Raw genomic sequence first — 71482 nt, 5'->3', positions numbered from 1 at the left:
GGAAGTCAGGGTTCAGTAATGTGAACCGAACACTTTACTTCACTGTATTATAACATTTCTGTGAGCAGGTCAGTGTGTATGTGTGTGTCTCCTACAGGTCAGTTAATGTTAAAACCAACAGATTTTAAAAGGTGTTTAGCTAGACCTTGGTTGTACAGAAGCGGTCTGCAGTCATCAGCGTTTTTATGATTTGATTTGTTTAGAACGTATGTAAAGAAAACCACAAGTATTATAGACATTTAGTTATTATTATTGGTTACTTTCTGAAAGATGTGAAACAGAATATAGAAACAATAAGTTGTGTATTGAATAATGTTTAAAATTTGTGCTGAAATTTGGCTTTTTCATCCATGATTCTTCTCATTGTTGTTTGGACGCCGAACGTCATCTTAGCATTTGCTTGCTAGATGGATCATTATCAGCTGCGACCACAAGAGGGCGGTAGAGGAACAAAAAGAAAATCATCTTTGTTTATTACAGTGGGCTCTTTGCACCTGCCGCGCTGACTTCACAACCGCATGCGCAAATGCGGCTCTTTTTTTCCGCTTTGAGTTACCATGACAGCTAGAAAAGACAAAGTGTTGTTTCAGACAAAAATAAAACCACACGATGAACATTGCTTTCTTCCTAATATAATGGGCTTTTAAGTTTTCATGGATTACCAAGGGATCCTGAATTAAGAAGACGGTCGCTTGTAAATATTCGTCGCTACCAGTTAAAGCTAACGCCGCACAGCAAAGTTTACAGCCTTCACTTAACTCCGGATCAACTTCTTCAGCCTAATGAAGAAGGTAAAGGAGCCTCCTGAGTTTCGGTCAAAAACAAATAATCCTACAGTATTTATTGTTTTCAAAGGCGTGTGGTCTAATGTTTATAAAAGTTTCATTAATTTCTTGATTAAAAATGAAAAGAATTATGTTACCCTGCAACCTCGGATGGCTGAGGGTAATGTAATTGATGATCTTCCCCTCAAGTATGAGAAAGACGAGACACACACGTTGAGCTCTTTTTAACTTCAACCGGAAGATTTATTCTTCTTCTGTGTTATAAACACACTTCATAGACAACATATTTCAGGTATCACATACTTCAGCAGAGAATCATTAGCTTCATTACATCAGAAATGGATGTAATATTCCTTTAAACCAAACAATCATTATTTTTAACATGCTCCATTTAGCATTATGAATTCCATAAAATGACCAAATTAATTCACAAATGGCTTTTACTTCTCTAAACCATATTAACTTTGTAGTTAGTGCTTTAAACGTGTTTGTCCAACATGTTTCAGCTCTTAAACTCAGGGTTTCCCACCAACGCTGACAACACAATCAGTCCCGTTTACGTTCATAGATTCGTTTCTGTTCTTTCTTTCAACAGAATAAAGACGAATAAAAAAGTCTGAAGTGCTTCACAGATCAATATGTCAGCAGTGACGAAATGTGTTTGATATTTCACACTCAGAAAATGTTTCATTTGTTTACAGTTTATAATGAAACTGTCTCTGAAATGATAAGATTTCAACACTGGAGAATCACGAAGGTTCAGAGGCAGAAAAAGTTTCTACGGTTTGCTCCGAGCAGAGCTTCACTCCGGCGGCGTGGGAGGAGTTAAACACGTGACTCCGCCCACAGCTCAAATCACACCAGCAGTTTTACTAAATATAAACTGGAAGGTCAAGTTCCTGAAATAATTCATTTTACCCCTTCAACAGTAATAATTCACTGAATGGTGATGAATGTATGTTGAGACATTAAATGAAGGTTTTCTCATCAGCAACTGTGTTTATATATTATTTTTATTCCACTGTAGAAATAAACAAGAGCACAAAAATTATAATTTTGTTAAAAAGTTCAACACTTAATTCAGAAAGTAAAACTAGCATATATTATATAGACTCACATATTCTAAACCTTTTTTTTCTTGTAACTTTGATTTGGCTTATAGATAATAAACTCAACCTCCAGTGTCTCTGAAAAATTACAAATATTCTAGAATATACTGTAAAATATTGATTCAAAGTTTTCTGGACTCATTGATCTGTTCTGATGTTTGGTCTTAAAGCTGTTTAATTGATGCTCTTTGTTACTGAGCATAAAGTTTTTTATCTGCTCCAGTTGGTCTGTCATAATGTTCTCATGTTATTAATAAATCCATATTTATGCAGACTTTCTGTCAGGATGGTTGTTCACTGTTGAGATGTTTGTTTCCAGAACTGAGATCAGCTCTATTTGAGCTTTTTACTAAACGTTGCTTCTCCCTCTAGTGCTGAAAAGTCGCCACTACAACAATCTAATAAATTGTCTCCAAATAATCGAAGCAAATAGAAAAAAAAACTCTTGAAACGATTGAAAATGTGAAATCTGAATTCTCTGTTTCATTGTGGCTTCAAAGAACAAAACCAATCAATCAATCAATCAATCAATCAATCAATCAATCATCTAAACCCACTCAGAGGATGAATCAGACTCCATGTGTTCAGACTGAAGACGGTTTCGTCTCTGGAAGATGCCGACTCAGCGTCTGATGATTTCAGCCGAAGGTAAAATATTGACAGGATTTTCTGTGAAATGATTCCTGCTGCAGTTTGAACCATAAGAACTGATGTTGTTGTTTAACTGCAACATGAATAGCAGCTGGACTGAGAAAATGATTCAGGTGGGATTTTAATCCTCATGTTTCTGCCAACATTAAGAACCAAAACATGAAGAGGAGAAATTAAAAGTCCAGATCAGGATGAGCAAAAACAGCCTGGAAAACATTTGAGTTTCTAAAAACAGTGTTTGAATAATAATGAGTAAATATGCACTGAGATATTTGATATTTTTGTGATTCTGGACATTTTAAAGAAGAAGCAGACTGAAATTACTGCCAGCTGCAGCTGGACGGGTCAGCAGCAACAGAACCAGGATTTATGGAAACACTAAATATTTCCCTCATTGGAGCTGTAAGTCATCCTCTATTGATCTTCATCATTTTCTTCAGGATTTTACATCAGAAAAAAGCAAAACGCTGCAGGAATAGAAACTTTAAATATAAATGATTAAAAATGACAAATATTTTACTGAACCTACCAGAGATGCTGAGTCGACACCTTGCAGAGTGGAAGCCATCTTGGATCTGATGGAGGACTGGTTCTCTGTGATCATTTCTTTATTCAATCATTTAACAAGAACATTATCGTACAGAAACGTGAAGAAACATTCAAACATCTGGGAAACGTCCTGACTCACCTCGTTAGTTTAGAAAAGTTATCAGGAAAACTTCACATGAAGTCAAATAATTTTACAGTAAATTCATAAATATTCATGAATAAACATTGTAGGAAGAGCAGATGATAATGACAATGAGCATCAAAACATTAAAACATAACAGTACAGGACTTTGAATCTTTAAAAAGATTTGGAAACAAGAATTTAATTATCTTTAAATACAGTAATGAATAAAAATAGTTGTATTTGTGTTTTCCGTATAATTCCTCACCAAACAGTCTAACTTTATTTAATTGGGTTTTAATTATGTCTCTCAGCTACAAGGTTTCCAGCATAGGGCCAGCATAGACTCTTACTTTTAATTTGGCAATTTTCATACAATAAAATAAACTGACTATCTTTGTCCATAGGAACTTGTGAATTCAAAACTGTATTTCATTTGCAAAAGTTCCTCTGGTAATTTTTACAAACTTATCTGTGAGATCTGGTAAAAAGAAGATTTAAGGTTCTCCGCTATTAACAGAAACTGTACCCAAGGTCACATTACATTACTAATACAGTAAGGTAAGGCAGCGTCATGAAACTTATTTCAAATAAAATAAAAAACACCTTTATCACCATGTGATGAAAGAATGTTAAATTAGTTTAAACTGGAATAATGAGACAACTCAGTCTTTATCAGATTTTCTACTATTAATACATTTTGTTTTCAGATAAAATAACTAATTTTCTAAAATGTTTTCATATTCCACTGTTAAAATGAGCTTAAATAACTTTAATAAATTATTTTTCATCTTCAGAAAGTCGCTCACATAAAGACCATAGTGCTTCTATCACAACACAGTGAATGTCGTACATTTTATCTTCCTGCAGCAGAACAATGACACAGACAGGCTCTTATTTTATTGCACTAAATTAATCTTCTTTAAATCACATTAATTATATTTATTAAACTTCAGCTTCTGCACTTCACAATACTTAATTTTCCCAAAAGATAAACTCGGTTCAGCAGTTCACAGCAACACAATCACACATATTACATGATATAAAACCAGAAACATTCACAGATTCACAAAAATACATTTGATCAAAATATGATATTATGAGACACTTTGAGTTGAAACATTAAGTTAAAAGAAAAAACTTTGAACCCATTGAAAATGTAACAATGTTGTAATGAAATGGCAACATTCATATTTATAACATTTCAATAAAGAAACAATAAACTAACACTGAGTAAAGATTTATGTTAAAGAAAAGTATAAACACTTTTATGTCATAATGTTGTGTTGATTTCTAAAATAAATGTAATGTATAAAAATCATCACTTTAAAGTTAATCCTTTGATTTAACCTAAAAATAGGAAAAATATTTTTATAACAAAATCGTCAAAATCTTTAGATGTTTTGTTTCACAACATATTTATAAAAGTGTTTGTTAAAAATATTTCTGTGAAAATAACAGATTTTAAATCTTCATAACTCAACAATAAAACATTATTTAAAAAACATGAATGTAAATGTAACAAATTCATCACTTTGGTCACAGTGATGGTGTGAACAACCACAAAATGACTGATGGTCAATAAACCAATGTCTGATCAATGATTCAGTCTGATAACTGAATCATTGATCAGTTATCAGACACAATAATTGATCAATACTTCTGACTGAGTCCAGAAACCTTTAAAAATTATTTAAAATTTCTAAATCAACAACAATAAATGACTCAATGTTGTTAGTATAACAAAACATTCATTCATGATGATCTAACATGTTAATCAGAATAGATGGAAACAAATCTGATATTTTTCTGTGAGGCAAAATTAGTTTTAAACTAAACTATAGCGAACAAACCCGTTATATGTGTTGGTTATATAGTTCATCTACACTTGATTCAAAATGATTCTTTCTTTTCATCCTAAAACAAATAATCAACATTATTATTATTATTATTATTTATTAATAGAACCAGTAGAGCTGCTATCAGTCCCAGAGTGATGAAGAGGATACTCCATCCTCCTATCTTTGGTTCTGGAGTCAAAGTTTTTCTCTGAGTTTGGATCTGATCAGCAGCTGCTGGGAGAGAAATCAGAAATATTTATTAATATTTGATGAAAACTGAGATCCAGGAGGATTCATGTAGAAGATGAAGAAATTCAACAACTCAGGTCTCAGGATTTTATCTGAGTAAAATATTTCTTCTCACCAGTAACGCTGAGTCGACATCTTCCAGAGTTGAAACCATCTTCAGTTTTCACGTCACACAGATACAGACCAGAGTCTTCAGTCCTCAGTCTGGACACATGGAGTCTGATTCGTCCTTCTCTGAGGACGTCTTTGTCACTCTGGACTCGTCCTGAAAACTGTTCATCCTGAGAATCTGGAATCTCACACCTTCATGGACCTGATAGAGAACCACTCCACTAGGGGAGCTAGAAATTCACAGAGGATAAACATGGAGGACAGAGAGGAGTTGGGTCTGGTGGTGAAGGTCCACTCCAGAGTGATGCTGTGGTTCTCCTCTGCCTGATAGCTGCTCTGTGTCACATTCACTACAAATGTTGCTGCTGAGGAGACAGAGAGGGAAAGAGAGGAGCAGACACACTGAGAACTGGAACATGGGAGTCTTTCAGCTCCATCTAGAGAGCTTTCTGTCACAAAGACAAGATGGAGACTGACCACAGAGACATGAGCTGAGGATGAGGAGCAGCAGGATCCTGGAGATCATCTTCATCTGGAGAGAGGAAGAGGAGATACAACATCATTCACAATAAAAGAAACATCTACAGTTTGACATTTAGATTCATCAAGTAGAGTCCAGTGTTACTGAAACTGTGAGGAAAGGAATGTTTATCGATGCCAATAGTGAGACATTTAAAGAATAAGCAACATTGCAGCTCAAATTATTGCACTTTGCAGGATATTATTTATTTCATTAAAGTAGAATAGATTACAGGGAAATTAAATTTCAAAATTGACTGTTTTGTTTGGATATTATGAAAACAACCTCACAGAAAATGCAGCAACAAATAAAAACCAGAGAAGTTTCTCTCAGCAGCTCAGTAAAGCAGGAACAAACCCAGAACATTTGTTCTTATAGTGACTCGAATAAAAAAACTTTCTACTCTGAGTTGGAAGATGACAGTGAAATGTTGTTGTCAGATGTTTTTAATTTCCCACCTGCAGTTTTTCCAGGAGCCGTCAGACCTTTTGATTTCTGTTTGTTAACTGCAGCCAGGATCCAAGAGCTCGATAAAACGTGAACCAAAGCGGAAAAACAGGTTAGACTCTGAAATGACACCAGAACCTTCATCAATCTCAATTTTACTAGACCTCAAGGCAGCAGATCATCAGGAACAAGTCACTACATTAAACTTAAACTGATTTTATGAGTAAAATAAACATCCTAATTAAATTCTTCTCACCTTAAACCTTCATTCATTTTTTCTGTCCTCCTCTTGATTGTTAGTTGTATTTTACAAAAAGTGCTGCAGATTAAAAAACAATAAAAAGATTCATGTTAGACAGCTACAAAACTAAACCAGACATTTATATATTACAGTTATCTTTATCAGTGACATGTTATATTTGAGGATTGAGAATATTTATCCTTCCAAAATAAAAGCTGTTACAACATGAATGTAAATGGAAGAATCTGAGTGACACTTTGGGTGAAGCGTCACTGAGATGCAGTTAGAAACAGATCGGTCCACATTCTGATGTGGTTTAGTTAATACAGCATCTGATCCTCCAAATTATTCTGATTATCAGACTTCAGTGACAGAAATACACTGTGTGCACAATAATTGGGCAAGTTTTAGTTTTTGATCATTAAGTTATTAATCAGAAACTACAGACTTTCATTTAATCTTAAATATTATTTAATCTCAAACATGAATGTTCAAGATTGAATGTTTAGAGTCATGATTTGAGGAATATCTATATGTTCAAAATGATTCTCCTCTTCAGGCCACAGCCACACATCACCTGCTATTAAGATTCAGCTTGGAGTTAGAAAATATGCCTAAAATAATGTTATGGTCAAAATACTCACTTGCCTGATAATTATGAAAAAATATTTCTGTCACAAGTCTCATTATCATCACGAACTAAAGTCTCTACGACGGGAATAAAAGTTTAACCGACCGCAGTGAAGTTAGTTTCAAGTTGGATATTCGATATTCGAGCTCCGCGGAGTAAGCGGCGTTTAGCTCAAGGTTGATCCGATTTATGAACGCTACTGTCGGCCAGCGGTTCTCCACCGCTCCCGGCCGCAGCGCCCGAAAATTCACTTAGGGACTATCAACAAATTACCGAACCAAACATTCCTGTCAAAGAAATGTTAATAAATGCCTTGAATTGTAACCAACTAACTAATTGTCAGTGCTAATTCATGCTTTTACATGAGCCAAAATAGCATCTATAAAATTTTAAAGTCATATACAATATTTTCAATAATTTTAATATTAAATAATATAATGTTTTCTTCAATAGCTTCCAGGTCATTTGACCTATTGACTCAAAATCACTTTGAAATATTATACTAGTCTCTTTAGATGAGGCACAGTCATTTGTTTTCCATTTTAAATCATTTTCAATTTTTAAAGAATTTATTTCATCAAAATTGAGAGTTTTTCTTCAATAGCTTCCAGGTCATGTGACCTATTGACTCAAAATCACTTTGAAATAATTATACTAGTCTCTTTAGATGAGGCACAGTCATTTGTTTTCCATTTTAAATCATTTTCAATTTTTAATTAATTTATTTCATCAAAATTGAGAGTTTTTCTTCAATAGCTTCCAGGTCATGTGACCTATTGACTCAAAATCACTTTGGAATAATTATACTAGTCCCTATAGATGAGGCACAGACATTTATTTATGTTTTATGTTTTTATTTTATAATTTTTAGGAATCTTTTCCTTAAAGTTTAAGATTGTTGCTCAATAGCTTTCAGATAACGTCATAAAATTACTTATCAATTTGAAATGATTCCAGTACACTTTATACATCACACATAGCATCAATGCCACACAAACATATTACATTTTCATTTTCCACAGATATTTCAAAACGTATTTCGAACAATAATGAACACAGTTTCTAGTTTTCAGATTAACTACACAATACACATTTCCAACTGCCTGTTTATTTCTTTGAAATTCTGTGCTCTTCATATTTATGCACAGGGCATGGTACCATCGGTCACAGTTGTCACACTGGATCTGTTCACAAATACAAGAAAATATACATGTTTAGCAGTATTGAACTTACTCATCTCCTGTCACACAGTTTGGTGTTTAATTGCTTGTTATTTATTATATAAAACATTTCATGGCTCCCAAGAGTCATTTCCTGTGTCTAATTCTGAATTTTACATTGACAACTCTTGATTTCTCACCCAGTCTGTCATTCCAGGGCCAGACCCCGGGGCTTTGTATGCAGCGCACATCGCACACCAACAGTGGTCATCAAATACTGTAATCAAGAAGAATATACAGCATATTCAAACAAGATAGATTGATAGATCGATATATATATATATATATATAACAAAATAGCTAATTATTTCAGAAAATTAATTTAAAATTATTAATACTTGGAGATTATATAAAATACATTTGTAAACTAAAGTAAATTTTCTAAATTATCAATGTTGCATATCGTTTAGATATCTTTGTCTGTTTGGATTGGCACTGTTGGTGGTTTATATTTTGTGAAATGGAATTTGCATTTTGTAATTTTTTTTTTTTTTTATTGATGTAATGAAGGTCTTCATTACTGGTCAGGATAACACTTTAATTATGTGTAAATGATAATGAGACGGGTACAAATAGATTGAAGTATTTTATTGGGTGTTTTATGCAGGGCATCTCAGTGGGTATTGAGGGTGTCCTGGGGGGGGGAATAATATAAATGAAGTAAATATGGTAATTATGAAATGTATTACAAATGTTTGTAGATTATGGCTTACCTCTGTCTGTTCCTCTGTAGGGTGTTCAGGCGAAAAGAGTCCCCGGGGCCTGAACACCTGATAAAGATTCTGGAAGAGACCAAGTGCAGATGGAAGAGGGGGAACAAAGCCTGAGGCATTTTAGAAGTGATGAATAAATTAATATTTATAGGAGGGTAGTTTTAGATAGTAAATGAGTATGTAACCATGAAGAATGTGTGTTATTTATGTGTTGAAGATTGGTTGTTTTGTTAAGTTGTTTGGTGTATATGTGGTTTGTTCTACCCTGTCTTTTGGGAAGTGTGTTAATTGGTGCCGCCCAGGATTACAAAGCCTGCATGTTGGCCACATGATAGGAGTAATAGGTGCGGGTGCTGCGACACCTCCTGACCATGTAAGCAGGAATGTCATCTTTGTTAAATGTTGGAGATTAAAACACCTGGTTGGTTGCACTACCCCTGCCTCCAGACTCCTATTTCAGCCTCCCGCTAAGGGCCATCCTAACAATTGACCTCACGGGCTGCAGGAGCTAATGAGGGCAGACTCTATATAAGTTGAAAGAGTCATTGAAACAGTGAATTAATTGAACTGTCAAGATGTGCTTGTCACAAAGAAATCAAAACTTAGTGTTCCCCAGCGAAAGCAGCGAGGTCTGTTTAGTTTTGTTATCTTTATTGGTTAAGTTCATGTTTTGTATTACAATGTTTGTATATGTTTTAGTTTTCACATTTATTGAGGTTATTGTGGTGACTTTGATGATGGTGGTTGATCTTAATCAAATAAAATAAAAAACCTTAAATTCACCAGTCAAGACTGGTTCAGTAATGTAAGAGCTGGGGAGATTCTGCAATATATATGTGTGTATGTTTATGTATTGTAAGTCGAAATGCACATGGTATACCTGATGCATCAAGCATTTGAAGAGCGAGAGTTCTTCTTTCACTTTTCATTGCCTTTTTTGTTGTGTCAAAATCTACATCTGGCATCAGAGGGAAGGCTTCCATCAGTGCTTTTGCCATCTAAAGAAAAAAAAAGTTTTTAAAGACTTTTTTTATGGCATTATAATGCATCAGACTTAAAACATTCATGTGGACATATATAGTGTACCCACATATACTAAAACAGGTATGTTTGTTAGTACAGATACCTGTAGTGAAACATCTAAATGTTTCAACATTTAGAAGATGATGAAAGAACTGTAATTACAAATACTGTGTGGCATGTTGCACTGACCCCAGTTATGGGCTACTGTTGGGGGAGTCTGTATTCCTCCAAGTGAATACACACTCTTTCCACAATTCCGAAAGCCCATTTTAACTAACCAGAGAGACTGTATTTGATGATAGACAACTTTTTCTCTTTGGAAAACAAATGACTGTGCCTCATCTATACAGACTGGTAGAACAAGTTCAAAGTGATTTTGACTCAATAGGTCACATGACCTGGAAACTATTGAAGAAAAACCCTCAATTTTGAAGAAAAAAATTCCTAAAAAATGGAAAATGATGTAAAATGGAAAACAAATGACTGTGCCTCATCTAAAGAGACTATTACAATTATTTCAAAGTGATTTTGAGTCAATAGGTCAAATGACCTGGAAGCTATTGAATAAAAACCCTCAATTTTGAAGAAAAAAATTCCTAAAAAATGGAAAATGATTTAAAATGGAAAACAAATGTCTGTGCCTCAATTAAAGGGACTATTAGAATTATTTCAAAGTGATTTTGAGTCAATAGGTCACATGACCTGGAAGCTATTGAAGAAAAACACTCAATTTTGATGAAATAAATTAATTAAAAATTGAAAATGATTTAAAATGGAAAACAAATGACTGTGCCTCATCTATACAGACTGGTAGAACAATTTCAAAGTGATTTTGACTCAATAGGTCACATGACCTGGAAGCTATTGAAGAAAAACACTCAATTTTGAAGAAAAAAATTCCTAAAAAATGGAAAATGGCTAAAAATGGAAAACAAATGACTGTGCCTCATCTATACAGACTGGTAGAACAAGTTCAAAGTGATTTTGAGTCAATAGGTCACATGACCTGGAAGCTATTGAAGAAAAACACTCAATTTTGATGAAATAAATTAATTAAAAATTGAAAAATGATTTAAAATGGAAAACAAATGACTGTGCCTCATCTAAAGAGACTATTAGAATTATTCCAAAGTGATTTTGAGTCAATAGGTCACATGACCTGGAAGCCATTGAAGAAAAACACTCAATTTTGATGAAATAAATTAATTAAAAATTGAAAATGATTTAAAATGGAAAACAAATGACTGTGCCTCATCTATACAGACTGGTAGAACAATTTCAAAGTGATTTTGACTCAATAGGTCACATGACCTGGAAGCTATTGAAGAAAAACACTCAATTTTGAAGAAAAAAATTCCTAAAAAATGGAAAATGGCTAAAAATGGAAAACAAATGACTGTGCCTCATCTAAACAGACTGGTAGAACAAGTTCAAAGTGATTTTGAGTCAATAGGTCAAATGACCTGGAAGCTATTGAAGAAAAACCCTCAATTTTGAAGAAAAAAATTCCTAAAAAATGGAAAATGATGTAAAATGGAAAACAAATGTCTGTGCCTCAATTAAAGGGACTATTAGAATTATTTCAAAGTGATTTTGAGTCAATAGGTCACATGACCTGGAAGCTATTGAAGAAAAACACTCAATTTTGATGAAATACATTAATTAAAAATTGAAAATGATTTAAAATGGAAAACAAATGACTGTGCCTCATCTAAAGAGACTAGTATAATTATTCCAAAGTGATTTTGAGTCAATAGGTCACATGACCTGGAAGCTATTGAAGAAAACATTATATTTCTTTGACAGGAATGTTAGGTTCAGTAATTTGTTGATAGTCCCTAAGTGAACCTTCGGGCGCTGCGGCCGGGAGCGGTGGAGAACCGCTGGCCGAGAGTAGCGTTCCGAAATCGGATCAACTTTCAGCTAAACGTCGGTTACTCCGCGGAGCTCGGGCCGGGAGCGGTGGAGAACCGCTGGCCGACAGTAGCGTTCATAAATCGGATCAACCTTGAGCTAAACGCCGCTTACTCCGCGGAGCTCGAATATCGAATATCCAACTTGAAACTAACTTCACTGCGGTGCCCTGAAGCTCCTTCCCTCCTGCCTCACCCGGAGAGCCAGGCCGCCGCTGCTGGGTCCTCCGTCCGTGGAGCTCCGGCTCCTTCGTCCAATGGATTTAACTATTATCGGATGTTTGGTTTGACAAACAGTCGCCGCTACAATGACGATGATGATCTGAACGCATTTAACTTATCTGACGACGTTCCTGTGTTTATTTACTAGGTTGTTATTCTAACTCCTGGTCCTTAAAGTTTCTGTCCTGTTATGTAGCAGACAGTGTTGGGTAGTAACGGATTACATGTAACGACGTTACGTAATTTAATTACAAAAAATGAGTAACTGTAATTCGTTACAGTTACAATGAGAAAATATGTAATTCAGTTACAGTTACTTCCGAAAATATTAAGAATTACAAATTTAGTTACATTTAAAAAAAAATATGAACAAAAACCTTTGCGAAATATGTAATGATATTTTATTGCTTTGCGCCCTATATCGCCGTTTCCCGCTACGGCTCCTTGTCTCTATCATATTTGCCAGCCGCAATGCCACTCTGATGTTCCGTCCTGTGCTGGCGGAGCCTCCTGGAGGAACAGCAAGCGAGCGGACGGTTCCATTTCAGCTCAAGCAGCGCATCAAAAATGACAGCCTTCCAGCACTGGAAATATAAGGAGCATTTCATTTACATATGTGAAAATGGCTCAAATTTAACCGTGCAGTGCAAGAAGTGTTTGCCGGCTATCAAGAACTTGTCCACGTCGAAGCAATCTATGTCAAACCTGAGGAACATTTAGAGGTAAGTGCAACTCACTGATAGACGAAGCGTATTGTTTTACGAATATTTGACTGTTTGGTGTTGATGCCTGACAAACGTTGGAATCTATTCTTTCCCATGAGACATTGTATGCAATGTGCCAGTGTTATGGTTTTCATGATGAACATAAAGTAAACTAGAAAATTCCTGAAGAAATTTAACTGGGGCCTGCCAAAGTGTGCCCGTCGGTTTGGACCCAGCGTTCTGATGCTAAAAATTAGCATAAATGCTAAGCTAAGTGGAATTTATAACTTGCTTCGCAAGTCAGTCACTACTCTCCTTATGCATTGCTATGGGCAGGCCCCAATTAATGCTACTTGAACATATAATTATTAATTATAGTATATTTTTCTTCTATCTTTTTTTCTCTCTCTCTTTTCAGAGGAAGCATCCAGGCGTTCTTCTGAAAGGCACGTTTAGTCCATCTGATACTCGGGAAGTATCCACAGTGTCCACAGTTGTTTTGCTTGTCTAACACAGTGATTGTGTGATTTTGGAAAACTATTGTTTTTCCCGTTTTGATTTTGAATGATATGTTGCAAACACTTCTATTTTTGTCAACATTCCATTGACTGTTAAATGTCAATGACTAACTTGACTACCCATCGTCCATCTTAATTCTTGATGCACTGTATTATTGCCGTGTTTAATTTTACAAGCAAGGGTGTGCAAGAAAAAATCAAGAAAAATAAAATGTGATGTAAAAGTCTTACTTTGCTTATTTATTACTAAACTAGAGCACTTCATTGTCATTGCACATGTATGAAGTAATGAAATGCAGTTTGGCATCTAATCAAGTGCAACGTGTGCAGATTGTACAGCATGCAGTATTTAGAGATAAAATGCAGTTATTCACAGCTAGGGTAAGGAAAGATGGTTGATAGATATGTGCAGCAGAATAAATAAATTACCCCTAGGGAAATGCATGTATGTGCAGAGCCACTGTAGATAGGGCTATACAGGTGCGAATTGAAGAGGAACACTGTACAAATGTTGGGATGGTACAGTAGGTATGGATAGAGGGGAAGGAAAGACTGGTCTTTGGGAAGAGTTCAATAAGGTGACCGCTGTAGGAAAGAAGTGGTTTCTGAACCTGCTTGTGTTAGTCTGCAAACTGCGTAAATGGTAGAGCCTGGGGGAGGAGCAGAAAAGAGTATGGCCCGATGAGAGGAGTCTGAGAAAATCTTTAATGCCTGGTGCTGGCATCTCTTCTTGTGGACCTCCTGTGATTGCCTGTCAGCAATTCCCTCTCAGCTTAGTGCTCTTTTAAGGTTCCCACTCAGTTCTCAAAAATTAAATGTTGAACATGGGTCAATACTCATTAAAACCTCAAAGTAATCAAAAGTAATTAGTTACATTACTTTTTAAAAGTAATCGAAAAAGTTACACTACAATTACATTTTAAACAAGGTAACTTGTAACTGTAACGGATTACATTTTTAAAGTAACTTACCCAACACTGGTAGCAGATTGTCTCAATAAATGACCGAAAATTAAATAAAACAGGTTTATGCTGCTCACATGATCGGATGTGGACGCACCGTCTGCTAAACACTGATGTCGACTGGCAAAAACAGGGAACTAAATTTCCGGGTTCCTTCTCTTTCTGAGAAAGAGAAGGAACCCGGTCCGCCTCTTCACGGTCCGCCTCTTCTCAAAGAGAAGGCAAACCGTGTCCGCCTCTTAGAGGCGGATTCCCGGGTTCCCTCCTGCAACCCGTCTAGAGACAAGACCGTGTCGACACGGTAGAGATACGGACAAGACCGTATCTCTACCGTGTCCGCCTCTTAGAGGCGGATTCCCGGAGGGAACCCGGGAATCCGCCTCCATGGTCCGCCTCTAAGAGGCGGACACGGTCTTGTCTCTAGACGGGTTGCAGGAGGGAACCTTATATACTGTAGACGGGTTGCAACACGCAGTTGTTTCAGTTTATTTGCAGTTGTTGCAACCCGTCTACAGTATATAAGGTTTTTGACGGTCGCTGTTCTGAGACAGTGTGAGCGGAGCAGCAGCGGACCTCAGTGCAGGCGGTGCATTCACAGCCGATCAGGTCAACATCATAATGTTTACAGTTAATATCTTGTAAAATAAAAGTATAGATCTTCAGCAGTGCAGAAAAACGATAGAAAACTAAGTAAAGCAAAAAATATATATACACTGTTAGACCTTTTATTGTAATTTTACCATTCTGTAATTACCATTCTACAGTACCCTTAACTGTTATGATATTTCACAGTTAATTTTTACTGTGAGTGTGCTTTACAGTTATAACTGCATTACTGTAAATGTAGTTTAAAGTATAATACTGTATTGTATTTATAGTAAGCTGGTCTACTGTAAACTTGTTTCACAACATAATGTCAGGTTACTGTAATTAAAGTTTACATTTTTTTAATATAAGAATATTTTACCATAAACCGAAAATTCATAAAAGAAATTTAGTCCAACTACTGTGAATAACAGGTATTTATTTTCAGCAGAATTTGTAGAAATAAAATCCATTTACATATTCGCAATGTCACAATACAATATCATGTGCTGTAAAACAACAAAACCATAGAACACATTTCCTACATCAGAAGAACTTTTATTCCATTTGTCAAACAAAATCAGTGGGATGCATCTTGTGGAAGCTGAACTGTAAAGAATAAGACAGACAATGTGGGAGGTCATGAGATGGTCAGGAAGTTATCTACATTTTCAAATCAACAGGAAGGTTGACAAATTAAGCTGAAGTGACAATGTTCAAATGCATAAAATCTTTGTCATAAAGCAGCATTAAGTTGATAATTTGTTTAAAAAAATCAATTGGACTGAAGTGATAATAGAAGCTGCATAAAGAATGAGCAGGACTGGCTTCACTTCAGGTTTTTGGATTGTTTATGGCAAAAGCAGTCAGTCAGTCTTCAGTAATTCAAAAGATTGCGTACTACAAATGTCCCCAAGGGGACGATGAAGTACAACAATCTTTTTAGTCGTTTTGTTGGTGCTGACGGATTACTGCAAGGTTGTGCCTAATAAACTGAAAACTGCATAGTATAAAAATACACCACACTTAAACGACTACACACTTATACATTTCTGTGATTTATTAAGAGATGCAGCGACATCCACTTTTTACCACGGACACAGAAAAGATGCAGGCTACTCTAAAGGGCTATTGTGTAGGAATCACATGCCATTTATAAATAATCATTAAAATCATATTAAAAAGGCTAAAGTAAAGTCAGAGCATGCAAGATAGGAGGAAAAGACAACAAAATAATAAACATTTGGTAAAATACTAACCTAGTTGGAAGTCCTCCATTCAAATTCAGCGAGTCGTTGGAAGAAGGTGGTGATCTGGGAGTTGACACTGACTACTTTCCTCTTGACAAGACTTCCCGTCTTGCGGCTTGTACCGACTTTGGCTGTGCATTTGGTACCAACATCTGGATTGATCCTCAAAGAATCTTTTAACAGAAATAAATATATTAATTGTATTTTTTAAATGAAGACGTACAATACAGCAATCAGCTATGGTTCTTCATCATCAGTCAAACTGTCATTAAATTTAATTTATAATGGCTTGGTGTAGAGTACTTGCCGTTGTATCATCTCCAGCGTGGTGGATGCTGACTCTCATACTCCAGATTGAAGACATAATATGACCCAGAAAAGACAGCAAGGATGCTGGCAAAGTCATGTAGTTGCTCAGGCTCGAAAAATACCTTCTCCTCCATACTGACCATCCACCGGGTTGCAGACATCAAGCTATTTCCTAAAATAGACAAACCCTTGTCAGGCTAACGCTAGTGGTAAAAGTACAGACTACCATAACAATTACATACATTGCTACAAAAAAATTATAGTGATAGAAAATATTCCTCTTACCAAGCATGATTACCCTTGGTGTAGTGGGTAAGGTCATTTCCATTTCAACAAGACATCTTGGTGGAAGATACCTTTAAAACATAAAAGGAAAACTTACTGGTAGTAATTTATATTTAAAGGGCCAGTTCACCCAGATTACAACAGGTTTTTGAGAACCTCATCCCGGAGACTAGACTAGATTTTACCCCTACATCCTGCTACCACTCTGAAACAGCGGATGTGAATGACAGTTTGTGGGGCTAAATGCATTTTTTAAAGCATTACATTCCACAAATACAGTTCCACAAGTGTTCAGTCTGACTTCTGCAATGGCGGTGACTCCTGTGCATGTGGGACCTGAATGCAGAAAATGCAGGACATTGCTCTATTCCACATGCAAACCGATAATTAGCTGTGTGTTGATGTTTCTTCACATGACTACAAAATTCTGTAATTCTGAAGTACAAATGCTGCAGAATTTACACCTGTACATAGTTGCACCTGTTAGTACTGACTTAACTTTAAATTTGCAGGAGCATGGTTTAAACATGTGAACAGTCCTTGTATGTAACCAGGGTTGGAAATTAACTTTTTTGTCCACCCTGCCACTGTGGCTGAACAACTCAAAAAATAACAGAAACTACTTTAATGTTTTTCACCTTTGTCCTCATTTACAGACTCTTATACACTATGTTGGAGATGTAATGGTACTTTAAGCAGGCTAACCAGCTGTAGCAAGCTCAAAGTTATAGATTAGGTTAGCTGCTCCTCTACATTTCCAGACTATTTTGTGGCTTCAAATATGTTTGAAGAGCTGTCTTTTTACCTGTTGTCTTGTCTTTTGAAGAGATGAAGCTATGTTAGCAGTCAGCAGGACAGAACTGCACAGCCACTTGGAGGGAAAAAGCTTGGGAGTGAAAAAAAAGGTCATCTGAAGAAAAGAAAAAAAAGAACAAAGTTAGAAATTCATCTTTACTGACCTACGTAGCTAATCTGCACTTTTAACGTTTGCAAGATCATGGTTTAAACAAATGAACAGTCATTAGATGTAAAAAAAAAAAAAAAGAAAAGGGGGGGAGGATCAATTATCAGTTAAGGTATATTGTTTGACAAAGGATGTAACAACAATGCTAACAGACACTCAGCACTGAGCTCATCTCAACCCAAAGCCGCCTGAGGAAGATTAAGCGGCAAAAGTCAAGCTAAAACCTTCAACGGTAAAATTAGCACCGTAGCTAACGTTAACTCCAAACCAGCTCAAAAATAACACCACCATATTTTCCTATCTTTCACCTCATTTACAGACACGTAACTTATAAGGTTGCAATATGCCAGTCATATAAAACACCAGAGTTAGTAACGTAAAGGTAACGTTATTTTACCAGGCTAACCAGAACAAACGAGCTCATGCTATAATGCTAAGTTATAGCATTATAGCATGATGCTATAAGCTACGTTAACTCCATCTAAAATGTACATTTCCAGACTAGGTTTTGGCTTCAAACAGTTTTCTAAGAAGTGTTTTTTTTTCCTGTCTTGAAGAGCTGAAGCAGTGTGAGCCCACAGCACGGAGACAGAGCTGCACTTGCACTTGGAGAGAAAAAGCTGGTTGGAAGCGAAGCCACGCTTGATGACGTAGCTAGATAAACTGCATATTAATGTTAGCTAGGATGTGAAAAAAACAAAAGTACATGCTCTCTTCTGCCTTAAAAATATGTTAACCACTAAAGGAGTAAAAAATACAGAAACAGGGAACCACGATGAAGCAGCTATGATGACCGTTGGAAATCAAATATAATTCTTATATATAAGTACAGAACCACTACTGTAATGTGTAAACAGTAAATTACTGCAAATTCAAAACATACAGTAAGTTACTGTAATACTATGTACTATACCCATAATGCAATGCAAATTACAGCGTGTGACGTAATCCCTGAGCCGCGTCAGATAGCGTGGCTGTCAGTACGCCAACAACATGCCAAAGTGCAAATGTATGTTTACTGACGATTTACAAAAGAGTTTCCCCGCTTTTAGACCACCCCCGCCCGCTCCAAGGTGTCCTGGTTTTCCCAACTGAAAATATGGTCACCCTATCTTATGGTAGTTTTACTGGCATTTTGTGGTATTTAACTGTAAAAAATACAGCAAAGGCTAACAGTGTATGATGACCGTTGGAAATCAAATAGAATTCTTACTGTATATTATAAGTACAGTACCACTACTGTAATGTGTAAACAGTAAATTACTGCAAATTCAAAACATACAGTAAGTTACTGTAATACTATGTACTATAACCATGATGCAATGCAAATTACAGTAACTACTTGTAAAGATGTCTTATGGTAGTTTTACTGGGCATTTTTGTGGTATTTAACTGTAGAAAAATACAGCAAAGGATAACAGTGTACCTTTCTCGACAATAATTGAATTGGGGTGATGGGAAATCCCCATGGAGATTGAATAAAAATCCTGTGGTCTTCCACACAAGAAGAGACCCTGGCATGGTGTTAAATTTTTATATGAAACCCTACCTTGTTGTATTTGTACAAGTTCAATCACGTAAGAAATTGGTTGCTTGTTGGAACTGTGGTTTCTGTCTATGCTTTCAAAAACATTGACCCTGGATTCAAGTCCAAGCCAAACCTACGTAGTGGTATTTGTAGAAGTTTGAATGCATTAGTTGTCAGTTGCTTGGTTGGCACAATGGATAGTGTCTGTGCTTTAGACACATGCATCCTGGGTTCGAGTCCAGCTTATGACCTGGTATCAATTTTTTAAGCCAAACCTATGTAGTGGTATTTGTAGAAGTTTGAATGCATTAGTTGTCAGTTGCTTGGTTGGCACAATGGATAGTGTCTGTGCTTTGGACACATGCATCCTGGGTTCGAGTCCAGCTTATGACCTGGTATCAATTTTTTAAGCCAAACCTATGTAGTGGTATTTGTAGAAGTTTGAATGCATTAGTTGTCAGTTGCTTGGTTGGCACAATGGATAGTGTCTGTGCTTTGGACACATGCATCCTGGGTTCGAGTCCAGCTTATGACCTGGTATCATAATTTTTTAAGCCAAACCTATGTAGTGGTATTTGTAGAAGTTTGAATGCATTAGTTGTCAGTTGCTTGGTTGGCACAATGGATAGTGTCCTGTGCTTTGGACACATGCATCCTGGGGTTCGAGTCCAGCTTATGACCTGGTATCATAATTTTTTAAGCCAAACCTATGTAGTGGTATTGTAGAAGTTTGAATGCATTAGTTGTCAGTTGCTTGGTTGGCACAAATGGATAGTGTCTGTGCTTTGGACACATGCATCCTGGTTCAAGTCCAGGTCATTGCATGGTTTTTAGAGGTTATATCAAGTAGCATAGTATCTCTAGATGTTCGAGTGATGCATGTGCATATTGCCCAGTTAAAATGGGTTCAAGACCTGTGGGGGGGGGGTGGTAGAGAGAGAGAGAGAGAGAGAGAGAGGAGATAGAGAGAGAGAGAGAGAGAGAGAGAGAGAGAGAGAGAGAGAGATATTTTGTTTAAGGAGGCCCGGGGGTCTCTCTCCTCTGGGGAGTGACCCAGGGCCTCCCCCTCCTCTGCTTAGGCAGAGGGGAGATGGCCCCGGGGGTCTCTCTCCTCTGGGGAGTGACCCAGGGCCTCCCCCCTCTGCTTAGGCAGAGGGGAGATGGCCCGGGGGTCTCTCTCCTCTGGGGAGTGACCAGGGCCTCCCCCCTCTGCTTAGGCAGAGGGGAGATGGCCCGGGGGTCTCTCTCCTCTGGGGAGTGACCCAGGGCCTCCCCCCTCTGCTTAGGCAGAGGGGAGATGGCCCGGGGGTCTCTCTCCTCTGGGAGTGACCCAGGGCCTCCCCCCTCTGCTTAGGCAGAGGGGAGATGGCCCGGGGGTCTCTCTCCTCTGGGGAGTGACCCAGGGCCTCCCCCCCTCTGCTTAGGCAGAGGGGAGATGGCCCGGGGGTCTCTCTCCTCTGGGAGTGACCCAGGGCCTCCCCCCTCTGCTTAGGCAGAGGGGAGATGGCCCGGGGGTCTCTCTCCTCTGGGGAGTGACCCAGGGCCTCCCCCTCTGCTTAGGCAGAGGGGAGATGGCCCGGGGGGTCTCTCTCCTCTGGGGAGTGACCCAGGGCCTCCCCCCTCTGCTTAGGCAGAGGGAGATGGCCCGGGGGTCTCTCTCCTCTGGGGAGTGACCCAGGGCCTCCCCCCTCTGCTTAGGCAGAGGGGAGATGGCCCGGGGGTCTCTCTCCTCTGGGGAGTGACCCAGGGCCTCCCCCCTCTGCTTAGGCAGAGGGGAGATGGCCCGGGGGTCTCTCTCCTCTGGGGAGTGGACCCAGGGCCTCCCCCCTCTGCTTAGGCAGAGGGGAGATGGCCCGGGGGTCTCTCTCCTCTGGGGAGTGACCCAGGGCCTCCCCCCTCTGCTTAGGCAGAGGGGAGATGGCCCGGGGGTCTCTCTCCTCTGGGGAGTGACCCAGGGCCTCCCCCTCTGCTTAGGCAGAGGGGAGATGGCCCGGGGGTCTCTCTCCTCTGGGGAGTGACCCAGGGCCTCCCCCCTCTGCTTAGGCAGAGGGGAGATGGCCCGGGGGTCTCTCTCCTCTGGGAGTGACCCAGGGCCTCCCCCCTCTGCTTAGGCGAGGGGAGATGGCCCGGGGGTCTCTCTCCTCTGGGGAGTGACCCAGGGCCTCCCCCCTCTGCTTAGGCAGAGGGGAGATGGCCCGGGGGTCTCTCTCCTCTGGGGAGTGACCCAGGGCCTCCCCCCTCTGCTTAGGCAGAGGGGAGATGGCCCGGGGGTCTCTCTCCTCTGGGGAGTGACCCAGGGCCTCCCCCCTCTGCTTAGGCAGAGGGGAGATGGCCCGGGGGTCTCTCCTCCTCTGGGGAGTGACCCAGGGCCTCCCCCCTCTGCTTAGGCAGAGGGGAGATGGCCCGGGGTCTCTCTCCTCTGGGAGTGACCCAGGGCCTCCCCCCTCTGCTTAGGCAGAGGGGAGATGGCCCGGGGGTCTCTCTCCTCTGGGGAGTGACCCAGGGCCTCCCCCCCTCTGCTTAGGCAGAGGGGAGATGGCCCGGGGGTCTCTCTCCTCTGTCGAGTGACCCAGGGCCTCCCCCCTCTGCTTAGGCAGAGGGGAGATGGCCCGGGGGTCTCTCTCCTCTGGGGAGTGACCCAGGGCCTCCCCCCTCTGCTTAGGCAGAGGGGAGATGGCCCGGGGGTCTCTCTCCTCTGTCGAGTGACCCAGGGCCTCCCCCCTCTGCTTAGGCAGAGGGGAGATGGCCCGGGGGTCTCTCTCCTCTGGGGAGTGACCCAGGGCCTCCCCCCTCTGCTTAGGCAGAGGGGAGATGGCCCGGGGGTCTCTCTCCTCTGTCGAGTGACCCAGGGCCTCCCCCCTCTGCTTAGGCAGAGGGGAGATGGCCCGGGGGTCTCTCTCCTCTGGGGAGTGACCCAGGGCCTCCCCCCTCTGCTTAGGCAGAGGGGAGATGGCCCGGGGGTCTCTCTCCTCTGTCGAGTGACCCAGGGCCTCCCCCCTCTGCTTAGGCAGAGGGGAGATGGCCCGGGGGTCTCTCTCCTCTGGGGAGTGACCCAGGGCCTCCCCCCTCTGCTTAGGCAGAGGGGAGATGGCCCGGGGGTCTCTCTCCTCTGTCGAGTGACCCAGGGCCTCCCCCCTCTGCTTAGGCAGAGGGGAGATGGCCCGGGGGTCTCTCTCCTCTGGGGAGTGACCCAGGGCCTCCCCCCTCTGCTTAGGCAGAGGGGAGATGGCCCGGGGGTCTCTCTCCTCTGGGGAGTGACCCAGGGCCTCCCCCCTCTGCTTAGGCAGAGGGGAGATGGCCCGGGGGTCTCTCTCCTCTGTCGAGTGACCCAGGGCCTCCCCCCTCTGCTTAGGCAGAGGGGAGATGGCCCGGGGGTCTCTCTCCTCTGGGGAGTGACCCAGGGCCTCCCCCCTCTGCTTAGGCAGAGGGGAGATGGCCCGGGGGTCTCTCTCCTCTGTCGAGTGACCCAGGGCCTCCCCCCTCTGCTTAGGCAGAGGGGAGATGGCCCGGGGGTCTCTCTCCTCTGGGGAGTGACCCAGGGCCTCCCCCCTCTGCTTAGGCAGAGGGGAGATGGCCCGGGGGTCTCTCTCCTCTGTCGAGTGACCCAGGGCCTCCCCCCTCTGCTTAGGCAGAGGGGAGATGGCCCGGGGGTCTCTCTCCTCTGTCGAGTGACCCAGGGCCTCCCCCCTCTGCTTAGGCAGAGGGGAGATGGCCCGGGGGTCTCTCTCCTCTGTCGAGTGACCCAGGGCCTCCCCCCTCTGCTTAGGCAGAGGGGAGATGGCCCGGGGGTCTCTCTCCTCTGTCGAGTGACCCAGGGCCTCCCCCCTCTGCTTAGGCAGAGGGGAGATGGCCCGGGGGTCTCTCTCCTCTGTCGAGTGACCCAGGGCCTCCCCCCTCTGCTTAGGCAGAGGGGAGATGGCCCGGGGGTCTCTCTCCTCTGTCGAGTGACCCAGGGCCTCCCCCCTCTGCTTAGGCAGAGGGGAGATGGCCCGGGGGTCTCTCTCCTCTGTCGAGTGACCCAGGGCCTCCCCCCTCTGCTTAGGCAGAGGGGAGATGGCCCGGGGGTCTCTCTCCTCTGTCGAGTGACCCAGGGCCTCCCCCCTCTGCTTAGGCAGAGGGGAGATGGCCCGGGGGTCTCTCTCCTCTGTCGAGTGACCCAGGGCCTCCCCCCTCTGCTTAGGCAGAGGGGAGATGGCCCGGGGGTCTCTCTCCTCTGGGGAGTGACCCAGGGCCTCCCCCCTCTGCTTAGGCAGAGGGGAGATGGCCCGGGGGTCTCTCTCCTCTGGGGAGTGACCCAGGGCCTCCCCCCTCTGCTTAGGCAGAGGGGAGATGGCCCGGGGGTCTCTCTCCTCTGGGGAGTGACCCAGGGCCTCCCCCCTCTGCTTAGGCAGAGGGGAGATGGCCCGGGGGTCTCTCTCCTCTGGGGAGTGACCCAGGGCCTCCCCCCTCTGCTTAGGCAGAGGGGAGATGGCCCGGGGGTCTCTCTCCTCTGGGGAGTGACCCAGGGCCTCCCCCCTCTGCTTAGGCAGAGGGGAGATGGCCCGGGGGTCTCTCTCCTCTGGGGAGTGACCCAGGGCCTCCCCCCTCTGCTTAGGCAGAGGGGAGATGGCCCGGGGGTCTCTCTCCTCTGGGGAGTGACCCAGGGCCTCCCCCCTCTGCTTAGGCAGAGGGGAGATGGCCCGGGGGTCTCTCTCCTCTGGGGAGTGACCCAGGGCCTCCCCCCTCTGCTTAGGCAGAGGGGAGATGGCCCGGGGGTCTCTCTCCTCTGGGGAGTGACCCAGGGCCTCCCCCCTCTGCTTAGGCAGAGGGGAGATGGCCCGGGGGTCTCTCTCCTCTGGGGAGTGACCCAGGGCCTCCCCCCTCTGCTTAGGCAGAGGGGAGATGGCCCGGGGGTCTCTCTCCTCTGGGGAGTGACCCAGGGCCTCCCCCCTCTGCTTAGGCAGAGGGGAGATGGCCCGGGGGTCTCTCTCCTCTGGGGAGTGACCCAGGGCCTCCCCCCTCTGCTTAGGCAGAGGGGAGATGGCCCGGGGGTCTCTCTCCTCTGGGGAGTGACCCAGGGCCTCCCCCCTCTGCTTAGGCAGAGGGGAGATGGCCCGGGGGTCTCTCTCCTCTGGGGAGTGACCCAGGGCCTCCCCCCTCTGCTTAGGCAGAGGGGAGATGGCCCGGGGGTCTCTCTCCTCTGGGGAGTGACCCAGGGCCTCCCCCCTCTGCTTAGGCAGAGGGGAGATGGCCCGGGGGTCTCTCTCCTCTGGGGAGTGACCCAGGGCCTCCCCCCTCTGCTTAGGCAGAGGGGAGATGGCCCGGGGGTCTCTCTCCTCTGGGGAGTGACCCAGGGCCTCCCCCCTCCGCTTAGGCAGAGGGGAGATGGCCCGGGGGTCTCTGCCACAGTAGCATCGTGCGGCTGTAGCATCTTGCAGCATCGTGCGGCATTAGCATCGTGCCGCAGTAGCATCGTGCGGCTGTAGCAACGTGCCGCAGTAGCATCGTGGGGCATTAGCAACGTGCCACAGTAGCATCGTGAGGCTGTAGCACCGTGCGGCTGTAGCATCGTGCGGCATTAGCAATGTGCCACAGTAGCATTATGAAAAAAAAAAGTAAAAATGAGAAACTGGGAAAGCTAACTTAACTTTTTTTAGTTCAAGACTATTGTAATTGTGCAGCCTCTGCTAGAATGTCAATGTTTTGTGGCTTCTTCGAAATTATGTAGACCATAATTATTATTTTGAGCAATGCTAATCAAAGCCTTTTTAATTTTTTAACTAGATGCCTCGACAGCCAGCAGTGGACAGAGAGTCTCTTTTCGCAGTTCTCTGCAAGTCAAAAGAGGCTATCCTAGAAAACGGCAATATAGCCACTCCAACTGCCGCTGTCTGGACAGAGTTAAGTCAGCAGTTGGGAAATAAAATGTCTGCAAAAGCCCTGTACACATTTGTAAAGCTAAACAGACAAAACGTATGGGCAAGCTTGGAAATAAATGATCAAGAAAGTGATCCTGAAAGCCCCGTGGACACAGAGTTTGACTCAGACACAACTTCTACTGGACAATTTACAGATTTTCAGCTTGAAGTTCCATTTGAAGAATTGATTAAATTTATACCAGAAAGAGTTGAATACAATGACAAGTTTTCATCATCTGGCAAAAGGGAATACACAATTTTAAAACCTGGCACTTGGAGTCGCATAATTAATGATCTGCTTTGGAAAAAGTTGAAAAGCACATGTACATTTGTATTGCAAAGAACAAAAGTTTATCCAACTGTCACTAGTAAGTACATTGATATCAAAGGCTTCTGTAAAGAGTGTCAAGGCCATGTTAAAATGACATGTGACAGAGAGCCAACGGTCAACAGCCCAATGGTGCTCCAGTGCTCCATCCAAGGTGCCGACATCTCCCTGCACACTGGCCAGTCCAAAAGATTCATGTCAGGAACCCTTCGTGCACAGGTTTCAAAAGAGTTGTGTGATGGTAGGATGGAACCAGCTGTATGCAGGTCAGCAAAGGCATCAGAGTTGATGGATATTGGAGATCCCGAGCCAAGTCACCTTCCAAATCTGGCAACCTTACGAAAAGCCAAGCAGGAGAGAAAAGATTTGGAATTAGGCGACAAAGACCCCATTCTGTCTTTGCAGTTATTAAAGTATAGCACACCTAACAGTGGCAGTATAATACATATTGGTCTGGATAAATTCTTCTGTCACTATTGGAGTCAAATGTTTATAAGGCACTGACCAAAAAATGTCCCTCAGTAGTTTGCTTTGATGCAACTGGTTCAGTTGTCAGAAAACTGGCACGACCAAATGGTACATCTGGCCACATCTTATATCAAGGTGTTTCTGAGGGGAGACAACTGCTCAGTCCCAGTGGTACAAATGCTATCAGAAAGCCATGTCATTAATGCAATTGTGACATGGCTGACAGAATGGCTTCGTGCAGGCGCAGCTGTACCAAGGGAAGCTGTGAGTGACTTTTCCCTGGCTATTCTTGGTGCTCTGGTGAAGGCCTTCACTCCTCTTTCTAACCTGAAGTCATACATTGATGAATGCTTCCGTGTGCTACTTGGGAACTAGTCTGCAAAACTTCCTCCCTGTTACATCAGGGTTGATGTTGCCCACTGCATAAAGATGGTCTGCCAGTGGGACTGCATGAAAAACAAGTCACACCGTGTCAAAGACTTCTTTGTCAGGGGAATAGCAAAGCTTCTTCAAGCACAAAACTTGGACCATGCAAAGCAGTTAATACATGCCATCACTGTTGTGGCTCTCAGTGAGGCAGAAGGTGATGATAGTTCTGGAACCCCTCTTGAATCAGAGAGGTGCAAAAAATACCTGAAAGCCCAGATTGAAGAAAATTCCATCCTCATTCCAGATGAAGACACAAAGGAAGTGCATCAAGTGGATCCATGTGATGACATCCAGACTGACCTACGAGACTGGGTGTCAAACATTTGTGAGGAGAGCAGGACACACGCTGCAGCTAATGGGGATAGGGATAACATCCATTTCCTCCCTGAGATTGTGCCACACATTATAAGACTTGCAAGTTACTTACCACTGTGGACAGGAATAATGGTTCCACTCTTCAAAAGCACCAGCCTCACGGCAAGCTCAGCCAATGTTGAAGCTGAATTCAAAAATGTAAAACATGGCCTGTTCAAACATGAGAACTTACCCATGCGAGTCGATCGCTTCATTTCTCGGCATCTTTCCTTCATCGAAGGAAATATGCGGATTTGCTCTGCAAAAGCAAAAAAAGAGGAGGAACAAGTTGCATCAGCAGAAGATGCAGAAGTTAATCCTGCATCCATAATTACCCACAATGCTGAAGGTAACAGAGAAATGGATTCTAGCGATTTAATGGAATCTGATGCCACCAGAAAGTTTTCCACAGCAGATGAAAACATGGTTGAAAATTGGAGAGGACAAATTCTTCCACCCAAAAAGAGGAAGAGGACTTCATACCTGAGTTCCTGCACTGAATGGCTCCATGCAGATTCATCATCTGGGGCCAAAAGAGTGAAAGTGGGATTATTAAAAAATGGAAACATGCATCAGCCTGTTAAAATTGGGAAATTGTCTCTCTCTGTGTTAAACACCTGTTCCTTTGATGCCCTTTGTCAGTGCTTATGCTGTACTTTCTATGACAGCTCTGCATTTCAAAATGTTGTCATGAATGACAGTGATAACACACTCTTGCAGCTGGTGAAATCCATAACTACAGATGGTGTGACCCCAAAGACATACTTGCAGAGGGCAGATCTACTTAGTTCAATGTTTGCAAAAACAAAGTTGAGGTCTGGTACCCACCAAATCGATGCCCAGTGCAATATTGCCACTGTTATTGGGAAGACAATGAGAAATGTATCAAGCGTTTACCTATCAAAACACTGCTCTTCACAATACTGCTGCCTAAACAAAGGAATGACCAGGGAAGTACCATTTGTTTCACCTGACATTTCTGTCCTGAAGAATTCTGGCATGGCTCAGCTTGGCACTTCAGTAGAAAAAGGACTCTTCCTTCCACAGTCTCCCTGCCTCCGACCACTGCAGAATGAATCACAATGTCCATCTGAATTCAAAACAGGAGCCAGTACCTCAGGAAATGTTCTCTGCACAGGAACCGTTACTCACAGCTACAGCATTGGAGAAATAACATGGATTGACAGTGACCTTCCAAATCCAACTGAATTCGCCTTGAGTGAATTTCCCTCCATTATGGTTCTCCAAGGAAAAACACTTACTTTGAGAGCAGTCATTGCTTTCAGGGGAAGCTTGACCAAAGATGGCCTGGGACATTATACTGCATACTGCCAGAGAACTCCATCTGTGTGGGAGCTTTATGATTACCTGGCAAATGTCTTGAAGACACTGTCTGAAAAGAAGAAAATACTACCACATGCAGTGCTATACACAGCAGATCTGTGAGGGAAAAAAATTGGGGTAGAAAGTTTGAAGACCAGACCAAAGGCAAATAGCTTCATGCCATGTTTCTGAAAGGAGTTCACATGTTCACATGAAAGGAGTTGTCTATTCAAGACAGGAGAAATTAATTTCCAATTATCAAGACACTGTTTGTTTTTGTTGTTGTTGTTTGAATTGTTCAAATCAACACAGTTTCTTATTTTACTGTCAAATTATATTGGATTTTCAAAACAGTCACTTTCATGGTTCATTAGTTCTCAAGTAGGATAGAAACCCTTCGCCTCACAGTACAGGTATTTGGGTGTGTCAATAGCAAACCATAAGGTATTCAAGTTTATACATCACCAAAAAAAATAAATAACCAGAAATATTGTCTTACTATAACTGTATTGATTATGCCATGAATTCTTGCAAATAGTCCCCTTTCTACAAAAATACAGCAACCTCAAATACATAAAAACGACACTGAAACCAAGACTTACCTGACAGGAATGTGCTGGAAGAGAACCGGAAGTAAAACAGGAAGTACAGCCTGCAGCAGGTGAAATTAATTGTCCCCTAATTGGGTGAATGTCATCGCGTGAATGTTAAACTCTGAAAGCACCAAATAAAGTAAAATCAGATTTAGTTGGTATATTTAGAAAAAAGTAAAAATAATAATAATATCGTTATCTGAAATTATCATTTGTATAATATAATCCTTGGGTAACATTGTGGCCCAGGCTACATAGTGGCGGCGACGTAAAGCAAAAATGTTGATGTTTGGAGCAATATGGGGGATGGTGAACTCTGATGACCTAAAAAATAACTTTTAATATTTCAGAAACCAAAGCTGCACAAACGACCGTTTTAACGGCACAAACCTGCACTAACGGAGCACTACCGAAGTAGCCCAGTTTGGTTTGTTTTGGAGCAACATGGGGGGGATGGTGACGTCATCGGCCAAAATTATAACTTTTAATATCTCGAAAATGAAAGCTGCACAAACTAAAATGTTAACTGCACAAACGGAGCACTAACGAAGTAGCCCAGTTTACCAAGTTTGGTTTGTTTTGGAGCAACATGGGGGGATGGTGAACTCTGGATTACCTAAAAAATAATTTTTAATATCTCAGAAACCAAAGATGCACAAACGAAAATTTTAACCTGCACTAACGGAGCACTAACCACTCAGACTATTTGCCGAATTTTTTGACGTGGGTGGGGTGTCAGCTTAATCGCGCTAATTCTCGGCAGGCATGCTTTTCTCCACTGATACTCGACAAACGTCACTATTCTGCATCTTGATACGCGCAAGAGGAATAAAAACATTATCTGGCTGCTCCCTAATCACTTTCTTCTCTCTAACAAGATAAAGGAAGTTTCTTTTAAACTCATTCACCGAATCTACCCCGTTAAAGTCTATTTAAAGAGATTCAATTCCAACGTTGATGTGAACTGTTCCTTCTGTGTCGTTTGCCCAGAATCAGTCACTCATTTGTTCTGGTTGTGCCCTCATTCTAAAATATTTTGGCAACATTTTTGTAACTTTGTTGATTCCAAAATTTCAGCAGGCTTTCAGTTATATTGGGAAAATGTCTTATTTGGATTTCAACAAAATGGAGGAATTAATGTAAAGAGTCTCCTTATCAATTTACTAATTATTAAGGCTAAATTTCACCTACATAAATGCAAATTTTTGAAGAAAAACCAAATTTTTTAGTTTTTTTGATCGAACTTAAACATTATTTATCAACAATTCAGTCCTCCACTAATCAAAAAGCAGAATCAACAATACGGGCTTGTAATCAACTTGGAATTTTGGATTATCTTTTATGTTAATGCACTGTGACATCTGGCACACGTATCACAATTTGTGCTATTTCCTTTATACATATTTATATTGATTGTCGTTTTCTTATCTTCTTGCTTTATTTTATGCTCCCCCTGGTAAATTATTGTTATTATCTTCCTGAGATTTGTTCAGAGTACAATTGTATTGTTGTTTGTTATAATAAATAAAGTTAAAAAAAAAAAAAGAGGAATAAAAACAACAATCATGGAGGACAGTAGTGATGATTAAGCTGTTAAAGTGCTGCTCTGGTCGGACAGCATCTTCAAAATCGCAAGCTCTGCTCCACCGTTAACGTCCACGTTTACTTCCGCAAACACTGACCACTATTCCTTCATGGTGGTTTGCAAAACACTGAGCACGCTCTCTGTGTGTGACGTCATTGCGCCCTTTACTGAACATGCGGGACACTTTCAGGTCGTTTGCAGTTTACGCTTGAGATCACATACAAGTCAGCCTAATAGCATAATTGCCTAAATTATTAGGCTGAGGATTGGAAGTGTGAACGACCACCAACAAAATATCCGATCAGAGACCTCAAGGCTCACCGCGCTGCATGTTTTAGGTATTTCCTTGCTTCAGTCCAGCTGATTTCAATTGATGACTGATTAACAGGCGTTTGTTGAACTGCACTCAGTTGAATCAGGCACATTAAAGCAGGGAAACCTCTAAAACATGTAGGACAGTGTTGGGAAACAGTGTTGGGAAACACAGGATTAGACAAAACACCGGAATTGGGTCATTCGGGCTGCAGTGTGAACAAGCCTAAAAGTCACTCAAATTAACCATCCTGAAATGGCAACGTTATGGATTTAAGGAAAAACATCGGTAACATTTTTATTTGAATGCATAAGACTGACATGACGCTGGTATAAACATGAAGGAGTCTGAATGACTGTCATTCAGAAAATAACGACACTTTTAGCGCAAAATTGACACTTTTAGCGCAAAATTGACACTTTTAATGGCTTTTTAATGCAACTTTTAGTACGGCTTTGAATTAAAAGTGCCATTACCGAACAGTCATAAACATGTTCATAACAGATGTTTTGTCATGTCAGACTTATGCACACTCTTTCAAATAAAGTGCTACCAAAACATCCATCTTTTCCTTATTATTCGGATATTCCGCAATTATAAATAATTTTGGGTAATCTAACAGTTTTACATCGACCTGTTTACAGTATACAAGTCAAAGTATCGATGTCAATAATAATAATAATAATAAAAATCCTGTATAAAGATATAAAAAAGTTATGATGAAGTAAGTATGAGTGGAGAAATTTTGCTTTAATTAAGTTTCTGACACAGAGATGAAACACGAAGCGTCGCTCCAACGACGGAAGAGAAGCGATGATAAAGACGAGGCTGAAAACAGAAACCTGCTCTGTTCACGTTAAAATGTTAACACGTTTAATAATTTTCTGTCAGCATGCAGGTTGTTGGTCATTCTCTGATTCTTACAGGATGTGGTAATAATACCACATCCTGTTTTCCTGTTTTCTTTCTCTTTTTTAAGGCTAGAGAAAACAAAGTCTGCTATAAAACCTTTGTCTGGAATTGGCCATCAGCGCGTCGACAAAAACATACAGAAAATATTGCACCACTAGTAAATTTACATTTATTATTATTAATATATTATCCATCCATCCATATTAAATTATATATATCAAATTATTATATAGTATAATAATAATAATAATACATTCATAATTTTATTATTATTATCATCATTATTATTACTTTTGAAAATAAAGAGGACAATGCATATTAACCAACATGAATTGCGTAAATATGCCAGATTTAGCCAGAGAGACTGATTAATCTGTATTATTCCCATAATAATCATTGGTATTAGTGGGAATCACTGCGTTTGAGCTGGGACCAGTAGGGCGCTGGTTTCATGTCTGAAGCCAACTCCCTTTTTCAAAGTAATGGGTTTCTTGAAAAGGGAGTGACATGCAAATTAGGATATTGTACAGACAACCTGCTCCTACTGTGGAGCTTTATGCGCAGTGGCGTTTAACATGTGAAGCGTTTTGGATTAACAAAAGAAACCTACAGGTAGGCAAAAGAAGAAAAAAAACATTTTAAAATGTTGTGTAGGACTAAATCTTTAAGGATTGTTTTTTTATGAGCCTAATCGGTCTGTCCATCATCTGCCTAAACCTTAGCGCAAAATTAAGTTATTAATCAGAAAAATCGATCAATAGAAAACAAACTTGGCGGGACATACTTTTAATTATTTCCCTATGTGTGTTAGGAAAAGTTTCAGTCTCACGTCAAAACGCGTAAAAACAAAGCGTGCAGCATCTGCATCGCAAAATACCCGACTGATTTTTCTTAATTTACAATTTCGTCAAACTTTGATGTTGTTTATTGGGGTTTTTACGAAACAAAATGGTGCATATGTGATATGTAGTTTAAAATACATTTCACGGGAATCTGACAATTTTTGTATACTGAATAAATTATTAAGATTTATTAAGAATATGAGTCGAAATCGGCATTTTGACATTTTGAAAAATGGAGCAGCCTTGAGCAATCGCTCTGAAGTTTTATTGTCAGATTCCTAATTTGTCTGAACATGACTTGTTCTGACATGTAAATATGCTTTAGTCCAGATTGCATCACAGACAGGTTTAATGTTCGTTTATTCCTACTTCCTGCCCAACAAAGATACAGTCACACTTACGATAGACTGGTTGAGATTAAGATAATAAAAAATATACTGCAAAATAGCAAGAAAGACGCAAAATAGAAAAACCAATGACATATTTAAAGAAAAAAAACTGTTTTGAAAGTGACTGATGTTTTTTCTCCGGTTGAGTAGCTTTTAGAACATCCTCATAAAAAAGAAATATAAATAGATTAACAACAATACCTTGTGCTACTAGGATTTTGCAGAAAAGTATGGCAAGTTATTTTAATTCTGCACACAAAATTTAAATATGCTGCTTTTATTTTGGAAATGTTGGTTTGTCCAGCATTTCGAATGTCTTATTTTGCACTTTATAACATTTAAAGCTGCTTTTATAAACTGACTGTCTGCTATGCAAATGTGTGCCATGAGAAACTTTCAAAGACCAAAAATACTCAAAGTCTGCAGAACATCTTCACATTAAGTTGCGTATTACTTTAGATTTCTGCACAGAGTAAATCCTTGTTGAAGCAGGACAAATGCAACAGGCTACATGCATTGATTCCTCACGTCTTTGCATCTTTTGTTATTATTTCTCATGATTTTCATTTGAACCTGAATTTTTAAGGCAGCTTGGTGCTTTTGAGTGCCAGACTGTTTCACCGACATCAAACCTGTTTTACTGTTCCACTTTTCACAATCAAATCCAAAACGAGCTGTGGCCTCATCATGACTAAAAGCGGTGCTGTAAAGTCGTTTGTGTTTTTGTGGAAACCTGACACACTTTCAGATCAGACATGAACTTGACTCTTCGCTCAGACTGGTGCTGTTTTAAAACGGCAACTTCATCTACAGGCAACTCTATAGGGGAAGTTGTGGAAAATGAACCATTTCGTTTTTCATCTTGTTTCATTTTCATTTTTCATCCTGCTCATAAAAATAGATATCACAAATTAAATACAATCAAATATTTGAAACTTTTTTTTAGGTCAAATCAACAATTCTTCCTATTGACACAACAGGCCTGAAGGGACGTTTAGTATCGAATTAGTCTATATATTGAATTTGGACTGTTTACCTCACTAGAAAAACTGAAGGCTATTTTTAGAAGAAAGCCCCCATTTCTTTTGCCACATGATTTGTGGATGGATGAGTAAGTTATAGCTTATGGTGGTGTCAGCATCATCCAGCGGGATGAAATCAGAACTAAATCCAGCTGGGACAAACAAAACTTGAAAACTGGTGTTCATTGAGGCTCTTCATAAAACAAAACCTTCATGGTTTGTATTAACGTCTCATCCTGTTGGTTTTAGACGTTTCCTTGAATTATTAAACAGACTTATTGGCCTTAATTCCCCTAATATTTACACTTGTCCCCACCCTGGGGTTGCATCATCCTAATATCAAATCTCTCTGTATTCTTAGAATAAACTTATTTCCAATAAGAAATTAATCTTCTCCATTAATGTTAAAATGATTATGTTCTACATTGATCTGTACAGAAAAAAAAACTTTCTGACTATTCACTGAGTAGGATAAGTAAATAGTATTTAATTTTAAAACATGATGTTTCCTCTTTGAGCTCTCACACACCTCAAAAGCCCAAACCCCGTCACCATGGAGACTCACTGCGCTGAGGCTCATGAAGTTCCCCTTTTTGTGACTGCTGCTCATTTTCACACACAACAAAACATATTTATTCCTTCACAATGAGACATTATCTTACTGTTAATTCTTCTAATTTAGGGGTTTGGGGAGTTCTGTCCAGTCTCAGGTATTTTGACATTTTATCTAGAGACGTTATAGGAGAGTTTCTTACCATTTCAGTCTGTGATGCAAATGTGATGCATAAATTATGTTATCTTTATAAACTAAAGAGGACCTAGAAAAAAAAAACTATTTGCATCAGGTTATTTGCATCTACTGTAAAACATTTGAGCCGCATTTAGTTTTGTCTACTGTCTTCTACTATTTAAGTCAAATAAATGTAGCGAGTTTTAGATTTTGAACGTAAATGTGAGTTTGTGAAAGATAAACTTACAGTAGTAAGATGTGTTAAGGTTTTAATAATTTTGTCAAACCTCCAAGAGTTTGATAAACTAGAGTTTTTATGTTAGCACTTAAGAAAACTGAAAGAAGAAAAAGACAGGAGTGGAAACTATTTCCCAGAATGCTTAGGGCTAGGTAAACTCAATTAAAGATTAATGAACTTAAAAACATTTAGAAAACTTGTCTCTTGTTGTTAAATCAACTTCTTGAACTTTAATTTCTGAGTTAAAATCAAAACATTTTTCTTGTTGACTTAAATTACATTTTCAAGGCAGCAGGTGGACTTTCATTTTCAAGTTAAACCACCTTCAAATGTTTTACAGTGTATAAGTTCTGCACTATTCATTTCAATGAGCATTTTGTCTTTCAATGTCGGGTTGCGTAGAGAAGAACCAGAAGTAAAACATTTAGTAAAAACTACAATCTGTAGTACGTTATTCTGTTGTGCCACTGCATTACCCAGGATGCTCTTCTCCTTCTGAGGTTTTTCTCAGAACCTTAACTCAACGCTGCCATTTTTGTCTTTCCATGAATTGAGGAGTCCGTTTTGAATTAAATCCCTTTAAAGCCAACAATACACAGCACAGAGTCAACCAGCCAAACCACTGAAACCGGTCTGAATGTAGACATTGGGTTTATTTTTCACAATGGCTACGATTTCACAGTTTCTTTTCTTGGTGTTGCAACCTGAAAATATCCTAACAGCTTAAATGGGATTTTTGCCCTCTTTTAAACCATGTCAGATACTTATAAATTGGAAACTTAAATTGATCAAATGTGTTGGTATTATTATTCATTATTAATATTAAAGTACCGTAATCATCTTTGTAAATCCAGGATAAATGTATTTGTTACCTTTTTTTGTTAGAAATATTGAATAAACTTCAGCTCTCATAAAATTTTTCTCTTCCAGCGTTTTTGTGCCATAATCCACGGTTGCCATCATCCTCAGCCTACAGTCTTTTTTCTTTACTGAAGTCAACAAACAACCAACAATATGGGTAAATGTCTCTCTGTCATTATTTACCTTATAACAAAAGTCTACTGATCCCAGTTAAAGTGCCACTGCAACACAATCAGACAATCTGAGATGTTGACAAAATCAGTTGAGTTCAACCAGCTGATATATTTGCATTTGTTTTGCAAATACCATTAAATCCAGACGATAGACTCCCAGTTAAGAGCCATGATTTAACAACGTATCCTAATTTAACCTGCTGAGTTTCTGCAGCATTTATTTTGTTTTTCCCTCACACAGATGAATTTTAAAATTGGAAAAAGTCATTTTTAATAGTAATTTGTTTGAAATCACAAAAGCCTGGCACATCAACAGAGGAGTGTAAACTTTTTATATCCACTGTTCATTTGTTTTTGGGATTTTTGACACTGTCTGGGGTTTTAACACCTTTTCTCACCACAGGAGCATTCAGAGGTCAAAGACAATTGTGAAATTCCTGTTTTTATTTCCGTTTGCAGCGTCCGTCATGTTCTTTGCACCTCCATCAGTTCGGTGAGTTATTAAATGATTAAAATGGTGTTAAGAGACCTGACTCATTTGTCAGGTCTGTACTGGAAACTAACAATATTACTCATGTGGAGGTAAACGTGGTTTCATTGTTTTGCATCACATAATAAAGGTCAAAATAAAATCCTAGACTAGATTTTCACCAGTCAAGCCACAGAGATCAGATTCAGACTCAGTGAAAACTAAGAACCCCCATGTTTTTCTGCCTATAAGCACGTCAGCTAACAACATGTAATCTCGTACAAGTTTTTAGAGTCTATAATGCATCAGTATTAGTTCAAAATTTAAAGTAAAAAACACATTTTTGTTTGATTTCAGATTCTTAATTGGACTCATTCCAATGGACAAATGCACTTTGGAAAGTGTAGAGATGCTGACTTCAGGGAACAGTGCAGACGCAAGCCTCGACCTTTGGTAAGACGTCTAAACCTCAAGTTCTGCCTAGAACAGACTGTTAGAGATTTTTTGGTATTATCATTTTATTCTTACTTTAGTTCACATTCAGCCTATAGATCATTGTGATTTTCTGTTTAAAGTGTTCTCTTCCTTACGTGTGTATGGAGGTCACTACTGTCGGTTCAACTTTACGCACCTCCTAATTTAGTAACTACCTGTGAGCAGTCGTATTTTGTTTTATTGACAGTACTGACCGAGATTTGAACCGGGCTCAGACCTTTGATCAGATATCACATCTGGAACTGGGTTGTTAGATGTTTGGGTTAGAAGCTTTACGACCTCTGTTGTTTTCCTGACTGCCCCCTTGCCTGTTCTTCTTTGACAATAAAAACAGGAGTTTTTGTGAGGGCAGATCAGAACGCTCTGTAGAACTGATCGGAGGAGAAGTTCGATAGAGCCTTCTCTTTTGCAAAAGCTCCACGTAAAATTCATATACGTTGTCTGTGGTTCTTTCTTTTATTTAGGTTCGAAAGGAAAATACCTATCAAAGACATTTCTCATGAAGTCTTAATCTGCAGTATCAACCACCAAGTTTATCTGCAGGTCATACTTGCTGCTACCTAAATGACTTGTACAAGAGTAATTTTAGGTGGTTTTCCTTGTGTTGCTTTAAATGTGTTCATGTTGTGAGTAGTGCAAGACTGGCATTTAGATTAACAAAATTCGATCAACATAAACATTAAATTGAAATTGAAGATCAGATCTTGTAAAACTTATTTTAAGAAATGTAATTAGTAGGCAATCTGTGTGTAGAATACCAATTAAAGAAGCTAAACTAGGCATATAACATTAAATACATATGTTGAGAAAATCATAATTTTTAAATATATTTGGCCTTTTTAGCAGTGTTGTATAAAGTACTGAAATCTCAGAGTCAAGTAAAAGTATAAGTACCTCTCCAAAATATGACTTTGGTAAAAGTTCAAGTCACTGACTGAAATGTTACTTGAGTTAAAGTCTTAAAGTATCTGAAACTTCTTGTACTTAAGTATGGAAATTACTGCAAAAATGGATGTACTCAAGTAATGTAATGAAAAGTATAAGTAAAAAGTAAAACAAAGCAAATGCAGTTTGAATGACATTTTTTATATTTTGGTAAACTTGTCAAATACACTTAAAATAATGTACCCAACCAAGTGCAGGCAAAATTAAACCTGCTAATAGATATACCTGCAGGCATCATTTAGTTAAGAAAATTAGGTGCTTTACCTATAGCACAAGGTTAACTTAACCTGCTTTACAACTGAACCAGCTTCTTAGTATACCCTCCAGGACAGAAAATACAAAGTTTTTGTAAGCCTTAAGTTTTCCCTTCAAGTAAGGTCAGTGCTGAAAATGAGAAAAATAAATAGAACAGAAAATGCGGCCAACATGAAGAAAAAGAGCTGTTATGATTACTCTACTTCACAAATCAGTGAATCAGTCAATCCTACAGTCAGTAGGTGGTGCACACAACTGGTCATTATGCAAAAGAAAAAAAGAATTGGGAGGGAAATGCAGCTTATTGGCATCTGAAGAGGGAGACCTTTTTTGTAAACCTGGTTTTGAACTTGCATGCCTTTCCTATATTCGTTAAATTTAGTCTAAATTGCTATCGCTATGGCTTCTGCCCCCCTTGAACAGAGGAGTCTAGGTAGCCTGCTACAGTCAACATTAAGCCTAAGCTAAATACACCACGTGTGGAACTGAAACAATGCCAAACAAAGTTCATTTATGGTCAACGTTTCACAATACAGTAGTGTCTAGTGACCAAGCTATAGTTACTGAAACAGGAGGATTATAACCATTTCATAAGACGTTACCTCGATGTGTTTCTTCAAGTTGGACGGGGAGTTTTTGTAAGATAGAATTTCCACATCTTCGGGCAGGAATAACATACACTGCATGCAGTACGACGAATCTTTAACACCCACGAAAGAGTATATTGTGTTTAAATAAGGCCATGGGCTCTCATCACCAGCTGGTGGTTCCCCTGGAGCCGTGTCCGACGTCGTTGCAGTCGTTGTGGTCTCCGTCTCCTCCTCCATGTGGCTGCTGCTGATTGCGAGACTTGCTTTGTGTTTAATGGGAGAAGCGAAACAGGTGTATCCTATTGGTGGTGATGAACAAGCCCAGGCAAGAAGGCTACGGACTTTGTTCGGTAGCCTGCTTGCTACTTGCTAATCAGTAGGTGGGGTCAAAACACTTGCGTTTCTCTCTCTCGCTTTTTTGTAACGAGTAACTAAACCACACATTGAAAATGTATCGGAGTAAAAGTACGCAATTAAGTTCGGAAATATAGTGAAGTAAAAGTGAAAGTCATCAAAAAATTTCATACTCGAGGAAAGTATGAAGTACTCCAAAATATACTTAAGTAAAGTAGTGAAGTATTTTTTACTTCGTTACTATACAACACTGCTTTTTAGACATTTAGTTTAACTGCTCAGGTGGCAGTGAACACCAAAAAGTTATCTTGAGGCCTTCAGGAAAAACATCTCAACACTTTATGAGCTTGGCAAGTTATCTAACGACGTTCAAACAGCGGCTCCACCGTACAGAAAGTAGTCTAAAGATGAGAAACATTCAAAATATTGAGTCCAATGAAATTCAACCCAACAGCCGATAGCAAAAGACTAGAAGCAGTTTGCAAAGAGCCCTAAATATCCCTACAGGACCTGTAAACTTGAGCTGATTTTACTTATAAATTGCATTCCTATTAAAAGAGGAGGAAACTCTCCATGCACTATTTTTTTTGTATAAACTTCAAGGTTCTCCTTTGTTTCAGGTCTCGAAATGACGTGCAAACATGCACTTCCTGGAAGGCTCCCATCATCTGGGAGGGAATGTTTAATCCCAGCCACTACGACCAGATACACAGAAACAAAGGATCTTCTGTCGGCTTGACTGTGTTTGCTGTCGGCAGGTTGGTTTTCAAATGAATGTCAGACAAGGCCGAACAAAACACAATGTAAAAGTTTCATATCAGTCAATATTGACAATTATTGATTAGGTTTTTTTTTTGTTCTAAATATTTGAAATACTTCCACACTAGTTGAATAACCTTTTCCCATTTGATCCATAGTTTCCTCTCCAGTTGTTGCACTTTTTTTCTCCTTTCACTCCACGCCGTTGTTTTTCATTTTTAAGCAGTTAGGAGACATTGTGTCAAAACCTTAAGCTACTGCTGTGCAAGTTACTCCACAGGTTGTTGCTAGGTAACCAAAGAGTGAGTGAGTTGCTAGGCAACTAAAGAGCGAGTGAGTTCAGGGCTTCCCAAAGAGCATTAAACTCTGGCTGGGGACGTACTTTGCAAACCCACAGAAAATGCTACAAAATAATAATTAATAAAACCAATAATTACCACATTTATTCATACAACGTTGCCTCATGCTAATTTTAGAAGGTGAAAATTTTCATTGTCAGATAATATGACTTTATTACCAGACACTACAAATTTTGTCAAAATCCCCTCTGATTATAAGTAAAGATGTAATATTTTATATTTATCACATCAAATTTAATTTTATTCCCCCAGTTCTTCTGTGTTTTGCAGCAGTGTTCTCCACAGCTGGACAGTTCCTTTGCTCTTTTTCTTGTCAGTAACTTTCATCAGAAAATTAAATAACATGTAAATCAATTATTTTAGCTTTTGTTTTATTTAGAAACTGACTGAATAACAAAAAACAAAAATTATGATGAAAAATTAAGATTTAAAAATGTATGAGGTTTATCTTATTTATTGTAGTTTTTTTCCCCTCTAACTTTTTACAACCCCCTTGTCGTCCCCCACTTTGAAAAACACTGTACTCAGAAAAGTGTTTTTCAACGTGAACTCAGCAGATTGATGCTACCAAACTAGCTTGTCTTGCCATGAGAGGTGGAGTGGGTGAAACCTTTTCTCCCTCAATGCTGTGCTGTTCTGGATCCGATTGAATATTCCAACAGTCTGAACTTTCTGGTTTGTCTGTTTAAATAAGTGACTGAAGTAGCAGGTCTCAACATGTGCAGGTGTGAAACGATGTGACGTTGAAGAAAAACAGACAGAACTTAAAATACAGTATAATAATGATTACAAACATGCAAACAGACAAAATACTAAATGTAATTTAATCATCAGGCTCCTAAACACATTAATAATGAATTTCTACCAACACATTTTTGCACACAGTTCACCAGTGGGAAACTTATCTGACTGTTCAGTCTCAGTCTGTCTGACAAAATGGAGCAAAATCATAATTATTCATAACAAAATCGCAGCTGACAGAGACAGAGAATGTGGCTTGTTTACATTGTTGTCATAGCAACTCCATAGCAACTGTCGTCACAGTTGCGGATACCTTCCAAGATGGCTGTCAGCTGCAAAATTCCCAGGATCACATCCTGGTTTCCACCACAGGAAGATAAAGGCTGACATCTTTGTTTCTGCAGGTACCTGGATGCCTACCTGGAGGATTTCCTGAACTCATCAGAGCAACACTTCATGTCGAGTATGCCCGTGTCATACTACGTGTTCACGGACACGCCTGAGAAAGTGCCGAACATCAAGCTCGCCCCCAATCGGCACCTGAAACTAATCAGAGTGGAGAGACACACGCGGTGGCAGGACATCTCCATGATGAGGATGAAGGCGATATCAGACGTCATCGAGTCGGATATCCGCCACCACGCCACGCACGTCTTCTGCTTTGACGTCGATCAAGTGTTCACCGGCAGATTTGGCCCCGAAGCTCTGGGAGACTCGGTGGCTCTGCTTCACGCCCACTACTATCACCTCCCAAAGATGCTGTTCACCTACGACCGCAACCTGAAATCCAAGGCGTTCATGAAAACTGGGGATTTCTACTACCACGCTGCTGTCTTCGGAGGCTCCTGGAGGAACGTGAAGGCGCTGACGGAGGCCTGCTACCGCAGCATCTTGGCGGACAAGGAGAACGAAGTGGAGGCCTTGTGGCACGACGAGAGTCATCTGAACAGGTACTTTTGGCTTCACAAGCCCAGCAGGGTTCTCTCTCCAGAGTACTGCTGGGACACCAGCATCGGCTACCGGAGAGACATACAGGTGTACCGGCTGCTGTGGGCACCTAAAGACTACTACAACCTGAGGACGTCATAGATAACTCTCTAATTTATTTTATTTAGATCCCCTTTGGTTGCAGTTGACTGTAATTATACAGTCAAAAAAGGAGTTTGTTTTCACCAAAAAAACTCGAATTATGAGAATAATCTCAGACATGTTCTAGAATAAACATAGCAATTAATGAGCGTGAAAAGTCAAAGATTTGTTAGAAAAAAATTGTATTCTGGGAACAAGCTCAGAAATTTTCTCATAAAAATTCTGAAATTCTCAAAAGTTGAACGCTTGCACAAAAAAACTGCAATTTTGAGATTTTCTAGAAAAGAAGTTGACAATTTTTTATCTTTGAAACTCAGAAAATTGCCAATAGGTAAAAATGTTAAACTTTTCAAACTCAGAAATGTTAAATTTTACTGTAGTAAATTATGAGGATCTCAAAATTTCTGAGATTTTTAGTGGAAATTTATTCGTCCTTTTTTCCCCTGTAGGATTGTCCTATTACAGCGTCGTTTTCTACATCACCTTCTTAAACTTTTAACCAGGATCAGACTCACTGAGAAAGATCTCAGTGAGTAACCTTGTTACAGTTGTTTGTTTTTTTCCACACAAGGCAGTTTGTATTTCACAGTTTTTTTCTCATCTATTATACTGAAGTTGTTTCTGCTTTTGCTACAGTTTTAGTTTGCAAGACTGAATAAATCTGTCAGGGGGTAAAAACTTTTTGTAGTAAAACTCTTGATAAGTTATGGAGGAACGTGTGACAATGGATTTTATCAAATTAATCAATTTCATGGTATATTAATTTATTGTTGTGATCATTTACTGGAAGTAAAATTGTGTTTTTGGTGCTGCAGCTCAACTCAGGCAGCTAATTTTGAATATGGTTGGTCGGTTTTGACTAGATTACTTCACTTGTATTTTCTTAAATAGTGCATAAATTATACATATTAAGATTGCAGGTACTTGAACCACAGATCATATTTTAGATATTTAACATGTTTTGTCTTGAAATCCTACTTAAAACTCTGATTTGTTGATTTTGTATTTACTGATCTGTGAACCAGATTTTAGCTGGTTACGTTTTTACACGTTTTATTTCTTAGTTTAACTTACATTTTTAAACCAAATGAAATTCTTAAACGATGCCGTTTGAATGCTGTTTTTTTTTTTTTTTTGCACAATGAGCTAACCTTGGAAAATATGTTTTTGCAAGTGGGCATTTCTACCGGTACTTTTTATTGTTTTTTTTTTTTAATTGAAAGCGCATTTTTATTTGAATGTTCCATTATTTCCTTCATGTTTTAAAACTCTCTCCTATTCAGAGATGTTCTATCATGTTGACAGTGAAATAATTTTTTTTATATCACTTTGCACTGAAACCTCAAATACTGCACTCCAGTCAGCATCATATTTTCGTATTTATGGAACTTTTGAACTTTATCAATTTTCTGTGTAAGAGCTTGAATTATATGAATGTAAAACCTTTGAAGCAAATAAAATATGGCAATGATTTCATCTTTTCTTTGCCGTTTTTGAAAAAGCATAAACGTAGTAGTGCAGGAAGTGTACAAAGAAAAAGAGGCCGCAACCACAGTGGAGCTCATTTAGTTTTTTTCGCCTGTGGTTTTAACAAAAAAAGCCGAGTGGAAATTTTACTTTTCCTGCTGTCACATATAGTTCATCATTAATATCCGGTGGCGGCGGTAAGTTTTTCTGCTCAGTTTTTCTTTCTCGTTTAAGCCTAAGCAAAAATAAAGTCCAAATGATTTCCCTATGACTACTCCTCACAAACTGGGGTGGAAAAACACAGGACAAATAACTTAAATTAAAAGGCGAACACAATAGTTTCAGCGCAGTTTAATCATATTTTAGATAGAAAAGCTCAGGGAGCTGTATTTTCAGAGGTAACGAGACCAGAATCTGGATTTGACTTGTCTGAGAGACTCTGGAGTGAAGTCAGGTTGAGGTAGCCGAGCTCTGTGGTTCGATTCAAGGCCACAGAGGCTAAACCATCAGGGGAGAAAGTCAGATCTGTCTGCTTGGCGTCGCACTCTGGAGGAACCTCCGAAAGGTCCTGAATCTCAGACAGCATCATCCTTTAAAAACAGAAAGAACACAAACATTATATTTATTTTACCAATCAGACGTTTGACCAGCTAGTTTGGACTCGGAGTCAGGCTCACCTCGCTGTCTGAACAGAGACAGGCGAAAGTTTCTGTGGGAGAGTTGACATTTTCTGAAGTTCCTAATGGAGTCAAACCAAAACATCAGATTTGTTATTAATGATTAATTTGGCTAACAACGTAATTTGTGACACTTTGGATAAATATTTTATGCCTTTATGTTTCTGTTTCATAACGGTAAGCAAACAAAACACCATCTAGCACTGATGGCTATCTAGAACATATCTGATCAGAATCCACAGCACAGAACCAAGCAAAAAAAAAAAAGCTCAAATAAAACAAAACTTGATGCTGGGCAAGACAGCACCACAGCTTCAAATGTCAATGAAAGGAAAAATGACTGGTTAAAATTCAAAAGTTAGTTTATTCCTTATTTAGTCTTATGTATTGCATAATTCGTAAAACATTAGATATTATTCACTTTTTATATCTTCATCATACTATGAAATAAAATAACTTTTTACTCTGGAAAATTCAGATTCGTTTAAATAATCCCTATAAAAACTAATCAGCTTTTGTGGCTTTCACTGAACAGAATCATAGACAGTATTTTTGATAAGAATTTGCCCTAAAAAAACCTAACGCAGTAGTTTTGCAATATAAATTAGTTTTAAATTAATTTTCTACCTCTCCAAGAAACTAAAAACAGTATGCTTGAGTTTACTTTCACTCTGTAGTTGAGTGATCGTTTTGATGTGAGGCCAATTAGAGGTTTAATTTCCTCTGTTTATCTGTTCAATAGTTTTACCTCCTTTAAACTTTTCATTCTGTGACTGTAGCATAGTTTTTTGTAAAATGCATCTACCAAGAGTTGAGGAACTTTTTTTCAATGTATTTCAATAAAACTTTAATAATAAAACACATTTAACTTTGTCTTGTTAAATATAATGTGTAATGGTCGATGTTGCATAAATTAGGCTTCTTAAGCTCTTAAACTAATATTGATAAAACCCCATCTTACTAATATTGTTCTAAACTGAGTTTGTTATTGAGTTGAGGATTTTTAACGGTGACATTTACCTCAGCAAAATGCATAAACTGCATGTTCTGCAACTTGCGTTCCATGGTGGAAATCTGGTTGGACAGATGCAGAACTTTGTTCCCCAGATTCTTGTTCTCCGTCTCTAAATACTGCACCCTTGAGATGGAAACAAACACACATCAGAACAAGACTTCTGGGCCGGAAGAATCCGTCACGAAGAACGACTGGCAGTGTAAATTTAAAATCCTCAAGTAAATGTGATGCATTTCCTAATCACGACCTTAGAAACGACATAATTACTTTAATTATTCTTCTTTATAGCACTGAAAATCAAAGTCAGAAAGTACACATGCGTCACTTTCACATCTTATGACTTTGAGCATTATCTAGCGCTGCTGTAGGAGATGTCCTCTGATCACAACTTAAAATATAATGTTCCATTTCAGTGGATTTCAGCACCTGTTTTTAGACACGCAGGCTGTTAATTTGATGTTTTTCATGTTGTCATCCTCCTCACTGAGCTGCTGTAACAGCTTCCTCCTCTCGCCAAGCAGACGCTCGTTTTCCACTCTTATGCACTCAACGATTTCTTTCTCCTGGTACAAAAACGATAACGGTAAAGTTCAGCTTTCTTGTCTTTACAAGAGGTACATGACTAATGACTCAGACAATCCAACCGCTAGGTGACTCAATGCACAACTGCCCTCAATACAAGTTAATTTTCACTGGAAGCTGACTTAGAAATCACATTAGGGTTGGTACAGTTTTAAGAAAGACAAATGAAGATGAGAGAGGAAGAAAAAAAACTTTTATCCTCACGAAGGTTTAGTTAAATCACTGTTTCCAGTTTACTGGGTGCTTATGAAAAGTCCTTTTAGAAAAAACAGGGTTAAAAATACTAAATCAGGGGTGTTCAAAGTGTGGGCCGGGGGCCAGTTATGCTCCCTAGACTGATTTTGTGCGGCCCGCTGGCTGACATTCAAGAGCAACACAGAACACATCACAGGTGGCTGATGCAGACGGAAACTTTATATTTAATTATTACTGACAAATTGAAATCATCTTAAAATCTTCTTATAGTATTCATCTTTAAATAACCACATTATTTGTCATCTTTGCAAGAACAAGTTCCATCCAGTTCCAAAGGCAGAGTTTGAATTCACTTTTTTTATTATTTCTTTCATTGGGTGCCTGATAAATATTTCTTCCAATAGGGCAAACCTCCTAAGAGTTTTAGCTCTACAATAGTTTACGCATCACTTTCCAACAAAAAACACATCTAATTTATTTGTTTAATTCAACCTTTACATTACTGAATAAGTAAACAAAAAGTCACAGTATGAGCTTTTATTAAAAATATAATTTTTTTGGGCCTGTGGGTGCTTTTGACTTGACAGTTTCGGCTCACGTTACAAAAAGGTTCGACATCCCTGTACCAAATAATTAGTGCTAACCAAAATCCTTCATTAATGCATGTTTCATAAACAGCGACAGATCTGCAGACTCACCTTTTTCAATGAGTGGTAGCACAAGGACAACTCCCTCTCCAAATTGTTTATCTTCTTGTCCCGCCACATGGTTTCTTCATCCAGTTTCTGTTTGGCTCGGGAGAGTTTTTCCAATAGTCTCTCCTTCATATTGTGGTATTTGCTAGACACAGTCGATGGACACAACAAACAGGTGTGATGTGAAAACAGATAAAACAGATTCTAATCATACAAACTTTTAAAAATGGCCGAGAAGTTAATTTAGAATGAATTTCACGCAAAAAGGACTTTCAAGCCCATGTGGCTTCACTGACTCCAGTCCAAAATATTTGTTTACATTTTAACAGTAGATTGGACAGTAATTGAGTCAAAGAAGCTGATTATAAATCAAAGTTTTTTGTGGTATAATTAAAAGCAACTTCCCAGCTTTACTGAAAAAAGCAAGTTATATTTATAAACAAAACACTAATAAAGGCGTGTTACCTTCACTCCTCATCAATACAGTTAAGGGCTTTACAGATCTGCTCCTTGTATGTCTCACGCTCTTCTTCATCAAACATCGGAGCCTGCCTCCCTTCGGGACATTCAGAACTCTCCTTCATTGCAGAACATAAACAAAAACAGGAAGAGGAACTGTCGGGATCTCACTTGTTGCATGTCATGAATAACAAAACGGACTAAAAACTGATCTGGCCGGGTAACACGGATTACCTCGAGTGTGGAGCTGTCCTGTGAGGGAAACTCTTCTGTCCTGCTGGATTGTTCCAGCTGTGAGCAGATGTCTCTAACAGTTATAAAGTCGTTAATGTTGCTTTGGTAATTCTGTAAAACTTGAAGACACTCGTCCTGCAAGAGCAAGAAGCTATATTTAAATACAAACCACATTATATTTGTTTTGCATGTGTCTGGTCACTCACTTCTGGCTGCTTCTCCATGAGGCACTTTGTTTGAAAACCGAGCTCATCTTGCTCATCCTTGCTGGTTTCATCGACCAGAGTTTCGTCTGTTGTCGTGAACTGAAAATAAATAAAAATCTAGTCATGCAACAACAATTTTGGACTTTCACTCAAAAATATTTATAGTGTTTATAATAAATAAAGATGGCAACAGAGCAACACAAAGAGCTGCAAAACAGTATTTGCCCCTTCCAGATTTATTCTTGTTCTTTTTTTGTCTCTCTTTAGATTAAATTTATAGAGGGAAAAAAGATATTTAAACCAAACAAAAACAATAACTGCCCATCTTGTTAATTAACAATAAGCATTGATTTAAGACATTGCTTTGTTAGGATACAAAAACACTAAAATAAAATGAGAAAGTAGGTTATAATATCTTTAATAAAGCCCACCATTGTGGTTATTATTGAATAATAAATGTATTTTCTCAGCATGGGATACTGCTATTCTGTTAAAAGTGAATAAATAAATCACAGCTGCATTTAGAGACACTGGGAAAAACTAAAATCTTTGCTAAGATGGTTAGAGTTTGTGTGCACCATTAGATTTGATGTTGGTACTTTTTCCCATGTGGTTCAGCCAAGCATCGTTATTAATTAAGACAGTAAAAAACTAAAACTCAGTTTTTGATTGGCTCAGCCTGTTGCTGATGGTCAATAAATCAACAGGCCAATTTTGGGTGAAAACACTCCAACGTGGTCGAATTAAAACAATTCTAAAGCATTCTTCAAATCCTGACTAGCAGTTATTGATGCTAGGAGTGCTAATACCAGTTAGAAGATTGTTTATTCATGTTCGTTTGATATCAAATTTTGCTTGATGCTATAAAACATCAGACAAAAAGTAAAAATAGAAGAAATCTGCAAGAGGAAAAGACTTTTTCCAATGAAGTGTACAAGATGAAAGACAGAAGTAAGCCTCAAAACTAACGGTGTTTCTGCCTGGACATACATTCGTTAAATCACTAGCTTGGCCTATCGGAAGCGTGTAAGAACCCTGAAGGTTCCTTACGGCCAACTCCAACTGCTTCACTACCTCCTGCAGAGATTCAACCTACGACAACAACATCACACAGATCAGCAGCGGCAAAATAATACCTGGTAGTTTGCATGGAAGTTAAACATTTCAATGGTTTAGAGTTTGTAACAAGAAATAAAGTTTTCAAATCAATTCAAGAAGGTACACAGACAAGAACATCGAGCACTGAAACTTTCACCGTTACAACAAATAAAGACGATTTCACAAACAGGAAATATTTTTCTGTATGAAGAAGCCGATTCAAATGTCCGTCTTTCACCAGTAACTGTGTCTACTTACACCTCCCTCCTTTTTCTCCATGGCTTGTTGTGTCTGTGCAGTTAAGTATTCTTGCAAAATTATGTGTGATTTATCGTCCGTCGTCAGTTCAGCTCCTTGCATCTGCAGGAAAAACCACAGCAAATCTCTTTCAGTTCGTTAGGTGAATATTTTGAATTATGTCAATAACAGCACAGGTGGTTTCCAAGGAGATGCAACAGATTGTTCAAAAGAAAACACCTCAACCGGTCCATCAAGTGCTCAGATTAATGCTTTTTGTTGTTGTTTGTTACCAAGTAATTTGAAATCATGCCAATATTTTCTTATTCAAGATGCATTCAGTCTCATCACCTTGTAGTTGGTCTTTAAGATGACAACATCACATAAAAGTTCACATTTACAAACTGCTCTTACAAAGTCACGGGCCTGAAATGTTTCGCATAACAGCTGAACCCAACTCCTGCTGGTGGTCAGCTAAGAAGTGAAAACAGTTATTTTGGATATCTACTATACATTTTACCATTAAATAAAATGGTTTTAGACACTGTGAACTTGTCCTCACACTACCTTTTTCTGTCTCTATAAAGAGGAAATCAACATGTGGATCTTGAATGGCTTTAAAAATAGAATAAAAATATTAATCTCTTTGGGACTTTCCCTCGGGGAAATTGCAGTTCCTGTCTCCCATACAGCACCCAAACATTAAATTAATGTTTTTGATTGATTATTTTTTTATATATACACATTAACAGGCCAATCCCATAGTCCCTCTTTTTCTGTTACTCTCCTGTTAGACCAAACCAACAACTTTTGTGCAATGATCAACTTGTTGGAATGGTCCAAAAATAGACACAACTGCCATCAGAATGATGAATGGGAGATTTTCTCTCCTATGTTTGCATCTTTTCATCGTTTCTGAAGCTGGCGGCACTAGTTTCATGGTGCAACCTGCTGGTTTATTTAACAAAAGGTATCAAGTCATCAGATGTTTCACCGCAGTCCTGGTTTATGGGTTAAGACGCAGAGCTTTGAAATGTTCAACATAATTCACTCTCCTATATTGCATAATGAAGCTTCCAAAGAGTTTGTAGCTGAAACATCTCCAGAAAAACGCAGCTCAGACAGATCAAAACTGTGTTAAAGTCTCAATAATGCACACCTGAATCAGCCAGGATCACAATCTAGCTAATGAAAGGCTCTGGATGTATTGGATCATGTTCTGTATTACCGGTTCAAATGAAGAGACTTACTTTATCTTCTTCTCTGTCCTGGTCAGCTTGTACCTCTATCATTAATATCCGCTGCTGCCCCTGCAGGGCTGATTCCAACCTCTCAACGTCCTCCTGCTGACACGCCATCTAAAACAAACAGATTCAGAACCGCTCAGATGCAACTCATCTGTTATTAGTTGTTATTTTTTCAACTAGTAACAACTTGCAGTATTTTTTAAATAAAAACATTCAAATGTGCCGTTTGATTTAGCCGTTAGACCGAAGCTCAGGATCAAACTGATTTTCACACTGAATTGTAACATTTTAAAAGTCAGTTGTAAAATGCTGTAGCAGTTTATAAATTATGATTCAATAATTTTTGCTAAAGTTCATTCACAAAAAAAATTATTCTTTAAAACAGGATTAATGAATTAAACCAGGATCTTTCTCAAGGATGACGACAAATACTGTGATTTACTATTTCCCTGCACTGCAGTCCTTTTACAGTCAGACAGAAACCATCAGAAGGATGATCAAACATTTACTGAAATGTCTATAAATAGACAACCAGAGTGGTTTCTGTTTCTTCACTTCTACGTGAGAATTTAACAGTTTTGTTTGGAAAAAACAGCAAAGCATTCTCTCATTGCAAAACTAGGTTGGCCCTAGTTTTCTTAAAACAGATCTTTAAATTTATTATTTACTTTTTTCTAATTTTCTTTTCCAATTAAGGAAGATTTTTTCCCCAAATAGATAAAGCATGTTATTATTTCAACCAAAACCCATTTGAAAATGCATAGACCATCTTTAAAAGACAGGAAACCAAGATATTTAAAAAAACTCTTCCAATTCTGTCAGAATTAAATGTGAACATTTATGTTTGCTCCAAAATAATACTTTATCTGCTCATTTTTATTGACATTTATCCAAATATCAATGGGGACACACATTTGTACCCACTTTGATTCAATGTGGATCATAAAATATCCAGAATAAATTAAAGTGCACATTGTGATTGTATGTTCACTCCTGACTAGAAGAATTTAAAATTCTTCTCTTTTATCTTCCAGCTGTAATCTGCAACATACAGGACATAAGTGTGGTTTGGGTGGTTCATATCTGCCCTTCATGAAAACTGTTTTGTGTCAGAAAGTTTCTTACCGTCTTCTCCAGAGACTTTTTCTCTGCATCCAGGGAGCGGACTCTGTTTCTCAAGGCTCTGATCTCAAGGTCCAGACGGTCATTAAGCTCTTTGGCCTTCCGCAGCTCAACCATTTCTTTATATAAAATAAGAATTTTAAGTTATTGACTCGCATGAATATTAGTAATAAATATTCACAAATTATGTTGTTTTATTTTAGTGAAGCAGTAGTTGTTTTCATAATGTCTCATATATTCAAATAACCATCTAAATATAATACAGCTTCCTATCAATGCACTAGAAAATCATAAAAGTACATTTTTCTCATTTATGTTGTTAAAAATCTGAGACACATAGGATTTAGTTTAGACTTTTAAGCCATTATGTCTGTTGATTTTGTCACAATCCTGGGTAGTTTGGGTTTTAGTTTTCTGTTTGTATTTTGATAAAGTTTGTTTATGTCCATATACGTTTTGCCGTACTCAGTTCATTCCTCTTTATTTTTGTCATCTTATGTTCTGATATTTATGCAGTTGGATGTTTAAACGGTGTTATTATTTTATCCCACTGAGTCTTGATTCAGCTCCCCTGTGTTAGTCTCCTTCCCTCAGTCTACCTGTTTGTGGTCTCTCATAGATGCACACGGTTTGTAATCAACCACCTGAATCTTGTCAGAAATCACACTTCTCAGTCAGTTTAAGTGTCAGTTTCGCTCTCTGTAGGTTTTCTAGCAGACAAACACTTTTTTTTAACCCCTCCAGGGGGTCTTTTTTTGGCTCTAGAGTCCCTTTTTATGAAACGAAATGGGTTTTATTTGCTTGTAAGCCTAACTGGCGCTGGTCTTACTTTTATATAACCTTTCTATTAAAATGCAAGGCCTCCAGGGAAACAGTTACATTGTGACACTATGTGCTGTCCAAAAAATTTTAAACTAAAGCTGAATGAAGCAATCGTACAACAAAGGCCATTCAAGAGTAATGGGGAGATTTTTAAGATAAGAAATTCCACCCTTGGTAATGATTTGGGGAGTCAAGCCATCTGCTAATGTTGGTTTTATCACAATTAAAGTCGCCACAGATCTCTGCCAGGAAATACTGGAGCAAATTATGCTTCCTTCAGATCACTGATGTTAAGCTGGTCAGTTTTTGTACATGTTGTGGTATGTTTGGTTTTTTTTTTTTTAGTTCATGTTTAACTGTGCAAATAACATTGTTAGTTAAAACACAACCGGGAATAATGGCTTACCATATTCTTTTAGTTTTCCTACTTCCTTCCTGAGCTGCTTCACCTCCTCCTGTGCTGACTGCAGCTCAGGCTCTGAAACACAGAAAGCAGAAATATTACATTTAAATGTAATATTACACTTACAGCCACTGTTTTCTTCTTAAAACAGTGGCTGGCAAAAAGAGCGGTGAAAACAATCGTTTCAATTCATAGTCTTAGGATCAGCTATGAGAAATCTTAAGATTTCCTCTGTTCTTTTTTTCCACAGATTTTCAGAACATGAAAGTTTTACTTCAGACAATAATCTAATTAAATACAAGACGGTAGTTTTCAGGAAACAAAGCTACTCAAACCAACCTGGGCTTTTGTAAAAACGTAATTTCTTCCCAGTTAAATCATGGATTAACACTAATTTTGGGACACCTAATGTTATCTAAAAAAATGAAAAACAATCTAAAGAAATTCTAGTAAAAACGTTTTTGCCTGGGAAGGGTAACAAAGCCACTTGTACAGCTTACCAAAAATACTCTGAGTGCATCAACAACTCATCCAGGAAGTCACAAAACACTAGTGATGTTACGTGATGTGCCGAGGCTTCGAGGCGTGTGTCGAGTAATGGAGGGGGAATTTCCGTAAAGCGCGTATCGAGGCTTGCTTCATTTAGGGGAGGAGCCGAAAACGATGACGTCCGAAGCCTCGCTGCCTGGCTGTACCACGTGACTGCTTCGGGAAGTGGCTCAGAGTTTGGCGCGGGGTTTGACAGCTTTAGAATCCCCACAGGCTGCATTCAAAATGTGGGTTGTGGTCAGTTGAGAGAGTAGATAGAGTTTTGATAGTTTGGATAGCAGAGTTTGGATAGTGGTTATTTAGTTTGAGACAGTTGGTTTGGTGTTTGGAGAGTTTAGGTAGGTAGGTAGTGTTAAGAAAAATGATTATTTTTTGGTGTTTAATATAGCCAATATACGACATGTGTAACAGTTATATACAATACTCTTATTTGGAACAGGTCTCGTCTGAGATGCGGAAAGCAGACAAAGCAGGGCCTGTTTTCCTCCCCCTTTGACAGACACAAAGCAATAAAATTTACATTCCGATAGGAGTTACAGACTCTTTGGCGCCTCTCCCGTATCAGGCGGAGAGGGACACGGAGCGGCCCCCCTTTCGCTTGGACAAAAAGCAGATCACCTTGGAAGCTGAGCTGTGGGAAGGGGAGTTTCCGGGGTTTCTTTGGGGGCCGGGGCAGGTCTCTGAGTGGTCAAAGAACGGAACGCCTTGACTGCATATATTAAATAGGGAAACACCTTTTAGTTTATAATTCCAGGTCCGTACCCGAGAGGCGGAGAGTTTTTTCCATCTTTTTACTCCACGTGGGCGCCTTTGTATGTCTCTGTGTTTCGTGTTGTCTGTTTCCCCTTGTCTGTATAACATGTATATCTCTGTTCCTCTGCAGCTTTGTTGTCGATTGCTTTGTATGAGATTAAACTCTGTGATTTGTGACGTCAACACGTTTTGTTGTTGTTTCGTTTTAGCAGCACGTCGTCGCTCCACGTCGCCCACTGAGAACGTCACTCGTCGAAGATCCCGGGCAAAATTAAAAGAGGAAGCAGGAGCCAAACGTTTTGTCCAAAGCTAGCATTAAATGATCCTCTTCCTTAATAGTAGGTAGGTAGGAGATTTAGGAGCGCAGGACAGGATAGGAGTAGGATGGAGCCGGCGAGAAAGAGGAGGATTTCCCCTATGTGGGAACATTTTGATTTGATAAGCCCTAACAAGGTAAGGTGAACTGAACATTTGCAGATGCATTAGGTTTGCTTATGAGGAACTGTATTTTTCACTGTTTCTTATTTTCTGTAAAGGTGAGGTGTTTATTGTGCTCCAAGGAGTTGGGGTACAATAATAACACCTCATCCATGTAGTGTCAAAAAAGAGAAATCGTTTGAAACCAAAAACTGTGGAGAAATTGCATTTCATGCATTTTTATTAAGTCTAAGTTACACAAGCATTAGCCTATTCACTACCCCCTCCCTAGTTCCACAAGCACTTTCACTGTCCTCTGCCTGATTAAGCCCAGGCCATTTTTCTAGAGTCACAGAAAAATTTTATTACACAACATGCCATATCACATGATACTACTATTTTGGGAATAATTACACACAGAGAAAACATTCAAACAATATTTTATTATACACATATGTGTATACATAATTTATGTAGACAAATGATTTCGTCCTACACCTTTTGTGACGTCATTCCAAAGAGCCATAATAGACAAAAATTCAATGCATCACACATGTTAAGATACAGCTGGCTGTGATTATACACCTGGCCAGTAGGTGGTTTCGTGTGCACATGAAGCCTCAAGAAATGAACCCTTTCTCGAACCAGTTGGCTCAAGTGGTTCAATGCCTCATGAGGCTTCATCTCACCATCACTACAAAACACCCAGAGACTATTGTGCAGCAACAACTATATATATACATATAATATATAGTTGTTGCTGCACAACACTCCCCCCCCCTTTCTCTCTCTACTCTCTACTTCTTCTTCTGAGAGGGGAGATGTGCTACCAGCTCTCCGTCTAATGCAGGGGTGTCAAACTTTAGTCCTCGAGGGCCGCTGTCCTGCAAATTTGAGATGTGTCTCTGCTGCATCACACCTGAATAGAATAATTAGATCATTAGCAAGGCTCTGGAGAACTGATCTACACAAGGAGGAGGCAATTAAGCCATTTTATTCCAGTGTTTTGTACCTGTGGCACATCTAAAAACTGCAGGATACCTACTCTTGAGGACTGGAGTTTGACACCTGTGGTCTAACGGGTGAAATGAGTTTCCTAAATCTGCTGGGATTTGCCCTGTCCAGAACTGAAGTAAACTCTGTTTAAAGCTGGTTTCTGACGACCTCCATTCAGATGCCCCGCCCTTCTTCCCCCTATGAACTAGCCAGACTGAGCAGCCTGCAGCCAACTAGTTTCACAGAGCACACCTGTTAACAGTCACTCTTTCTCTTTATTGCAGCTTGCACTTGTTACTGAACCAGGTTGGTTTTAGTGACTCAGGTCGAGTCCCAAGGATGTTGTTTTATATATAGTTTTGGGCTAAAAGCAACCTATAAAATATTTTACACCTTTTCCTCCCCAGAATCAAACATCATATCTATTTTACAACTATAGAAGGACTCTGAGGTGACTCATTAATTGAATGTCCACAACATCTTTTAGATTTTCTTTATGCTAAAGATCTTATTAGTAAGGCAATTTTGCAAGGGTCAGTACAGCTTAATTAATCAGCAAAAATAATCAAATAAGTAAAATCAATCATTTAGCCTATCTTTCCCTAATGCTGACACTGAGAACTAAAAAGGAAACCTTTGAGAGAGATGGATGGAGTTTGGCGTTTCGAACCCCAGAACTGGCCTGATGATGAAGAAGGTGTTGCAGCAGGAGGAGGAGGAGGTTGATCGTCGAAGGCCGGATCTCTGTAGGTCTGATGAGCTTTCGTCTCTGCATGGATGGTGACTTGGGCGTCTCTGGACTTGGGTGCTGGCAGAAAGAGTACCGAATTAGAGCAGTAGGTCTCGGGTCTTAGGGTGACCTCCTCATATGTGTAGCGTTCCTCAGCTTCTTGTCTTGCGGCTCTGAAGCTCAGTTCATCTTGTCTCACGATCTTTCTGGTCGGTTGAGATGTAGGCGAGCTGACCTCATGGAAGGAAGGCACCAGTTCTTCGTCTTTGCCTTTATCTTCATCTTTGCCTTGGTCTTCATCTTTGTCTTTGGGGTCTGAACCCAGCTGATGAGAGAAGTGCGATTTGAAGCCACATGTTGCGGGGCTGACGGGTTGGTCCCCATGTGCAGGACAGTCTTCGGCTCTGTGGCCCCGGCTCTTCTTCAGCTGCAGAGTTTTTTTTGTCCATCTCGATCTTGGCTTGAAGCTGCCTGAAAGATCCAACCAAAGGTTCCTCTTTTGGACCCACCTTTTATAGGGTTTATCCACCCTTTTGGTGAGTTTGCATTGGCTAGCACTGTTACTGTGTCTGTTTCATTGGCTGTCCACTTGGATAGATCTCATATCCATCTTTGTCTTAGAGACATTATGTCTTGATGTCTGTGCTAATGTCTCAGGGTTGCTCAGCGGTCCTCCTACGTCCGTTGCCTGCACAACCTTGTCTTTGAAAAGTTTAAGTTGTTCAACAATCTGTTTCCAAGTAAGGCATTGGTCATCCCTGCTCTCCTGTTAGTTCCCCTTTTTCCCCTAACCTTTTATCTACCATCTACCTCCAACATATCAGTGATCTTTAATTGCAGTTACACGTTTTACACCATTTCAAGTTCAATATCAAAATCACATTTATTACTTCTTTAGCTTCTCTGATTTAGCATTCATTTATAATTTTATGATAACCATTACTTATTAGTTACTCTAATTATAATCTTAATGTGAGTTATTACAGATGGCCTTCTGAAAAGAAACCAAGAATAATCTATTATTGTAATTATTTGACACCAAAGTTACAGTTACTTGTTTTACTTGTAAGTGTTCCCACAAATGTAAGTATTATTATTATAAGTAAACCAATATCAATATAAGTATTTTACTTTGGGTCTTTATTTATTGTTACTGTTAAACTAAAATCTCCAGCATGGGGAAGTGGGATGATCTTGTTTTTTAATACTATATAGCAGGGGTGGGCAATCGTGGTCCTCGAGGGCTGGTGTCCTGCAACTCTTAGATGTCTCCCTGGTCCAACACACTTGAATCCAATAGCGGAATCACCTCCTAAGTGCAGTCAAGTTCTCCAGAGTCCTGCTAATGACCTCATTATTTGACTCAGGTGTGTTGAAGTAGAGATGCATCTAAAAGTTGCAGGAGACCGGCCCTCGAGGCCTGGAGTTGCCCACCCCTGCTATATATATATATATGTATATATATTTTTGTCTAACATTATATTTATTTAATTTATTTGATTGGAAACATTTGGGTGTTACCAAAAAACACAGACAAGTAATCTGTAACAGACTATTTTTACCACTCTGTAAGTGACTGACTAATATGTTTTACCATATGTTTTCTGGGTAAAGTGAGCAGACTCCAGTTCATCTTTCAAATGCCGGATCTCGTTGTGGGCCATGGCCAACCTGCGGGAACCTTCTTCCACATCCCGCTCCAGTCGGGAACACTCCTTCTCCAAACGTCTTGGTTCACCGGCCAAAGGTGTCTCCCCACCCTGGAAGGGGATGAAGACACATGCTACCAAAATGGACAAATCTGAAGCAATTTAAATGTTTGCAAATAACAAAGAAAGACTTGAGTAAAAATATCCAAAAACAAGCTGAGACAGAGACAACACCTTGAGATACGATCTGGAGAAAGATGCATGAGTGGTGTTGGACCTTGAACTTCTGTCATGCAAAGTTTATCTGCTGCTGGCAAGATTAGTATCACTGGAAAAGGCAAAACAAAGAGTGATGTTAGAGAATAAAAAAACTGGCATGCAGAAGATGCCCACAAAGTCAGTTTCATGATCATCCAAATGACAAAAAAGCAGTTTCATAGTTTGTTAGTCCATGCAGAATACAATGCTGCTTAGTATGAAAGTGCTGTTACAAGATCAATAAAGATATTTTACAGATTTTCTCAGTCGCTTCGGTGCATTTCTCGAATCATTCTCAACATTTGCAAAACGGTAAACACATTTCTCAAAACAGTTTGTACAAACAGAACACCATGGATTACCTGCAAAAACCAATGTCTTTCTCAAAATCCTTAGCTCATTTCTCAAAATTAAATATCTGTGTCAGTGAACACGTCAAAGCCTCAATAAGACAAGTCCTTATTTCATCGAGTACAAATAAGACAGTCAAACTGATTAGTAATGTTGTCAATACAAGAGTATCCTGTCCAGTCCCTTGTCTTTTCATTGTCAGAAACGTAACATCGTCTTGTGCTCCAGCTATACAGTATAATCTATATACCGGACAGTTGATGGTTCATGAGATGCAACTTTGAGCTACTTCAGAAAATTGCTCGATCTTTGGTTGAGCTGATGCCTCACACATTTTGAGAACGTCAGGATTCACCTGGGAGCAATGTACCAACTCAGGACAGACTTAGTAAGAAAAGACTAATGAAAATGTATAGAAATATGCCCAATATATTATTACAACTTTGCATGTTAAGACTTTTGCTTAAATGTTGTTTAGGTTGAGATGATTCAAGAGATAACTACACATTTCAGTCAACATGACATAAGCAACAGAAAAGGTAGGAAAAAGTAGAGAACTGTACATAATCACTTTCATGGATATATCAAAGCATTTCAACTGGTTGAAAGAAATGAGAAACTGCTTTTCTTGATGTGCATGAGAGACGCAATAATACGAAGGTTGGGCAAGTAGCTTTGAGAATTACAGTTCTGTTCTGAGAAATGCACCAAAGTAATTGAGAAAAACTGTAATACTGGACAAATGTTCTGAGAAAAGAAAGTTATCCAAACCAACCGAGCTCTATGTTAAAAATCCCCCAAACACTCATCAAAACCTGGTACTAGCTTTAGTGAGCTATTAGTTTTTAATATTGAGCTGACTTGGCTTGGATAGTTTTGTTTCCCATCCATAAATTAAATCAGAATTTGAAAACTGTATTTTGTATTTACACAAGTTTTCTTAGTGTGATATTTTTTTTCTCGCATTTTTAAAGGGAACACAGAAGCAAAAACAGAAGAAGTCTGTAAGAGGGCTAAACATGTTTCCTTAGCACTGCAGTTAGAAGCTCGTATACATACAGGTACGAAGGTGTGCTTGCTCTGCAAAGTCTTATGGAGTCCAAATATTTTCTTCCAGGAGCTTTGTAAAGGTCGTGGGGACCTCTTGTGGGTGGGCTGCAAAATTACAATTAATACCAGAAATTATTCATATAATAATCAAGAAAAAGGAAAACATATAAACTTTACCGCTGCAACCTATCATTCAATCAATCAAATGCAAAGTGCTTTAATGGGGTTAACAGCTTAAGATTAATTATGCAAACAAAATGTTCAGTCTACTACAGATAAAGTAAAAATAATTACTAAGCAAATCCAACTAAATAATATATAAATTGTAAAATTGAGGAAACAGAGTATGTAATAAGTATGTATTGTAAAGAGGAAATAATTTAGAAATATTACAATTCTAAATTTGTAAGATTTTACTTCATTGTAAGAAAAACAAATATTACCGGTAACTGAACAAAAAATCTTTGTTTTATAAAATTGTAAAGACTCAAAAATAAAAAAAGGGCTTAGATCATATTAAAAATGCAACAAAACCAAACAAAAATAAAGCTTCAAAAAAATTATAAATGTTCTAAAGATGAATATCATAGTCAGCATATCTAATTCAACATTTAGTTTAGGTTTTTACATGAAAGAGTCACAAAAATCCTTCTCATGTGACCTGAATCATCATAGTCAGAGGATTTTGACTATGACTAATTAATACTTTCAAAAAGCAATTAAAGCACCTTAAAATTAGTTCAAAAATGCACTTGTCACTCCCGCAGAGACTTTAGAATCAGAGTGGTGTGAACTCACTTTTTGGTCTTAATCAGCATTATAGACAAATGTTTATAATGGTCAGGTTGCAGACCAGTGCAGCAGAATTCATTAGAGTCTCAGCACTGGACTGGACTGAGATAAAAACACATTCTACTCCAATAAATCTCACTTTTTTACCTTGACAGTTTTTATCTGTGAAGACTTTAAAAATTAAACCCACACACCACGAAAATAATAGTACTACTGTTTCACCAACCGACATATGACGGGGTTCAGTGGTTCTGCGTGGGTCCTCAGTCGACTCTCTGGGTCTCCATCACCAGGATCCTGATTCATCTCAAGCAGGGAAGCCCTCTCCACCAGGAGATACGCCACCTGCTCACTGGGGGAGCTGTGAATGAGCTCAGTGAGACCCTGCTGGTACAACATTTTAGCAACTTCATTTATCTGGGAATCTGGAAGAAAGGAGTAGGAGAGGTGGATGTAATTTGGATGTACTTTAACTCATAATCATTATATTTCTGGGGTTAAAAGTGTTTTGGTGATTTGGTGTTACATGAAGACAGATATTGATAGCAAAAGCAGCACATGTTGCATCAATAAAGTGCTACATTTAATAAAAAAAAAAAATGATTAGATAATTTCACTTTTACAAGAAGTTTGTGGGTTTTTAAAAAAAATGAACGTAGATGATTTTTGTTTTTAAGTACCGTATGTATAATCACGTTCTGTGGTAGTAATGACAGCAAGAGAGCGATATTAAGTTTGAACCGCAGTGATTTGTCCGGTGGTCCCTGAAGGCGTCACAGGTTACCAAACTGTTCGGTACGTCAAGTTGTTTGGGTGACGTGTTGATCATTTCTCCTACCTTTTTTTTCTTCCACAACTTAACTAAAAACAAAACAAGAATCCAAAAGGGGTGGATGATAATCCTTAACATATTTTAAAACTCTCTTCTGAACTGAGTTTAATCAAATTCGGCTTTGCACATCAAAAGACTGTTATGTTTTTTTATTATTTCCACATTCTTCCATGCAAAAAGACTCAGATGGAAGCTCATGTATAAATATAAATGTCTAGGTCCAACCATAGTCTTTTATATTTAGTTCTGAACACCGATATGTCATTGTTCTATTTCATTGTTGAAGGAAAGCGAGCATCTGCATCAGTCCTGGTTTCTCTTTCATCTGTTTAACCATCAGCTCTGACCAGCATTTCTGTCTTTGCTAAGCAGGCCCACAGAATAAAGCTGCCACCAGGGTGGGGATGATGTGCACAGGGCTATGTGTTGCCAGTTTAAATAATATTGCACACTTAAACACCTCCATGCATTTCAAAATCCAAATGTATATTTTCAGTTTATTACTCCTGTAAAGTTAAAATAAATAGCCATAACACCTATATGATGTACGGTAAGCCAATTACAAAAAATGTAAGTATCTTACACACATAGCATAGGAATGATTAAGCATCTGGTGATGACATGTTGGTAACGGGGTCCCTATCATATACAGAACTCTTACTTTATGTTGCTGTTATTTTGTTACTCTAACTGTGGTTATTGCAGAAGACTCTTGGATGCACAAGCGCTGTGTGTGAGGTTCGGGGTGAATACCATTAGAGATGCCGTGTGTTTTTCAACAGTCAATAAAGCTGACTTATAAAAGATAAAACTAAAGCTCGTCCATTCCACAGTCCCCATTTAAAAATCTGCTCAGGGCTAAAAAAAAAAAGGCTTGGCTCCAATTTACCCATTTAAAGACAAACTCCAAGGATTTTCTGCTTTATTCATTTTTATTTTAAAAGACTGAGAACATCCCTGTAAAGAAATCAAAATGGTCAGCAAGGAATTCCCAGGAATGAAAGGGAACCAGGATGGATGGATGGGTGGATGGATGAATGAAGGGAACCAGGATGGATGGATGAAGGGAACCAGGCATGGATGGATGAGTTCATCTGGGTCAGAAGGCAGCTTCTTATGAGGACGGTATAGTTAAATCCTCATTTTCTTCTCTCAGATCTGCCCAGCAGGAGAAGCTCGCTGCGTCTCCTCTCTTCCAGGGTCCATCGGCTCAGTGTGACGTAGCGACTCAAACTCAACAGGTGAGGCCGTTTTCAGGCTGTTTGATCTCAAATCTCCCCCACCAGTGGCGCCTCAGATGAGCGAGTCGTAGCGACACACCGCCGACCCGTTCGGCTCATTACCGACGGTACCACAGCCCGATTCTATCAAGCTGCTGTGGGACACCTGATGAAACTCTCCCTGCTCAGACCCAAATAAAAAGGAGAAACAGGAACTCAGACATGAATTATTTTCATCAACATTTGTAAGGTTGTTGTGATGGAAAATAAAAATCCAACTGAGAAAAAAGAAGCTGCTGAGTGGAGGACCGAAGGGAAAGAGTCCTCTTCTTCTGGTCCTAACAGGAAGAAGACATTTAAATGTATTCTGGACACTTAAAATGTCTTCTGGTTCTAGTACTAAATGTTCATTAGAATTTAAAGTTTATTGATATTTGAGAATGTGTTTTTGCATCATTGTGCCATAGCCACTATATTAGTTGACAATGGTATTAAAACAACATTATCGTTTATGGCAATAACTTCTGGGACAATTTATTGTCCAGCAAAATTTATGTTGACAACCGTCACAATAAGTTTTGCTGGATGATAAATTGTCCAAGAAGTTATTGCCATAAACGATAAAACGGTAATGAGACCATTTTCAACCAATACAATGGCTAAAGCATAACAATGCAAGAACACAGTCTCAAAGATAAAACTTTTTTTAATCACTGTCTTTTTATTGAGTTTTTTTTTTTTTTCCTTTAGTACATACAGTTTGTGAGTACAAAGAAGTGTATCTAACACATACATAAAATAATACACACAGAGAAAATAATCCCTCCAAAGTAATCCCATTTAGCCCACCCAGGTCACTGCCTAGTAGGTCCACCCACTACATTCCTATCCCTGACAGAAACGGAACACATTTTAATAAAATTAATTAACTTAATTAATCTGGAGCATTATTGTATGTTTTGAAATGAGTCAAGAAAGGGTCCCCATGTTTTTTCAAATTTACCAGTTGCGTGTTGAAGAGAACATCTAATCCTTTCCAGTTTTAAACACGACATAAGGTCACATAGCCACTGTTTATGAGTTGGAGGGGCAGCACCCTTCCACCTGGTCAGAACTGTGCGCCTCGCTATCAGTGAGCAAAATGCCAGGGCCCGCCGTTTAGAGGCCGATAAAGGCAACCCCCCACCACTGAACCCAAAGAGAGCCAAGAGGGGGCCAGGTGTTACCACCACCCCGGCCAACCCGGACATCGTACGAAAAACATCTGTCCAGAACTGACCAAGAGCGGGGCAGGACCAGTACATATGAACTAGTGTGGCTACAGCAGTTTTGCATTTGTCGCAGTATGGGGTGACTTCTGGATAGAAACGAGACAGTTTGCTTTTGGAGAGATGGGCTCTATGTACTATTTTGAACTGAATGAGACAATGGCGCACACACAGAGACGTTGTATTCACCAGTTTAAGTATAGAGTCCCATGTCTCATCTGGTATAGATATATTCAAATCTTCTTCCCATGAAGTTTTAAGTTCAGGTGAGGAGGTCTCTTTCATACTCAACATTTTATCATAAAGCCAAGAAACCAGCCCTTTACGAGTCGGGTTCAATAATAGGACGGTTTCCAATAGTGTAAACTCTGGCAGAGAAACTGAGCCTGATAAGTGAGACTGAATAAAGTTTCTGGTTTGCAAATATCTAAAAAAATGGGATTTAGGTAAACCATATTTAGTGCTAAGTTCCTCAAAGGATGCCAAATTCTTCTCTAAAAAAAGGTCCTTAAAATAAGTAAGCCCCCTCCGGTGCCACTCTAGGAACACCCCATCCTGAACAGATGGTTTGAAAAAATGGTTAAGTGCAATTGGACTTAAGAGGGAAAAGTCATGAAGTTTAAAGTATTTCCTAAATTGGCCCCATATTTTCAGTGAGTGTTTCACTACAGGGTTTGAAATAGCGCTAACTGAAGAGAGTGAAAGTGGGGAACAGAGCAAGGCAGGAATGGATATATTGTTACCACTGCGCAGCTCCATAGCCACCCAGTCAGGACAGTCACCCAGGTTGTAGTAGAAATACCAAAACACTGAGCATCTAAGGTTGGCGGCCCAATAATAAAACCGGAAATTGGGGGAGGCAAACCCCCCCTGCTGTTTAGGTTTTTGGAGTTGTAATTTATTAAGCCTTGGGCGTTTACCCTGCCAAATATAGGACGAGAGAGTCGAGTCTAGCTCATTAAAAAAAGTATTAGGAATAAAAATAGGTAATGCCTGAAAGAGGTATAAAAATTTGGGCAGTATATTCATTTTAATTGAGTTGATACGTCCCACAAGGGACATGGAAAAGGGCGTCCACTTTGTGAGGGATCCCTTCACTTGGTTCAACAGTTGAATCAGATTCTCTTTGAACAGGTTTTTATGTTTTTTTGTCACTGTGACACCAAGGTATGTGAATTTTTGTCTTTCAATTCTGAACGGCAGATTGGCTAAATCTGACATATTGGCTTTATTACCTATTGGGAGAAGCTCACTTTTGGTGAGGTTCAGCTTATACCCAGAAATCTGACCAAATTGGCTAAATGTGTCGAGAGCAAAAGGCAATGAGGTTGATGGTTTGGAAACAAAAAGTAGAAGGTCATCTGCATAAAGCGACACTTTATGTTCCATATCATTCCTCCAAATGCCGGAAATCTCTTACTGGTTTTAAGTGCAATGGCGAGGGGCTCTATGGCCAGATCAAAAAGCAGGGGACTAAGAGGACAGCCCTGACGGGTGCCTCTTTGTAATTTAAAAGGTTTTGAGGTCTGAAAATTGGTACGAACTGTGGCAGACGGTTGCTGGTATAATAGTTTAATCCATGAAATGAAGTTTCCTCCAAAGCCAAATCTACTAAGGACCGCAAAAAGATAGTCAAACTCAACCCGGTCAAAGGCTTTTTCAGCGTCCAGAGAGACAACACACTCATCTGAATCTGAGGCGCTGGAATAAATGATATTAAGCAACCTTCTAACATTGAAATATGAGTGCCGACCTTTAATGAAGCCTGTTTGGTCTTTTGAAATAACCGATGGTAAAACAGTTTCAAGTCTACGGGCAAGAATTTTGGCTAAGATTTTGACATCTGTATTTAGAAGGGAGATAGGTCTGTATGAGGTGCATTCCACTGGATCTTTGCCCTTTTTTGAAATAAGAGTGATGCAAGCCTCATAAAATGACTGAGGGAGGGACTCTTGTTTAAAACAGTCAGTAAGGGTGGAGCTGAGCTCCACAGAGAGTAAGTCTGAGAATTGTTTGAAAAATTCTGAGGGGAGACCATCCGGTCCTGGGCATTTGCCAGACTGCATTGAGGCTATTGCTAGGGAGACTTCTGCCTGGGAGATGGGTTCATCTAACCTGTTCTTAAGTTCTGGTGAAATTACAGGGATGTGAAGTTTAGCCAAGAAATCAACAGTCATGTTGGAATTGGTCTGTGACTGTGAGCTGTAGAGCTCCTCGTAGAAGTCCCTGAATGCATCATTAATCTGACCGTGATCTGTGACTATACTGCCATCTTGTTTTCGAATTCTAGAGATATTTTGCCTTGCCCTAGAGCCCTTGAGCATGGTCGCTAATAGTTTATCGGGTTTGTCGCCATGCACATAAAATTTGGATTTGTTGTGTAAGAGCAGGCGTTCAGCTGAGTGTGTTGTCAAGAGGTCAAGCCTTGTTTTAAGTTCAACGCGCCTTTTGAACAGTTCAGGACACTGATTCAGAGCATATTTTATATCAACCTCTTTGATTTGTTGAATTAGGTTGTTCTGTTCATAGGTGGACTGTTTTTTAATTTTGGCTGAGTAGGCAATAATCTGGCCTCTAATGTAGGCCTTAAAAGTATCCCACACCACAAGGCTGGAGATCTCATGGGAGGAGTTAGTGGCGAAAAAGAAACGTATCTCATCCTGAATAAACTTTACAAAGTTTTCATCAGACAGTAGGGTTGAATTGAAACGCCATGATCCAGTTCTTAGGGGGAGGTGAGGAAGGGACAGGGACAAAGTGAGTGGGGCGTGGTCTGAGATAACTATGCTATGATAGTCACAGGAACGGATCTGCTGCAGCCATTTAGAATCTGTAATAAGATAATCAATTCTTGAGTAAGTTTTGTGTACATGTGAAAAGTATGAGTACTCCCTCTTGTCAGTATTTAAAGTACGCCACACATCACACAGCCCGTACTCAGATAAAAAGGTTTGGATGACTGATGCAGATTTGCTTATGGCATTACTTTTAAGGGATGAGCGGTCCAAAGCTGGGTCCAACCAACAGTTGAAATCACCCCCCAGGACCAGTGAGTATTTATTGAGGTCAGGTAGGAAAGAGAATAGTTGTTTAAAAAAATTCTCATCATCTGTATTAGGAGCATAAACATTGACCAGGGCGACCAGAGTGCCATGCAGTTTCCCACTTACAATAATAAACCTGCCATGTTCATCAGCCACCACATTATCGGCCTCAAACGGAGTATTCTGGCTGATCAGTATAGAAACCCCTCGTGCCTTAACCTGAAAATGGGAGTGAAAACATTGTCCCTTCCAGCAAGCCAGGAGACGACCCCCGTCCAAGGTCCTGATGTGAGTCTCCTGCAGAAACACCACATCTGTATTAAATCGTTTAATATGGGAAAAAACCTTCCTTCTCTTCACTGGGTGGTTTAAGCCTTTGACATTCCAACTTAAAAAATTTACATACTGACTCATACGATTTCAGAGTGTACATGTTATCCTACTTTGATAAGTACGATAGCAGTATGGCAGGCAGAGATTGGAACAAAAGAGGTGAAGAGAGGTTGCAGTACCTTGCAGGACCCCTGGCAGTGACCTTAGCCTCCCCCCCAAAACCTCCCCCAAACATAAACAGCTGCTAAACAAAAATAACAATGTAGCAGCAAGCTCTTCAAAATTAACATTCTTAGAGATCCAATCTTCCAGTAACCAATAACCTTGGAATAAAAAAACTGAACTTTCTATAGCAAACTAACCACTGCTCCTAGTGGGTATGAAGTAGGTATAGACCCCCCCACATTGATATAGATTTTGAGACATAGTTTACTGGTTGTCGTAAACACCATAGGAAAGTAGTATTGCAATACAAATTGAGGCAACCACAAGAAATGGAATGATAGAGCTACCCTTCCATTCATTAAGTCCAATACCAGCCAAAAGGATGGCCAGAAAAAGTCCATTGGAAATACGGCAATATGACAAGTCTATTTTTACAGTACCTACTGCGTCCTGAGGAAAAGCAGCCTGCCTGTGTTTCTGAAGAAAGCCCTCGGCAAAACGTTGCTCCTTTATTGGTCTTCCTGTGGTTTTGGAAGCCTCTTGATGAACTGTTGAGCCTCTTCCACAGAACCTAAAAATTTTCTGGCACCGCTGGATTGCGTAATGCGGAGACGGGCTGGGAAGAGAAGAGCCGGCTTCAAGCCCCGTTTGTAGAGCTCCGCCATGATGCCCTTATACTCTGCGCGCTGGGCCAGGACGTCTGGACTGTAGTCCTCCACAATACGGAGAGACGCACCTTTGTAGTCGAGCTTTCCTCTCCTCCTGGCTTCCCGAATGATGAGATCTTTAGTCAGGTATCGATGCAGGCGAAGGATCACCGGGCGGGGAGGACGTCCTGCGGGCCGTTTGGCTGCCAGAGAACGGTGCGCTCTATCGAGCTCTGGTGGAGATGGGAGCACCTCTTTCCCAAATAGCTCACAGAGAAGGTTGGAAAAAAAACTGAGTAGGGCGCCCACTTTCAGTGTCTTCGGGCAGACCGAGGATGCGAATATTCTGCCGTCTGCTGCGGCTCTCTAGGTCAGTCACTTTATCTTTTAGCTTAGCGTTGTCTTCACGGAGAGCAGCACATGAGTCTTCGAGACTAGCCACTCGCTGGCCCAGATCCTCTGTTGCGAGCTCCAAGGAAGAGATACGCTCTGCCTGTTCCTCCAGGGCCTGCCGCACCTGGTCTAGCTTGGAGCTCAGCATCTTGACAGAAGACTTGAACTCAGATTTCAGATCCTCACCATGCTGCTGAAAAAGTGCGGTGATAGCCTCTAGCGTTAAGCTAGCGTCCTCCTTCTTACTTCCTTTCGCGCTCTTACAGGCCATCTCTAGTGCGCAAATAATCAAAAATACTTGCCAAGAATGTTTTTTGTATTGATAGGCGGCGTAGAATTAGTTTTCTGTGGGGTGAATTTAGTTAAAAGTCTGGATTTTTCCGGAGCAGTCCGTTGCTACGTCTAACCTGTCCGCATGGCAAACCGGAAGCCCCAAAGATAAAACTTTAAAAACCAAACTGAGAAGAAAGAAGCTTCTGAGTGGAAGACTGAAGGGAAAAAGTCCTCTTCATCTCAAACTTTAAATTCTAATGAACATTTAACACTGGAACTGGAAGACATTTAGAATATCCTAAATACATAAACAGAATCTACAAAATAAAAGGAATTATAAAGTGCATGGTCTCAATTAAACCTTGTTTTAAAAGAACAATTTTGTTAACAAAACACCAGATTGAAGACTTTATTCGTCCAGTTTTTGGTAGAAACAGAGAAACAAATCAAGCAAATGGAAATTGAGGACAGGAAGGCGACAACAGGACAGGTGCAGGTTCTAGGTCAAGCCCTTTAACGACTCAGAATATAATCACCACTTTTCAAAAACTAACTTCTAAATATTACTTAAATAAACAGCAGAATACCTGCAGCATTCCTTAAGAAAGATTGCCAAGAAAGTTTCAAGTCAACAATCAGGAAGCGACAGCTGGGAAAACTTTCAGGGTTTCCTACAGAAAACCTGCTGAGTCCAGTGGAAGAGCTGCTCTTACATCAGCGGTCTGCTGCGTGTTTCGGTTATTAAAATGTCAAGTTACAGAAAGTCTGAGGTGCAGGATCAGGAATCAAAACTCAGAAATAACAGCATGTGAAGCCAACGGAAAACTGATGGGACGGCACAATTGGTTCACAACTCCTCAGTCAGTTCAATGTCTTAACTATAAACCTTTACTTTAATCTGTCTTTACCATCACTGGTGGAGAAAATCCCCATCTAAAATAACAACCCAAAGCTTGGTGAGGGGGGGAGGGAAAATAAAGCCTGGTGGCCCCGCCAGGGTGATAAAACACTTGGAGAAACTGACTTCAGTCTATAGCTCTGGTGGTAAGCGGGAACCCTGTCTATATCGTCATCTCTAAATAGGAACACTGTATCTATATTTCTAAGCAATCTTTGGGCTGCTCTTGGTCAGATCCCTCACCTAGGACCGTTTGCCCCGGCAGACCCAACCCAAATAGATGCATGAAGCCTCCGACAGCCCTAGGATCACTGGGACACTCAAACCCCTCCACCACGATAAGGTGGCAGCCCACGGAGGGGAAAAACAAAGACAGAAACAGTTCCATTCTCTGACCTGAACTGATCTGTAGAGAGGCCAGAAGGTGGCGCTCTTGTGTTTCTAACTAAACAACAAGTTTAGTTAGAAACTAAACCTTTTCTAACTAAAAAACTTAGTTAGAAACTTAGCTTTTTGTTTTCTCAGTTATTTTTCTCTCCACAGAAGCTACACCTGGTCTGGTGTTCTGACTAGCTGTGGTTGCTTCCTGGAAAAGGTCATTGGCTGACATGATGCTGCCATCACCTAACCGTTCTCCCTCTCCTTTTCATTTCCACGAACATGGAAAGTTCTCCTAATCAGTTGACCTGTTGTTGTGTCTCTGCTCTGTCTTCTCTCACCTCCAGTCGGTCATAGCAGGTGGCTGCTGGTACTGAGCTCGGTTCTGGTTCTGCTGAAGATTTCTTCCTGGTAGAGCGGAGTTCTTCTGCTGCACTGTCGCTACATGCATGCTCTGTGTTAGGGACTGCTGTAAAGTCAACAACTCAACACAAGCGATTTGCTGTCGCCCCCTGCTGGTCAGATGGAGTGAATGCTGTAAGTAACGAATCCATACAGTCTGTTGGGTTTTATTTGGTACAAACTTTTAAACTACTTTATAATTAAGTGAACCTAATGAATTGATAACTTGGATCAATAGTAATCTGACTAAATTGAAATGACTTTTTATAAAATGCCTCGACAACAACATCGTTGTGAATTAGCGTTATAATTATAAGCTTTTAATGTTTTGGTATCTATTTTGGGGGTTTTGAATGTTTTGGTATCTATTTTGGTGTTTTGAATGTTTTGTTATTTTTGGGGGGGTTTTGAATGTTTTGGTATCTATTTTGGGGGTTTTGAACTTTCTTGTATTGGTTGTTGGGGTTTTTGTTTTTTTATATTGTTTATTTTTGGGGCTCATTTATTAGTTTGAAAGTTCAATTTTATATATTGCTAATTCACAACAAATGTCATCTCAATGCACTTTGAAGTAATTTTACTTCAATCACATGTATTCATATTGCTAATGCTATAAGCTCAGTTGATTATTAAAGTAGTCTAAAAAGTTTGTACCAAACTAAACTCAGCAAATTGTATGGAGTCGTTACTTACAGCATTCACTCCATCTGACCAGCAGGGGGCGACAGCAAATCGCTTGTGTTGAGTTGTTGACTTTACAGCAGTCCCCAATACAGAGCATGCATGTAGCGACAGTGCAGCAGAAGAACTCCGCTCTACCAGGAAGAAATCTTCAACAGAACCAGAACCGAGCTCAGTATCAGCAGCCATCTGCCATGACTGACTGGAGCTGAGAGAAGACAGAGCAGAGACACAACAACAGGTCAACTGATCAGGAGAACTTTCCATGTTCGTGGAAATGAAGAGGAGAGGGAGAACGGTTAGGTGATGGCAGCATCATGTCAGCCAATGACCTTTTCCAGGAAGCAACCACAGCTAGTCAGAACAGGAGACCAGGTGTAGCTCCTATGGAAAGAAAAATAACTGAGAAAACAAAAGCAGTTGAAATAAATTATATAAAAGAAAATGACAAAAAGCATAAATACAGACAGATCACAATAAACCAGTCTAAGCCTACTCATAATAAATGCCATAACCATGGTAACGCTAAAATGATGCAAAAACACACCCTCAAACATCAATATACATTAAATTCTAACATTTAACATATCTAAAATAAATAAAACTAAACAAAATTGTTCATAAAAAAAGAGAATGGCTAGAGAAGGCCAAAGTACCAGACTGAAAACTTATCCAGTTTTTGGAAGAAAAAAAAAAAAAAAAGATAAACTGAAGTCGTTTTGATAAGCGTTTCAAGTTCAGTTATTTCTTCTGTCTGTCGATGGTGGGGGCAATGAAGTACAAAATCCAAGAGAAAAAAAAAAAGACGATCCAGGTGGATTTCTGAACGACAACCGGACAACAACAGGACAGGTGCAGGTTTAACTCTTTAGCAACTCAATGAATAGTCACTTTTCAAAACTCACACTTGTAAATATCAAACAGCAAAATACCTGCAGTATTTCTTGAGGAAGATTACCGACACTGATGATAGGGTAATT

At 39.7% G+C, this 71482-nt stretch overlaps 2 protein-coding genes and 3 long non-coding RNA genes across 11 annotated transcripts; 1 reads left to right on the top strand and 4 right to left on the bottom strand.

The window, feature by feature from the left end:
* Positions 1-4040: 4040 nt before the first annotated feature.
* Positions 4041-5605, bottom strand: LOC116716717 (uncharacterized). 2 transcript variants are annotated; one of them, XR_004338601.1, is made up of 2 exons: positions 5421-5605; positions 4041-5290 (listed from the first exon to the last, which is right to left on the bottom strand). It is a non-coding gene; the product is annotated as an uncharacterized LOC116716717 (long non-coding RNA). The 2 variants fall into 2 exon arrangements; XR_004338600.1 differs by having other exon boundaries at positions 4041-5287.
* Positions 5606-8369: 2764 nt separating this feature from the next.
* On the bottom strand, positions 8370-14837 carry LOC116716715 (uncharacterized). 2 transcript variants are annotated; one of them, XR_004338597.1, is made up of 3 exons: positions 14540-14837; positions 8616-10186; positions 8370-8439 (listed from the first exon to the last, which is right to left on the bottom strand). It is a non-coding gene; the product is annotated as an uncharacterized LOC116716715 (long non-coding RNA). The 2 variants fall into 2 exon arrangements; XR_004338596.1 differs by lacking the exon at positions 14540-14837 and having other exon boundaries at positions 8616-10514.
* Positions 14838-29131: 14294 nt separating this feature from the next.
* LOC116716718 (uncharacterized) lies at positions 29132-29586 on the bottom strand. The gene is made up of 2 exons (XR_004338602.1): positions 29517-29586; positions 29132-29233 (listed from the first exon to the last, which is right to left on the bottom strand). It is a non-coding gene; the product is annotated as an uncharacterized LOC116716718 (long non-coding RNA).
* Positions 29587-32198: 2612 nt separating this feature from the next.
* On the top strand, positions 32199-42099 carry LOC116716720 (alpha-1,3-galactosyltransferase 2-like). Of its 2 annotated transcripts, none has more exons than XM_032557537.1 (6): positions 32199-32265; positions 35805-35888; positions 36312-36401; positions 36735-36830; positions 39637-39774; positions 41280-42099. In XM_032557537.1, coding segments are annotated over exons 2-6 (1011 nt in total). In that variant the 5' UTR covers positions 32199-32265; positions 35805-35886; the 3' UTR covers positions 41965-42099. The 2 variants fall into 2 exon arrangements, with proteins under 2 accessions (XP_032413428.1, XP_032413429.1); XM_032557538.1 differs by having other exon boundaries at positions 35805-35892; positions 36368-36401.
* A 985-nt stretch (positions 42100-43084) lies between these two features.
* LOC116716719 (coiled-coil domain-containing protein 30-like) lies at positions 43085-60389 on the bottom strand. 4 transcript variants are annotated; one of them, XR_004338605.1, is made up of 16 exons: positions 60195-60389; positions 59186-59281; positions 57752-57845; positions 57463-57628; positions 52427-52498; positions 51202-51317; positions 50080-50187; positions 48851-48952; positions 48485-48586; positions 47495-47593; positions 47289-47423; positions 46599-47173; positions 45550-45686; positions 45129-45246; positions 44109-44170; positions 43085-44021 (listed from the first exon to the last, which is right to left on the bottom strand). XR_004338605.1 is itself a non-coding variant. In XM_032557536.1 (11 exons), the coding sequence occupies exons 1-11, from the start codon at positions 60198-60200 to the stop codon at positions 47063-47065; spliced, it is 1113 nt and encodes a 370-aa protein (XP_032413427.1). In that variant the 5' UTR covers positions 60201-60389; the 3' UTR covers positions 46595-47062. The 4 variants fall into 4 exon arrangements, 1 of the variants encoding a protein (XP_032413427.1); XR_004338603.1 differs by lacking the exon at positions 57752-57845; XR_004338604.1 differs by lacking the exons at positions 48485-48586; positions 57752-57845.
* Between the last annotated feature and the right edge of the window lie 11093 nt (positions 60390-71482).

The sequence above is a fragment of the Xiphophorus hellerii genome, unplaced genomic scaffold, assembly GCF_003331165.1.
Source record: "Xiphophorus hellerii strain 12219 unplaced genomic scaffold, Xiphophorus_hellerii-4.1 PGA_scaffold_82__1_contigs__length_105542, whole genome shotgun sequence".
Lineage (NCBI taxonomy): Eukaryota > Metazoa > Chordata > Actinopteri > Cyprinodontiformes > Poeciliidae > Xiphophorus > Xiphophorus hellerii.
The sequence above is the reverse complement of the archived record's forward strand: the minus strand, read 5'-3'. Positions and strand labels throughout refer to the sequence as shown.

Excerpts from the sequence above, each read along its gene's own strand:
- LOC116716719 (XM_032557536.1), bottom strand. Across the intron at positions 57,629-59,185 it reads GCAAGCACACCTTCGTACCT|GGTGGGGAGACACCTTTGGC; the intron begins GTATGTATACGA and ends ATCCCCTTCCAG. Across the intron at positions 47,594-48,484 it reads AAGCTAGTGATTTAACGAAT|TTCACGACAACAGACGAAAC; the intron begins GTATGTCCAGGC and ends ATTTATTTTCAG.
- LOC116716720 (XM_032557537.1), top strand. Across the intron at positions 36,831-39,636 it reads GACGCAAGCCTCGACCTTTG|GTCTCGAAATGACGTGCAAA; the intron begins GTAAGACGTCTA and ends CCTTTGTTTCAG. Across the intron at positions 39,775-41,279 it reads ACTGTGTTTGCTGTCGGCAG|GTACCTGGATGCCTACCTGG; the intron begins GTTGGTTTTCAA and ends TTGTTTCTGCAG.